The sequence below is a fragment of the Haemaphysalis longicornis genome, unplaced genomic scaffold, assembly GCF_048455015.1.
Source record: "Haemaphysalis longicornis isolate Haplotype H1 unplaced genomic scaffold, Haemaphysalis longicornis Haplotype H1 scaffold_9, whole genome shotgun sequence".
In the NCBI taxonomy this organism is placed as follows: Eukaryota; Metazoa; Arthropoda; class Arachnida; order Ixodida; family Ixodidae; genus Haemaphysalis; species Haemaphysalis longicornis.
The window spans coordinates 80,978,614-81,039,561 of NW_027526460.1; the positions used below are offsets into that span (position 1 = coordinate 80,978,614).

Consider the following 60,948-nt stretch of genomic DNA (forward strand, 5'->3'; position numbering starts at 1 on the left):
CATTAGGGCTCGACTGCATCTTCTGGCTTGGTAGACCTCTCGTCTCATTGGATTTCCGCCTTGTCGGACATTCAAGCCACAAGCGTTTGCCGAGTGGCCCCACAACCGGGACCGTGTAACTGCTTCATTTCCACAAAAATGCCCATTTGGCAGAAGTATATTGTTACACATTTAATAGTTATAGTACCGTAAGTTGACATGATTACTACGACGAAGTTAAAAGAAGACGAACAAAGAGAAAACAAGAAAATTAACAAAAGAATGTGATAAACTTCAAAATGTGCGTCTTATACATCTCCCCCTCAAATCGGAGAATAAACGGAATACGTATCCAAATTGATTTTGATTGATTGTATGGTTTAACGCACCCAAGCAACTCAGGCGATGAGGCGCGCCATTGTTGAGGACTCCCGATTAATTTTGACCAGGTGGGGATCTTTAACGTGTGCCAAAATCTAGTACACAAGGTTGTTTACTTCTTGCCTTCAGCGGAAAAGCGGCTGCAGCACGCGGGAACAGAACCGACGTCCTCGTCCTCAGCCTCACACCTTAGTCACTGAGCCCCCCGCGGGGGGTGCAAGCTTGTTTTGCGGAATTTTTCCCTTTAACCGTTTTATTACGTAAATGGAGTTACCTGGACGGACAGAATTTTTAAAACAAGCAAGAAATAGAGAAGTAGCAAAAAATAAATATTTAGCAAAAATGACCGGACAATGTCAAAATATGCATATTATTAATGTTCTTCAAAAAACGAGGAACAAACAAAAGAGACCGCAGAAAAGCATTGAAAATACGAAGGAAAATCGCGTGATCGGACCAACTCTCCAGTATGCGTTGCATCTTCGGAAAGAGACAGCGTGATAAGCAAAGACACTTCAGCGCAATAGTAGTATAAATTTACATCATTGGCCAAAAGAAAGAAAAAAACTTAAAAAGAAAAATAATACGTCGTTCGCTGGTCAAAGCCATATTGGACTGAAAGAACTCGCACTCTACGCTAGTGGCATACCAAGGCCATTACCAGCCAATTATCTGAAGTTGGGCAGATTTTTTTAACGCGGTCTGCCACAGCACAACTCCTATTGGCCACGAACAGAACTCGACACTGTGACGCTTGAGCAGCAATTGGTCGTCGATTCATTCGTAGGGCAGAACGAAGAAGGGGGTGTGTACGCTCTATCGTTCTCCCTCGCTCTCCTTTTCCACTGCCTCCTCTCGTCGTTTTTTTTCTCTTCCCTCGCCCGCGTAGGACGCGCCCTCACGTGGCTTTTCGGTGCTTTATAAATCCGCGCAAGGGGCAAATCTTGCAGTGTGTACAGCCGCGTCTGCACTACGACAAAACTGCGACGAAGCAACACTTCGCTGCGTGAGCAGGGTTCTTCACCGACCTCACGTGAGTATTCAGGGCTTACAGTCCCTGGTAGAGTGAATGAATGCGTTTATGAAACGAGTCGTGATGTCGCAAATGCGCCCTGGCGTTCATGCATCTGCCCGTCTGGTCAATTTGGGCCTATCTCCATGATGGGGGTATATTGTAGGCTACTCCCACGTCAATAGGCACGAATAGCGGGTCACGTTTCTAAGGAACACCTAAGGAACTATATTTTTCTGCCGCTCTATTCAGCCAACTTTGAAGAGATGTAGGCCATGACCTTAGTGGGTTTAATGAACCACAGCATGCTTGAGTGAGAGAGTTCGTAATTCCTTATTTCTTACGCTATACCAAAATGTGTGTGTATATATATATAGCGAATCAGAAATGAGAAATGAGGGGCTCAGTGAATTAAGACAGAATAAGGGTTGGCAGTCAAGAAAACATAGGAAAGCAAAGGAGGGAATGCGTTAGATCATAGAAAGATATGAGAATTTTTTTGTGTCAGAAAGAAAGTGGTGAAAAAATGCCCGCCGGGTGGGATCCTAACGAACGACCTCCATAATACCGGTCTGGTGCGATACCCGCTACGCAACCGGCGGGGCTGTTTCCCCCCCACTTTCTCCTGTATTTATGTTAAGGTATTTTTTGTTTTCTGCACTTGGGGGTGGCAGCCAGCGCCACTCGGACTACTCGGGGTGAAGGGGACCTTCTTTTTCACCCTCGGGCCGTGACTCGAGTGCCAGCGACATGTCGAGACTGGTCGGCCAGCGTTGAACCCTCTTAAGCTACCTTTGGCACCAAGACTGCCAGAACAGAGGCCCCCGCAATGCATTTAGCGAATCAGAAATAAGAAATGAGGGGCTCAGTGAATTAAGACAGAATAAGGGTTGGCAGTCAAGAAAACCTCGGAAAGCAAAGGGGGGAATGCGCTAGGTCATAGAAAGATATCAAGAATTTTTTGAGTGAGAAAAAAATGGTGAAAAAATGCTGCCCGCCGGGTAGATTATATATATATATATATATATATATATATATATATATATATATATATATATATATATATATATATATATATATATATATATATATACATAAATATATTTGTTTATTTATTTATTTATACCAGTGTGTCGAACAGAAACAAATACCGGTTCGGTTACGGTTGTGGTTCAGGCGAAATCCTTTCGTTCTGGTTCATTTCCGGTTCGAGAAAATCACAAACCGAACCGGTTCGCGAACCAGTTCGGGATCTTGTCTTGAATCTGCTCCCGAACCGGTTCGATGAGTTCTATTATTACTCAAATTAGAAAAAAAAACTTTTAGTAGTTTAAAACGACAGTAAAATTAAAATACAAAGAAAAAATCAAAATGGTCCTATTCCCCAAGTGCAGTGGCGCAAATGCAAAGCAAACTTTAAAAACTACGAGAAATTAAACACACAAATGAAGTGGCGACGATTTACGACACTACTTTCTCGCCCAGAATTTATGTTGTCCTAGCGACTATTCATAAAGCCACCACCAAGAGATATGCCAGTGGGATATATTTTTTGCCCTTTCTATTTTTGTTGAAATCAGAATCGTCGTATGGAATCGACTATCACGCTAACCTTGAAGTATTAAATTTAGGCCCGTGTACTGGCGCGTTCAAATACCACCGCTTAATACCAATGGCGCATATTTTTTATATAGGAAACAAAACAGAAAAATCCTACAACAGGCATGTAAATACTACGAATAAATTAGGTTATTTGGTCACCCTGAATAATTTGTTAGCTGTCACCTTATCAAATGTGTTAGCCACACACTTGTTAAAAGTAGGCTTTAGTGAACGCTCAGTCACTGCATTATTGCTCTGACCACTGCAATTCTTTTTGCGATAGCTATAGCGGATGTGTGCATTACAATTAGTATGTCATCGTAGCGCCTGACCCCCGCAATCGTTCCATGCTACATTGCGAAATCTTTTAACAGATTATGCGATTACAAAATGAAAGACAAATTTGACCGGCGGAGCATGAAATTGTACTTTTTTGGGTAGACTCTCTATTAAAGAGCGCCTACCCAAGATCGTCCACAGCAGTACTACCCTCCGGAACTAGTAGTAGTAGAAGTAAGGTAGCGAGTTGGGCAGCCAGTACAAGTGCATCTTCGAAGAAAAGCAGATCTGAAGGAAGCAAACCGCAGAACAAGCAGAAAAGATCGCTGGGTGAATGGGACAGTCTGAGTTAAGCGCCTGTCTTTCTATCCGTGTCATCTGCTTTATTACTGTTTATGCTTCCAAGACAAGGTCAAGTGCGCAGTTTCTTGACAAGGGATTAAGTGCGCACCTTAGCAGTTTTCCCTGACATATCTGCGTTTATTTGCATCTGTAAAAAATGGAACTTGTCCACTGTACTGTCTTCAAAAACTGACCATGGAACTCACTTCCTTCGCATTGACCACACGTTTGGTTGTGAAAGGCATGGCAAAGAAAAGTGTAAAGCAATATCCACGTTTTGCTGCGTTTTTCACTTATTCGGTTTTAGTTACTTTTTGCGTAATATTTTAAAACGGCGTGATTCGCGTTTTCATTTTTTGTTGTTTTCCGTGTAAGCACAATTCTTAAAAGCTGGAGCAATTGATGCCCCGTGATATATCTCCGCTCTGGTGATATATATCTGCTTGCAGGATGGCAAACTTATTTGTACCACCTGTTGATATTAAATGTGGATCAGAATCTCAATACACAGACATTTTCGATTTTCATGTACTTCAGAAAAATGGTCGTGGTGAAGGGAGTTCGAGGACATTTGTGGCCAGCAGCAAACGGCTTATCCACTGAGCAGCTCCTGCGGTCACAATTTTCAAGTATTAACAATTTGCAGGTGTCGGACCTTTTAAACAAATTATGAAAAGCAAACAGCTTGCACACATCGGGTGTGGGCTTTCGCTGTTGCACAGTGGAGCACTCCTGCAGTCGATTGCTCAAATAAAGTCGCAGCTAGACAGGGGCAAAGTCGTTTTATCTCCCCTGCAAGCTGCCGAGAATAACATTTCGTTTGGTCAGCTTCCACTACGCTCGAACTTCCAGCAGGAACAGACTATACCTACATTCGGGCCCATTCATTTCCCCTGTTCGCGAGCGGGTACGAAGTTGATGGTTCGTGAAAAAAAGGCCTGATTTGCATTGACTGTGCAATATCAACAACGGAAGGTAGAACTTTTCCGGCATAAACCGGTATCCGTTATTTCGTTTTTCGGTTGAGTTCCGGGTAGTGTTCAGCGTGCTGAAAAAATGACGCTTCGGGTTCCGTTTCAGTTCCGGCAAAAATACCCGTTCAGTTGCGGTTTTCGGATCGGTTCGGTTCCGGTTCGACACATTCATATATATATATATATATATATATATATATATATATGGAAATGAGGGGCTCGTTGAGGATATACAGAAACATAGTTCGACAGTCTACAACGCCAAAGGCGGCATAGGGGTGTGGTTAGGCTCCATTTTTTACTACGGTTAATGAAGCTAAGATTTTTTTAAATATAAGGAATAAAGAAAGAAAGAAAAACACGCGCCCAGAGTGGGGACCGAACCCAGGGCTTTCGATTAGATCTCGAATGCCTTACCAATACGGCTATCTGGGCGACTGTGTTCTCCTTCCCTTTCTGGGCTATTTATATTTACTAGAAGTGTATCTGATGCTTGAGGGTGGTAGCCAGCGCCACTCTGACTACACGGGGAGAAGGGGACCTTCTTTTCAACCCCCGGGGCGTGACTCAAACGTCTACGGCCTGTCATGAGCGGGTAACAGGCGGGAAGCCCTCTTATGCTACCTAGGCATCAAGGCTGCCAGAACCGAGACCCTCGCTAGGCTTTCGCAGAATAATATAGTAAGGAAATGAGGGGCTCGTTGAGGAAATACAGAAACATAGTTCGGCAGTCTACAACGCCAAAGGAGTCATAGGGGTGTGGTTAGGCTCTATTTTTTACTACGGTTAATAAAGCTAACATTTTTTTAAATATAAGGAAGAAAGCAAGAAAGAAAAACACGCGCCCAGAGTGGGGACCGAGCCCAGCCTTTCGATTAGATCTCGAATGCCTTACCAATTCGGCTATCTGGGCGACTGTGTTCTCCTTCACTTTCTGGGCTATTTATATTTACTAGAAGTGTATCTGACGCTTAAGGGTGGTAGCCAGCGCCACTCTGACAACACGGGGAGAAGGGAACCTTCTTTTCAACCCCCCGGGCGTGACTCAAACGTCTACAGCCTGTCATGAGCGGGTAACTGGCGGGAAGCCCTCTTATGCTACTAGGCATCAAGGCTGCCAGAACCGAGACCCTCGCTAGGCTTTCGCAGATTAATGTAGTAAGGAAATGAGGTGCTCGTTGAGGAAATACAGAAACATAGTTCGGCAGTCTACAACGCCAAAGGAGGCATAGGGGTGTGGTTAGGCTCTATTTTTTACTACGGTTAATGAAGCTAAGATTTTGTTTTAAATATAAGGAAGAAATAAAGAAAGAAAAACACGCGCCCAGAGTGGGGACCGAACCCACGCCTTTCGATTAGATCTCGAATGCCTTACCAATTCGGCTATCTGGGCGACTGTGTTCTCCTTCACTTTCTGGGCTATTTACATTTACTAGAAGTGTATCTGACGCTTGAGGTTGGTAGCCAGCACCACTCTGACTACACGGGGATAAGGGGACCTTCTTTACGAGACTCGTGCTAGCTTCTTCCTCGACCGAATCGCCCGCTCGAAAGTCTTAATAAACCGGTGCTAGTTTTACCGCGTCTGCCTCCTGGTTTTCAACATTTTGGTGCCGTGACCAGGATGCAAGGTTTACACAGTTGAAGACCCCTAACGATGAGGCAAGACTATTGAAAAGGACACCCCGGCCTCGAGCGCCGCATCGAATCAGCTTCGACAGAGCAACATCAACGTACCGGGCCTCGCCATGGACCGTTTGAAACGGAAACGTGGGACGCACCGCGCATCAACGACAAGGATCATTAACGAGATGAAATCACTGCTGGATGGTAACCCACTACCTATCGGTGAGCTGAATGAACACCTCAACATACTCAAACAGAAGAAGACTATATTAGCCGACCTGGACAAAGAGATAGAGCAGCATGTACCAGATGAGGAGCTAGACGAGGAATTTGCCACAGCAGAACATTACCAGGACTCAATCGATCGCATGATCTATCGCTCGGAGAGAAAACTTGCGGCCACGTGCCCTTCGGCGATTAGTACAGGTCAGGAGGTCACTCCATCCCGAGAAAGAGTCCAGGTTCGACTGCCGAAGCTCGACATACAGCCTTTCGATGGAGAATTTATTCGCTGGCCAGAATTTTGGGACCAATTTGAATCTACAATACACAAAAATCCATCGCTAGACAATGTGGACAAATTTAAGTACCTGCGCAGCTACCTAAAGGGAAAAGCGGAAGGCATGATAAGCGGCTTATCAACAACCAATGAGAGCTACCTTACAGCCATAGAATTGCTGCAGCAGCGTTATGGAGATAAAACACTTATAATAAACGAGCACATGAGCAAATTGCTGAACCTGCCTAGAGTGACCTCCTGCGACGACCTGAACGGCCTTCAGACGCTCCATGAACAGATACATACCCACGTGAGATCATTGAAGAATCTCGGTGTGGATGTCGCGGCCTACGGAGTAATGTTGAAGACTTCGCTACTGCAGACGTTGCCCCGTGAGCTCGTACTGAAATTCAATCAACTGACTTTAAAAGAGACGTCAACACGAGGAACGGGAGGTGAACGGCCTGATGAAGTATCAGCGCTACTGGATCTGTTGCACCTTGAAGTACGGAGTCGTGAGACCACCTTGGTCATGACTGGATCACCAATAGACCCGCCACTTAAGACACAGCCAGTCCGTAGGCAAGTCAAGGACCATTTTCAAGGTTCTGCTTCTATGCTTACTGTACGGTCTTCCCGCAACGGCTGTGTTTTCTGTGATTCTAACGACCACATCACAGAGGACTGTGCAGCTCAACTAACGTTAGAGGAAAAGAAAGCGAAGTTGCAACAACAAGGAGGCTGCTTTCGATGCGCGAGGCCCCTTCACCGTGCCAACGAATGCAAGAATGCGAGGAGACTCTCATGTCGCAATTGCCAGGGGCGCCACATCACTCCCTTGTGCGACCCAAACTGGAGACGCCGACCACCGGAAAGACCGACGACGGTGTCGAGTTCGGCGACTGAGTCCGTGACTCTTCAGAGAACTGTTCTTCTCCAAACGGCACGGGTGTGGGCCAAGGGAACAGCTACCAAACATCTGGTGAGACTGCTGCTGGACGGGGGTAGTCAGCGTAGCTTCATAACGGAAACGCTGTCTAAGAAATTGCGACCAAAGGAACTCGCCGAGGAGCAGATGACGATTTCTGGCTTTGGGAACTCATCGTTTCATCGCAAGCGGTACAAAAGAGTACAGCTTACCCTATACAGTCAGTACGACAACCACGGGTTTGAGATAGATGCCATCGAAGTTCCCGAGATATGTAATGACTTGTCTCGGTTGACAGAACAATCAATTCGTCAGGAACTCGATGCCAACGCAATGCCCTTCGCCGACTTGTCCTGCTTTGAAACTCAGACAGAACCAGGCATCAGCCTGCTTATCGGAGCGGACTTTTATTGGAAACTGGTGACAGGGGACATTCAACGCCTCAACGGAAATCTCACTGCGGTGAAAACAGTCTTCGGGTGGACGGTACATGGAGATGCTACAGTTACTTCGCCGATCATCGGTTCACAAGAGGTTATCAGTTTTCACGTGGCAAGTGAAGAGTGTATATCCGAACAGATGAAGGCGTTTTGGGAACTTGAGCCCCTCGGACTAAGTGATAAGTCAGAGCTTTCCGAAGACGACCACGACGTCTTAAAGGCCTTCGCTGAAACAACTTTTAAGCGCAGTGGGCGCTACCATGTCGAATTGCCCTGGCGCCCGAATCGTCATGAGCTCAGAGATAACAGAGATGTGGCGTGTCGAAGGCTTGAGACTTTACAGCGCAAGCTAAGACGAGAACCAGAGTTTCAAAACGAATACGACATGACCATTCGAAGTTACTTTCACAATGACTTTGCTGAGAAAGTCACCTCGGACACCATCCAAGGACCTGTGTACTATATGCCCCACCGTGCTGTGGTAAAACGAGAAAGAGAGACAACCAAGGTGCGCATTGTCTTTGATGCGTCTTCTCACGCTCCTGGATGTCCGTCTCTAAACGACGTTTTGTGGGTGGGACCTAACTTGAATCCGAATATTCTTCACTTACTCCTTAAATTCCGCAGCTATCGAACGGGAATTTCTGCAGATATAGAGAAAGCTTTTCTACAGGTTTCCTTGGTGAAGAGAGATCGCGATGCATTCCGCTTCCTCTGGTATGAAGAAAACTCGTCAAACATAGAGGAGTACAGAATGACCAGAGTTCCCTTCGGTGCGTCGAGTAGTCCCTTTCTTCTCGCAGCAACACTACGACACCATTTCCGTCAGGTGGAAAATCAGTACCCGAAGATCGCTCCTCGTTTGAAGGATCACTTTTACGTTAATGACCTCGTAATCGGAGCCAGCAATTACGAGGAGGCAAGGACACTTGTGAACGATTGCTTCCACATTTTACAAGACGCGGGAATGCGCTTGACGAAATGGACTACCAACAGCAGACGTTTGCGAGATAGTTACAGCGAGAGTGATCCCCTCAAGTTCGACGCAGGTGAAGAAAAGAAGATCCTTGGTCTGGTCTGGAACACCAGGGCGGACACTCTAAAACCACCCCTACAGCACATGCTCAACCAACAGCAAAAACCCAAAAGAACCAAAAGAGAAATCCTAAGCTTCGCCTCCCAGATATATGACCCTTTTGGTCTTCTAGCCCCTTTCGTACTCCCAACTAAGCTACTAATACAGAAGTTATGGATGCAGAAGTACTCCTGGGACGAGCCTCTACCTGAGTGCTTGCTTAAAGATTGGATAGTGTGGACGGAGGGACTAAAAGATATTGCAGAGTTTTCGTTCCCAAGATACTTCGGTTGTTCCCCGGATGACAGGCGTGTCAACACAGCGATTCATGCATTCAGCGATGCAAGTCCGGTAGCTTACGGAGCAGTGCTGTATTTGAAAACTCAAGAAGGAACGAGGCCACCAACTATCCAGGTGCTCCTCGCCAAGTCAAGAGTGGCACCATTGCGGAAGTTGACCTTGCCGCGCTTAGAACTGATGGGAGCCCTTGTAGCAGCTAGACTTGCAAAGTCACTGAAACAGGCTTTGGACATAGAAGGCATGGACACCGTCATGTGGACTGACTCTACGATTGCGCTCCATTGGATAAAAAACTCAACGAAGAAATGGAAACCCTTTGTCGCAAATAGGGTCGCCGAAATACAGTCGCTGACAGACGTCAACGCCTGGAAACATTGTCCTGGGGAGCAAAATCCAGCGGATTTACTCTCCAGGGGAATCACTGCACAACAACTTTTAGAAAGCTCACTTTGGTGGAATGGACCGCACTTTCTTGCGTCAGCGGCACCCGACATCAACGACATCCCGGATTTCGACCACTGCGAAGATATCGACAGCACAGGCGAAGAAAGTACGTTGCCTTCAACCAACCTAATTCTCCTGTGTGCGGTTACAGATATCAAATCATACAGCTCATACAACGGTCTCGTACGAGTAACCGCTTGGCTGAAGAGGTTCATTGATAACTGCAAGAATCCTATGAGTAAACGTGCTGGAAACCTCCAAACGAGTGAGACACAAGCAGCTGAATTGTATTGGATCCGGCAGACTCAACAAGACGCGTTTGGATCAACTGTCACTGTAATGACTTCGTCGCTAAAACGCTTCGACCCCTATTTCGACGAGGAAGGAATACTGAGGGTAGGGGGGCGACTTCAGTTCAGTAATCTAAGAGAAAGCTCTAAGCACCCAGTCTTGCTACCTGCTACAGGCCCATTCACAAGACTCTTGGTAATCAAGGAACACCGCAGGCTTTTACACGCGGGTGTCAGCCTTGTGCTTGCCGAACTGCGAGAAGTTTTTTGGATCATCAGGGCCAGGCAAGTAGTGAAGAAGGTCATTCACGAATGTACAGTCTGCCGACGATACTCTGCCAAGCCTTATTGCGAGCCACTTGCGCCCCTGCCAGCCAACAGAACTGTGACATCTCCCCCTTTTGAGGTAACGGGCATAGACTTTGCCGGACCTCTACTGCACAAGCGGAACGGAATGATGGAGAAGTCCTATATACTGGTTTTTACCTGCGCAGTCGTCCGAGCTGTTCATCTTGAACTTGTGAGTAACTTGTCAGCGCAACAGTCCCTCCTCGCGTTCCGGCGATTTGTTGCTCGGCGAGGCCTCTGCAGGATCATATATTCCGACAATGGGAAGACTTTTAAAAGTGCTTCTAAAGACATTAGGCGGATATGGGCTCTCATGAAAGGAAATGAAATTCAGGGATATTTTTCGGAAAACTGCATCCACTGGAAATTTATTGTTGAACAAGCCCCCTGGTGGGGAGGGTTTTGGGAACGATTAATTCGGACAATCAAGACAACCCTAAAGAAAACAATCAGAAAGAACAGCCTGAATTTCGAGGAACTTGCAACCATTCTAACTCAAGTAGAAGCAATAGTGAATTCAAGGCCCATCACGTACGTCTATTCAGAACCCTACGAACCTAATCCGCTAACTCCAGGCCACTTCATCATTGGGGAGCGTCTAACAATGTTGCCCCAAGAAAGTTCGAGCCCCAATTCAGCCCTGAAACTTCTGCCGAGAAACTTCGTGGGAGATGGAAACACCGAGAGCAACTACTCGAAAGACTCTGGACCAGATGGCGACGCGAGTACCTGCATGAACTACGCTCCGCGCACATGAGTCCAAGGACAGTTACGTATTCTATACATCTCGGAGACGTTGTCCTTATTGGAGAGAGGAACGCGCCCCGCCAAATGTGGAAGTTGGGTCGAGTGACTCAGCTTTTCCAAGGTAGAGACGGAAAGGTTCGTTCCTGTGAAGTGCGTACATCGGCCGGAACCACTTTGCGTCGACCAATTCAACTCCTTTATCGTCTTGAGGCTTCAGATCCATACACTCCAAGCATTGAAGATTGAAGAAGCTAAACCAACCTGATTTATTTTATTTGGCCGGCCCGGAGCCTGTTACAAAAAGCGATGTTTGAGACGATAAGAAGACGACGAGAAGGAAGAAGGGACAAGCGACAGCCTCACGAGGGGCGAGACTCGTGCTAGCTTCTTCCTCGACCGAATCGCCCGCTCGAAAGTCTTAATAAACCGGTGCTAGTTTTACCGCGTCTGCCTCCTGGTTTTCAACAGGTCGTGACCGGGGCGTGAGCGGAATTGGTAAGGCATTCGAGATTTAATCGAAAGGCGTGGGTTCGGACATACATAATTTAAAAACGGCACAGATGACAGTTTAAATGAGGCTGAATCCAACTAATTCCCCAGCAAATTATGTGGCGTCATAAACAGTTACAAATCTATTTAGAGGCTTGCGGCAAAGAATATCAAAATTCACGCCTCTGCACCTTCGGACAATGCATCTCAGAACTTTTCAGGGACAACGTTCAGAACTACCGTTTCGTTATAAGGGCTCCGCAACACTGCAATAAACTTTTTCACTCTTTCGTTCGCGTCTGGAGGCACTGCGAAAGCTGTACGTACCCCCTTCACGCAGCGGCACTGCGTGATTTGCTCGTCACTTCGGATTTGCTTTCCACGTCTGCTTTGCTCTTGTGGCTTCATTTTATTGGTGGTTATCCAGTGCGTTCATTCCTACAGATGAAAGCACACCGGTGTGTAGCCGATACACCGCTGTAATGATGTAATTCCGGCGTACGAAGAACGCCTGGTCCGGCAAAGAGGAAAAATATTTAGAACAAGTTTCCAAGTTATCTGACGGGCATGGAGAAGCAATTTTTTGCAGAGACACTTTGCCACCCCCTGGTGTAAATAGTCAATGTGGTGATTTAAGGCGTTCTACAAACATTGGGGGTTTCGAAAAAAAAGCTGAAAAAGGGTGTTTCGAGATCCCCATAAAGCGACCATTATTCCTGAGCTACGTGACAAAGGGAGGATTTTCAAAGAAGCTGTGGCCAATGCCTATCTCGGTGCGACTGCAACTTTGTGATTGTTATCTCTGTGCCTGTGCTGCGGAGTATGATGGGGCGGGGGGGAATCTGCTTAGAGAAAGACTATGACAACAGGAGTTTTTGCACGAAAGGCTTCTTTTCCGGAATTACCTTTGGACAGACCCGGATCTGCACGCCTCCACGGCAACTGCAGTACGTGTGAAACCACTTTGTGTCAAAGAAGCTGCAACAAATTGCGGAAACCTACTTGAACGTGCTTCCAGAACGTTTTTGTATCAATGGCACCACAGTGAACAGCTGCTCTAAGTTTGGCGCAAGGGAACGATACGCTGGTTACTCACCGGTCCCTTAAAAACAACCTCGCATATGGCTAGGACGCACTAACGTGGGATTATGATCATGAAGTATATATTTGGGCTTATAAAGCTCTAGGCTTCAATTTGTGCAAGACTGCAAAAATCGAACGTGGCCTTTTTACATTGGTTTTCAAATTAAACCAAAATGCGCGACTCACCCGCAATGTAGCGCCGCATTTTTTTATGATGAGCTATGTTTTCAACATAAAATACACTTAATACCATAAATAGAAGAGGATAGAGGAGGAAGACTACATTGTTCAACACCCTAAATTGTCTTGATACAGAGAAACGGGGCTAAACATTTTGGCAATTTTGGGAAATGTCAAGTTTGTATATTTTGTTTATTTCGCCTGAAATAAAGAAATGATCAGGCGAAGTCATTTGTCAGTATGCAAATTTTCCGCAAAGCGAGACTGTATGGCATAGGAGCAATATTTCGCGTCTTACAGCAGGAAAAGTTTAAAATTACTTGCGACTTGTCCAACATTCTGCCAGGCCTGCGGTGTTTGGGAATTTTTAGGTAGGCAAACTTTCTGTCGGAAAGCTAGCTTCAGCGATGTTTCTCTATGTGCACAAAGGGCTTTATACAAATGTTTTATCATAATTAAAGATATCGACTCGACACGCTTGTCCCATGTCTAATGAAAACTTGCTACAAAGAAAAACAATAGTTTAGGGTAACTCTGTTGAATATTCGAAACAGTATGCTTTTTTTTTGCTTATTCTCATACTTTGTTCGTGCTATTCGTAAAAAAAGTAGCGGGATAATAATTTTTTCTCTCTCCCTCCGTTTCCTTCTTCCAGCAATCTCGCCACCATGAGCGGCCTTCACCTCTTCGCCGTGGTGATCCTGGCGATGTGCGGATTCTTTTGCGTGTTGCACGCCAACACGGAGGGTATTGGCAACCCCCCTGACGTCCACAAGCCCTCTTCTACGCCCCGCCTGTCCCCCCTCCTTTTCATCTTCGCTTCGCCCGTTTCCCCTCCTATTTTTTATTCTCTTTTGCTCCTTTCTACCTTTTATGTACAGCCTTCTATGCCAACGGAGCCTTAGTTTGCCACGGGGAGATAAAAGTGGAGACAAGTAGTGGAATCCAGGTGCAATCGATCAAAGCAGAGATGGCACCGATATTGTAGGCTATATTCGGCGAGTTTCGGCTCAGCGGGTCAAGCCGCAACGCTAATGGCGTCACAGTAGCGTGAACATTTTTGTGGAGTTTCGAAGAAGACCGCCACGGCCTCATTGCTTACACAGCGCAATAATTCAGCAAACAGCGTACCCCGAACTCAAGATTCGCATTTAAATCATGCTCGTATTGTTTGGTCATAGCGCTGTCCAGAGGGGGTTCGCTCGCTTGTTGGTGCGGAGGAGCATCACGCTTCAAAGCGCGGGGTCCTTTAGTGCGCGTGCTGTATGCGATGATGGTTGCTGGAGTTCCGGCAACCTTAAGTTGCGACATTTTAACTCGGAAAGCGCGAGCTTTATGACAATATGGCCATTTCTCATTTGATTTTGACGCCGATTTCTCGGCACTTACGTTCATAGTTTATTGTTCCGCTTCCGCCGGTGTTACAAAGTGGTGAAAGCAGTGGGACAGCGCTGAAAACACAGGTTCTTCAAGGTTCATCCCCTACGTCGCGAGTCCTTCTACCCCTACCTCGGTATATAAGGGAGCTCGGGCCAGTATAAGCCCTTTCGGGATTGTCGCGGAACGCCCACCTCGTGTTGGCTAAGCCGCTAGGGATTGCGATCCACGACACCGTCCGATCGAACTCTTTAGTAGCAGTGTATCACAACGACTACGCAGTGATGATGACTGTGGCGCACAGTGTTGTAGGACGTAACTTCTTCCTCTTTAAAATTTACGAGAGGACCATTCCAGACAAACGCTGTCGACAAAGCAGTCGCCAGATGTGATGGTGGCATTGTCTACATCTCGGCTCGCGGTGGCTTGATGCTGGTGCGCGTTGGCGAGGTGCTGTCGTAGCTGGTGGCGTGCGGCACTTGACTTTTATACTTGACTTTTAACAAATTTTTATAAATTCGTTCCCCAGGAAGAGCTGAAAAAAAAACGCCAGCGTCTCCACTCCGCGGATGATGGCGAGGGTGCGAAGTATGGGGTCTCGAAATGTCATCCAAGTTGTGCCCCGAGTGAAATCTGATTTGTACCCCGACGCTCATTAGATTTGTGCCGTGAGTTGCAGCTTGATTACTCCCTAATCGAAACAGCAACTCATACCTCAAATGATATTTCCGTTGATTGTCGCTTGATTAGGAGGTCCTAAGGTTTACCGCAACATTTCGGGCGAGGACGTAAGCCGTTTTGACTCTCCGGTACTAACTCACGGTAGTAGCCCAATGGGTAAGACGATTGACACTGACTCTGTCTGGTCTATTAGACACTGGCTCAAATCCTGCCGGTGCCTGAATGATTTTTTGCAATTGTAAATACTATGCGCACGGACGCCGACGGACATTGTGCGGTCCTAAGGTACTCCGCACCTAAACCAATGTTCGGAAGTTTATGCTACTGTTTTTTGTCAAACAAGGCGTACAGTGGAAGCCATGGAAACCTTCGTACAACTCGTTCTTACCACGACAATGCCATCGTGGGTAAAGTCACAATTCTGGAAGACATTATTTGTTAAGACATTAATACTGCTGGTTGTCACTCCACGGCAACGGCACCAACACAAGCCTAAATTAGCTCGAACATGCAGTTACCCATCCCGGGGCGCGAATTCAGTGTGCACCCTAACAATAAATTTCGAATTTTAATAGGCCCTATCGACAAGCCGCACTTATGGATGCGCCGAGAGATCTTACACTCACGAAGCGCCAGAATGAAGGCACAAAGTACCGTGTAGGCGTCTATGGTTAACCACTGGCGCTAAAGAACAACGAAATAAAGGCTGTGACGTGCAATATGGGGACACTACTGTGTGCCTTTTGTCAGTCAAATGTTCGGTTCCGAGGGTGACTGGCAAGCCTGTGCCTGCCGTTATTGTATTTTTTATGTAGAGTGTGCAGGTGTGTTGACTTGAATTTGTTATAACGCACAACACTCTAAAACGGCGAGTGGAGGCGTACATGCCCCCCGAAGTAACGCTCGTAATGGGGCTGTCATCGTTTCCTTGCTCGGGTGCTCTGTCAGAAGATATGGGTAGCCCACTCAAGCGAACAAGCAACCCCACCGAATCTACAGTGCACAGGTGACAAAGGGGGTGGCCGTTTGATGTGCGGCTTTTGCCGACCAGAGCGTTAAGAATAAGTCAAAGCCTTGAAGGAAAACAACACAAAGACGTATATTTGGACAGGCAAAACACTGTACAAGCACGAGGACATGTAACGTAAACAAGAGCAAACTTAGAATAGATACAAATTCGAGCAACAGTTATACTTAAACAAAATGATACAATCCTTAGCACTTACAAATAGGTATTACAAAGTAAAATAGTTAGCTAAAAATAAAACGAACAGTTCGATGCATATGAGAGGCAAGTCCCACAATATTCCCCAACCGGGCCGGACGATGCACCGCTGTCGGAGGCGATTCGGCTACTTCTGAAGCGTGGCTTCGTCGTAGACTAGGCCGTCCGAGACAATCACGGTGATTCGAGGCCCGGTAGTACGTTGGAGTCCTCCAGGGCGCGGCTCGCCGATGGTGTGGTTCACAAACTCGCAGAAGCCGTGATCACATGACGACGTGCAAATGTCGAGCTTCTTTTTTTATAACTGCACCGGCGCGGGGAGAGAAAGCACAACACAACGCGCCAGCCGCTGGTGGCCGAAAAACTTCCCTCTTTCTCTCTTCTGGAATCATTGGCGTGCCTTAGCACTTCAAGGCCACGCTCGCCCCCTCGAAAGAACTCGAAGCTTCGGTGAAAGCTGAGCGGCGGAGCTTTTATTTTGGTATTTTATTGCCGGTGAGCCCGCGAGTGGTGGCATTACCGCCGCTTCGTTCGAGAGAGTTTCAGAATTTTCTCAGAGCAAATAGAACCGAAACCAAATAAATCGGATGACTGTAACAAGAATTGGGCGCCGTAGAATATTATGAAAAAACTCTACGGTCCTTTTAAACGTCGTACGCTCGAATTTTTGACAGGGGCATTCAGATTCCACAGCTCGAGGAAGACTCGAGGTGCCCGGTTGTGGTTTTACAACAAAGGTGCGGTCACCCACGCAATCAAGTGCACAGTTTCTGACATTTGAGGTCTGAAACTTCAAAAATTTGCCATTTGATTGGTTAGTGTCCGCATCGTTGCTAAGAAGTCCCGTGCATCTTTCATCAGTGGCAAGCAGGCCCTCCTAACTACGCGTTTCTTGCAGCGTTGCCAGAACGCAGGGAACGATTGTTTTACAATGTTTCCCGTATTTTTTTGCTCTCGGCTCTGGTCGCACCTATTTGAATAACAAAAAAATGTTCGCGTAAAGTTGCTAGCCTAGCGGTAGCTCAAGTTGGAAAGTTGGCATGATGCTTCACATGTGGACTTACTCACTAAGCGGAGACAATGTTATAACGCCTAAATGTTTTATTCTACTGCTTGCCGCGCGTGTTTCCGCACCGTGCAGCGAGGCTCATGGGTGCCGAGTTCCTGGAAAAGCGATCGGCGCCACTGCCTGGGCTCTCACAGAAAGAGAGGCCGGCTAGGTCAGCGAGGTCTGCGCGCCACTACAGGGAAATCTTCACACCCGACGTCGTCATCAAGGCGCCGAATGACGGGCGCTTGATGCAGAAGCGATCGGCGCGTGTTGGCTGCGAGTTCTTCGGCGGCTGTAGAAGAAAGCGCTAGAAATTCTTCCCTCCCTTACTCCTCCACGAGGTACGCCGAAACGAGGTGGTATGCTCTCTATGTGAAATCAATCGCCAATCGGACGCTTTACGCTCGGCTGCGGCGCACCGGCGCATGTTTTTTCTCATTATTGCAAACTTAAGGTAAAAATTTCATAAATCTGATTTTTACAGACGAGATGTAAAAATTGGTATGAAGACATTTGAATGTCCAAAATTTGCCGAAACACCTATTATTCAAAATGTCCGCATATTCGAACAATCGAGCATTGAAATATTCGTCGTATCTGAATAATCTATACAAATATTTGTAAAATCCGGCTTTTCGGATATTCGGAAGAGTAGAATGTTTTTTGTTCGAAGGTGATTGAAAATAATCGTAATTTTAGAATAATTGATTGCATTGCAATGGCGACATGTTTGAAACAAACATACTCGAATTGTTTTCGAAAGAGTGTTGTGGCGGCCTGCGTCGCCGATGTAGGAACAACAAAACTGGAGAGCCCATCAGAACAAAGGGCACCTTTATGCAAACTTGCGCGTGCTGATATACCTAGGCAACACTGGCGCAGACTGCGGCAGTGATCGTGGAACCGAAACAAAATATACAAATATAGAGCATATTTCCTTCCTTAGACAACAGCTACATGGATTACTAATGTATTCGGTTACTAGGTTAGTACACAGGCGAAAACGTCTATTTACAATAACAACGGACTGTACGGTGGACATAGCTAGATTTTAACATAAGATCGCAGCATTCACTACAGCAACCCTTAACTCGCGGGAAGCGTCAGTTTCATTAGATACTGCACAACTTCATGCACTACATGTGGTAACCATAACGATCTGGTTGTCGTCTATTTCCTCGTGATTGCACCTTGCGTTGCTGCGAGAATGCTGCTGGAGACTTGGGCGAATGCGCAGCAGAGGGCGGACTTGGTGACTGCGTAGCCGAAGGAGCGGCATCTGAAGTCCTCGTGGTTGTTTTGGGGGTAGTTCCCTCACTTGCAAGCGGTGAACGTCCTTCACTAGCTGTGCTGTTTCTTCCCCACATATAAAGGCCTGCCGAGGCGCGTGTCACTTCCGACAACTTCGAAGAGTTCCACGTTTTGCCGCCATCCGGGCAGAAAGATGAGTGTCCCTTGTTGCTGATAACTTCTCTTGGGCGGCTAAATTGTTCTCGCTTCTAAATCTAATCCTGGGTTTCTTTACTCGAAAGAAGTCGACAATATTTATTCTCGATTCTCGTGTAGCCCTCCAAGCGACCATGTATTGTTTGCTCCGCTGTTGCTTTTGAATCAGCTGCTCCCGTAACCAATGGAGCTCGTAGTAAGGATCATCAACGAATGTGACTGATGGAATCCCGACGACATGCAACCGAAAAGCTGGAGCAGTTTCCGTTGCAGCATGCGGAGAGGGAGCGGTAAACTCCCAGTTACCCATTATCGTCGGGCGCATGGGTCGGTACTCCAGAATAGCCACTTGAATGAAGCCTTTTTAAACTGTTAGAGCGCTCCACTTGGGCGTTTGCTTGTGGGTGGTACATTGATTAATGTTCCAACCGAATGCCATGATCTTGTAGAAAGGCCTCAAGCTCCCTAGCTGCAAACTTTGGACCGTTATCGCAAACAATCTTATCTGGGTAGCCTTTGCGACCGAACACAGCTACTAAAAAGCGTATTGCTGTGCTGGCTGTTGTATCGCTACATAAATGTACATCGGGCCACTCACAATGGTTCCAAAAGCGTGATTGCTTATCTTCAATTGTAAGGCACCCTTTCAAATGGGGTGACAAAGTCCGTGCCCACCTTCGGTCACGGCTGATCTGGAAAGAGAACCGGTTCTAATGGTACGCCTCTCACCTTAATTATGTTGTCTGCTTCCTGGGAAATGCTACATTTCTGGAGAGCTAGGTCGACCTGACGGTGCATGAATGCCACGAATATGTCCCTCGTAGCTGCGCTTTTGTTCGCACTGCGCTGGGATTCGCCTCATGAGATGTTATTACCTGCTGCGTGAGGGATGTGGGAACCACGAGCCGTTCGGCACGCAAGATCACATTGGCTAAACCTGAAAGTTAATCATGTGCTTTGAAAAACAGCTGAAGATCGGCCGATTAATCTTTGTGCGCCGGCAACTGCGATTTCTGATCAATCTTGCTTTGTTGCAGGTGCTATCTTGTAACTGGACCTGTTCAGACTGTTCTAAGATAATGCAAGAAGGAATTTCGAGAACTGATACCACCTCATTTAACAGCTTTTATTTTTCCTGTGGAGATGACCCTCGCAAGAGATTTTGCGTCTCCTTGTGCTACTTGAATGTATAAATCTTCCGGAGCAGGTGTTTTGCCAATCGCGATACCCGCGAGCGGGGCCTCTCTGTTCCCCCATTTCAAAGCAATGCTACCAAGGCTTGGTTTCCAGTTTTTCAACCTGAAGTGGCATCCCAACACAAAGATATGCCCCCGCTCGCACTCCCAAACACAGGCACTCGCTTCTTGTGCTCCTACCGAATATTTACTCTCAGCTGGCGAAAAAACTCCTATACCGGAAACCGGAAGTGCGCAGTTTAGGTCCGTCTACCGGTTGTAGGAATGCTCCAAGCTTCTCTCCCGGATGTGTCAGTGGGCACTACTACTAGCAGGGATGTATCGCACACTCTTAGTGAAGTGCTGTATACCATCACGTCTTTGGTCATTGTGACACTAGCGTCTATCTCGTCAGACGACACAAATTGCTGCCCCTTTCTTTGCAGAACACTCACTGGCTCCACAAAGTCGGTGAAGTTGGAAATGAACCTAGAATGATATTCGACCAACCATAGAAAAAAATAATCGAAAACTGGCTGGGTCAGTGAGCGCTGGGGTGTCTGGGTTTACGCAACCTTTTACTTCAATGGCACAATACCATTGGCCGTTATTCAGTGACTCGAAACCTCGTTCCGGAATGCCATTGGCACTTTTGTGTTTAGTTTGCGTCCTGCCTATTTAATGCTCTTTTATCACTGCAGCAAGGTTCGTCATGTGCTCCTCTCTGCCCTTCCCGAACGCAATTATGTCGTTAATAGAAAATTGATTGATTGATTGCAAGGTTTAACGCGCCGACGAAACTCAGGTGATGAAGCTTCGCCGTAGTGGAGGGCTCCGGATTAACTTTGACACCTGGGGATCTTTAACGTGCACCGAAATCTCGTACACAAAGGAGTTTTTGCTTTTCGCCTCCATCAGAAAAGCGGCCACCACGGCTGAGAATCGCACCCGCGACCTCATGCTCAGCAGCGCCAAGCTTTACCCACTGAGCCACCGCGGGGGTTGTTATTAGAAAACAGTACACCGCAACAACGTTGCAGAATTTTTGACATCAGACTCTAAAATGCAGACGGCACTGAAGCCATACCAAAACACGCGCTTGAAACGGAACTGGCCGTCGTGTATTATAAATGGTGTTCAATCGCGGCTCTCGGGATGAAACATGCCCCGATGGTAAGTGATTGCCAGGTCAAGCATGGTATAGTGTGTTCTCCCCACTCCATTGTGCAATAGTTCACTGTATGAGGGAGAGAAAAGCTACCAGCTTCGACAGCTTTGCTTACCAGTCGAGCATTTTCGCATTGAGGGATACCGCCATTTTTTTTTCAACAAAACAAAGTGAGGCCCCCATTCAGATGCCTCTATTTTCTCTTTCTCATCTATTTGTTTTAAGCGGCGGAGTTCTCCCGAGTCTCGTGGCAGGAGTGATAGCGGAAGGCGCCTGAGTTACGAAGCAACTGGTAATACTGTCGCTCGCGTTTTGACACGGTGCACAAAACCTTGCGCCAGGCCAAGCCCTGGATGAAAAATAGCCCCAAACTCTTGAAGCAATTCTGGGGGGAGGTTAATGGGCTGCTGTCCCTCTGCCTTGACAAAGGAAGGGACTGTTCGAGTACCTCTACGCGGCGCTGTCATTTCTAGGCATTGTAGTAGCCAGCCACAATTATCCACACCGAGTGCCCGATTGCATCAATACCCATAAGCGAGGTGCCCTCTTCAAGGACATAAAAAAGAAGAAATGGTGTGCAGTTATTGTACGCGACATCTTCAAAGAAGCTACCGTACCCAGGAATTGACTGATAATCCACTTATCTATGGGGGAGGGGCAGAAATCACCTGTCTATCAAAATGCTGCTCAACCGATCATGCCTCTAATCGAAAAGAATGACCCTGAATATACGGGAAAAGTTATGTTCATTCGAACAACTACTACTGCAAATTAAACTACAGGCCCAGTGGACGTTGTTACAGTGAGAATGCTTAATCCTTCCTCTGTGAGAGAATGTTCATTGTCTACTTCACGAGCCGAAGTGGGGTCTATATTCCATGCCCAGCGGAACAAGTCTTATTGCCATAACAATGACACGGTTCTTTTTGGCGGCAGAACGAAATAAAGCCGCATTGTACTGGCATGAACCGCAGCGGCAACATTGTGCCTGTTGTTCTACATGAACAATTCGAGTGGCTGTCTTAATACGGTTTTTTGCGGGGCTTGTTTTTACGATCATTTACTTGGGATCATTGGGGCTCATTGGCCGTCTGTTCAAACTGCGTGTCTACAAGTATAGCTCGAGCGAACTATAGAAACGACCCTTCAAGAAGCAACCGTTAACACAAGCTGGGAGATGATACACCCGCAACAAAATGGCCCAACAGGGAACATTCCTGCGTAGGAAAAGAGCACGTATCGGAAAGCCCGGTAATGCTGTAACGTGATCATTAATTACTTCACTAACATGTCCGGAAGTGCGCTTCCAGCGGCAGTAATCGCGAAACCGAATCCAAATATACAAATATACAACAAGGAGTGAATTCGAGAGACGCGAAAGCCCATGAAACCGACGGAATCTACGATTACGTTATTGTAATTATAGGGGATGGGAAGTTGTGCAGTGCCTCAATTTAATACGCCTGGCACGGGTAGGATGGAGCAATGTCGCTGTATTGCTTATTGAGTTTCAGATTTCCGCACCGGTGTGTCCCAGCAAAAGGTGACACCTGGCTCGCTAGGTCAACGCTTAAGCGTCTGCCGCTTTCTTTAGTGTATTACTTCCACCGGAGGATGAGTCATTTGAAGGGATGGTTCTTCAACGCACTGCCTATTGCCCTCTTTTTATTGGCTTCCCATTCTACCACGTTGCAAGCTTCCATGCACTATTATTGAATCGTAGTGGCCAGACCGTTAAAGTGTTCCCGATAAATGAAAATAGGTAGCACAAAAATCGAACGAATTCATGAAGCGCAATTTCTGTAGCGGAATAAACTCACTTTCGTTCGGCCTCTCCATGTAAATGCCAGAACTCAAACTCGCGTCTCTCTGTGGCGGGAAGCACAGCTGTCCTGGGAGGGCATAAAACCCGCACGAAGCGCGCGTCAGAGGCGAGGATATTAACCTTTCACCCAGCGCTTTATCGCAGCAGAAGTGTCGATTTTACCCTCCTTGTGCCCAACAAAGCCGATGTGCGCTCGCGAACTTCTTCAGTCACTCCTCTAAATAGCGAGATGACTTTAGCACTTCTCACCCTTATTGAATTTGGTAGTGCGCGGAGTCCCATGAGAGCAACCTTAAAGATGAGGGGTGGGGGCAATACTTCCCCCTGCAGATCTCCACGCCATCCGATTGGAAAGAAGTCCGTGGCTTTGCGATCTGTGATGGGCTTAACGTACTGGTACGTCTTTACTCCGTAGTCCAGCGTGTTCAGCTTCATCAGGATGGCCGTGTGTTTAACATTGTAGAAATGCCCGTTAAACCCAGCACAAGCATAGACTGTTATGCTTGGTATTTCGCGTAAATGGCCGCATATGCAGCATTTATATGATTTAAAACAGGCCCCGCGGTGTTGTTTCAGTCAAGGTACCTCGCCATTCGTTTTTACCGTGTCGCCGTTACTATCAGCACGTCCAAGGCGAAAAACGTGTGCACATGACAATGTATAGAGGGGGTGAATTTCATGTTCAATAAAAACTGGGGTAATCTTTGCACTGTATTACAGAGATAAGGGCGAAAGGTGAACACCTGGCTGTTTATTAATGTGTTCCGTTTTTCTCGCAATTTCTATGCGGTCGTTCGTAGGTTGCGGGACCTTGGTGCCCAAGGAGTTGTGGGGAAGATATCGATGAAAAAAAAAAAACAATTGTGCGCCGTGATCCTGGTATGCATGGCCCAGTTGTCGACTACGCCGAATAAAATAACTAAGAAAAATGATTCCTTACTCTCTGTGCGTGCCCCTGTGTATGTGTCTGTGCATACAAAGACGCTCATGCGTGTATCTTGTATAGGAAAAGCAGGTATATGATTTTTATTAACAAAAATAACGTTTTTTATAGTTGGCATTGTGGGTGTGTCTGTGTCTATACATATAAAGGTGCCGATATGTGTCTATTGTATACAAAAATAAGGTACATGACTTTTAAAATTGTTTATACTTGCACTTCCCCGACTCTGCTGCTTGTTTCACATGCTTTCAAATGAAGTGCGGGTCGGCGATGTGGGTATTTCTTAAGCACCACTGTGGGAGGTTGCCAGGAGCTTGCCTTACCTAAGCGAGAGCGTTGTCTTGGTCGAGCGAAACAAATTCGGAGATCCGCAGTAATGGAGAAGGGAAGGGCGCTGCGATAAGGAAGTAGGAATGTACCTTGATCGAAGCTTCTCCAGAAGCTAAGCGCGCCTGCCTGGGTAAATGCTGATTAGCGAGTGCAGGCGAGTAATCGTGATGGTTTTGGACGAAGTATGGTCGAGGAGGAGCTAGAGGAGGGCCCAAGTTTTTTTTATGGAAAGGCCTCTGCGCATGTCGTCGCAGATCTGATATCAGTGAGTTCGAGAGAGTGTGGAGGCATGAACATGCATGGAAACTGGCCGGCGAGAAAGTTTGCGTTTCAGCGCCCTTGGGCGTTTGTAGGAGCACCAGCGCATTTCGATACTGCGATAGTCTCCCCACAGGTGGAGGAGTTGGAAATCCGCGTATGGCCTGGAAAGCTCAGGTGCAACTGGTTCCTCATGACCGGGTTTTATGTCCATGATATCACGAAGCCATTGCTAGAGCGCGCCTTTATCGAAGTGAGTGAGGGCCGGTAGGGTAGCAAAGCCATTTCGGAGCGCGTCGATATCAGTGTTATGTTGGGGTGGTGGCACGTGGCAGTTGTTATTTTGTAACCAATTACTTTCAATAAGATAGGTCGATGGAACGCGAGTTCAAAATGCGGCCGCAGCGCCAGCTTTTTTGATGCAGACGAAAAGTGAAAAAGCCCATGTGTGCGACATTTCGGCGCATGTTAAAGATCCCCTAGTGGTAAAAACTAATCCGGAGCCCTCCACTACGGCGCGCCTTATTGCCCGTGGAGCGTCGGCACCTTAAAGATCCAATCACTGAATAAAAATTGGTACGATAAATTATTAAGACCTAGTCAAGACTAAGAGCGGTCATGTTTTAAAATAATAAATCTTTAAACGATACGACGTTATTCTGTCGATGAAAAACACAATTGTCAACAGGGAATAAGGTGATACTAAAGGTGTGTATAGGCTAATTTTGAATACCTTGTAACGGTACCAGACGACAATCGGAATTGTTACCCTATGAAACACTACCATTTGTGGCATTATTATGTACGAGAGCAAAATATAGAAAGCGAAGGGTTGGCGTAAAAAAAATGGGTGGTAGTTTACGAGCGCTCGAATGCGAAAAGCCGTCTTATTTTTGAGGTGATCAATCTGTACCTATAAAATGAAGTGCCCGACTGACTGACTGACTGACTGACCGACTCCTCAACGCCCAGCAAAAGCCGGTAGATCTAGAGACCTGAAATTTTGTGAGTACATTTGCAGTATAGCGTAGGGGCTCACAGACGCGGGAGTTTCGGAAATTACACTCCAAAAAGAGCAAAAAACGAAGTTTTGTTTTCGTAAATTCGTGATTATCTCGGTCGCTAGATTACATATCGAAGTCCTTTTTGCTAATATAGATAGCCTTCAAGATTATCTAAAAAGCTTTTCTAGGATTTCGCCCTCAGCAAAACAATCGGGGTGATTCCGCAATCCGGAATAAAATGGGTGTTCTTAAAGATTCTCCAAAAAATATTTCACTGGTTTATTTATCCTACTGGTTTTTTCTAACAAGTGTTAGACCAGAATTTTGAAACCTTCCTTACCTTACCCCATTTACTCACCTTACCGAAGGTGCCCTTCATGCTCCCTTACCGTCAGCCGATCTAGCAGCGCTGATCCTGAATTTTAAAGCCTCCCTCAGCCTCCCTTACCAAAGGGCGCCCTTTCTCCCGTCAAAGAAGCCATTCATGCACGTGGGTGCGAGAGTAAGCGCAATTTGATCTTGAAATGTGCCTTTATAAGCCGTTATAGGCGTGCAATTTGTCGTGTTTTACATTTATACGAGCATATATATTTAATGTTTCCTTATTGCGCAGTTCTTGAAACAAGTTGTACCGGTCGGTTACTACAGTTGCTGGCAAGTCAAATATAGTCTCGCAACAGTCTCACGTTCATTTTTGTCAACATCGCAATTAGCGTCGAAACGTGCGAGCCAACGTTTTGTGCGAGCGTAGCGCCAGTATAATCATGCCCCGGAAAGTGGATTACACTGAAGAAAAAAAAGAACTCCAAGAACTGGTGCGAAACTACAAATACTGTGTAGAGTGCAAGAACAGCCACACCATGTCGCTGAAAGCGAAACGCAAAGTGTGCAAGCGGTTTGCGACGAATACAACAGCACGCCCAACATGCGGCCGCGGAATGTAAGACAACTCTGCGTTCTTAGCGCTTCCTCTTCGTTGCATTTGGCAGCCGCACGTACTTTGGGAACAGGCTCAAGCGCACCGCCTGCGTAACTTCCCAGAGCACACTGCTAACCATGGGCTGCGAAACGTTGACGAGGTCGCCGACCACCGTCAACCGTCAAAAGAAGTTCCACTTGCGAGAGAGTAGGTGCTAGTATGGAGAAAAATTGTGCTAGGGATCGTTATCAGCACTTATTTAAAAGCGGCGATCAGATATCTGCCGCGATGCTAACACTACGCTGACCGGCGCGGAGGTTCGCTGGTCCGATCGGTCATCGCGGCGGGCGGTGAGCGAAGCGGCCGACAGATGGCGCTACCTGCGTGGAAGCATCGAAACATGCTACTGCAGATGTCTTGGTCACCGATCGCTCAAACGGCAATTATAGCTGAAATAAACTTCCACATGCGAGAAATGGGATGATAATGTGGTGAAAAGTTACGTTAGGGATTGTCATTCGCAGTCGCACAGGTAGCGGCGATCAAATATCCGCCACCATGCTAAGCCTAAAGTTCGAAACACCCGAGCCGACCCGAGCAACCCAAGCCGGTTGTGGGCCGTAGGGGACTCGCCGCACGCGAGCGCGTTGCGTTTAGGTTCCCCTTACTTCTTGGGGGCCGCCATCGCCAGCTTCCCCTATACTAAAAACTGCTTAGTAACTTGAGCAAAGGCGGAAGTGGGACTCTCCTTGTGTCGGAGTTCTCGCGCAGGCGGAGTTCCTCCAGCATTTTCCTCACTGCTGCCTTGGAGAACCGGTACCGGAACGCAAAGTCGTCATAACAGTACAGCTCCATGGCGTTGAGGCGGTCTCGCAGCTGCCTCATTGTGAGCGACTGGTATCTGTACACGTCGCCGCACATGAAGTCGTCTGCCCTCAGGCAAAACTGGGCAAAGCCCGTCCAGCTGTCGTACGAAGCAGTAAACTCGGACGCCATAGCGGTCGCGTTCCTCACTCACCGCCGGACGACGCTCCCAGCGTTCCGTGCGGCCTACTGAGGCATGTGCAAAGTGCTGCAGATAAGTTTGCGTTCAGTTGAAAGAGCAGGGTAAGCTCGTACCAAGGTAGCACGCGAGGTACCTCGCAGTAAGGAGATATTAAGGGAGCATTTGATAAGGACGCCTCAGTACGGAACGTTCCAAAATTGAACTAAGGCCTCCTTACGAGTTCTAGGGCGACCTTAGTAACGTATAGAAAGTATTAAAATTGGGGCCTTACTCTTACATAGGCGCACAACCAATTTTAGGACTTTCCCCTGGAAGCGCCGGTAGAAGGGCAAAATTGATTTTCGAAATGAGATGCCTGGAGAGCCGAAAAGACCTGATAGGTGATGTTAACGCCTAGCCAAACTACTGGTTCAAAAGGCTTCATATTTCATGAGCACATTGCGATTACGGTTTTGGATATCAATATTGCTGAAAATTCTAAAGCTTACACCACCAGGAGAGAGGAAAGTGGGGAAATAATTTTTCAGATGTCAATTGTTTATTGCATGCCAATTGAGATATAGAACTGGTTTTTGTTAATATGAATAACTTACTCAGGTATCTGAACACATTTTCAACACAGGTATCTCCAACATTATTCTGTGACACCAATATAATAGGAACAATCTGGGATAGGAAAAAACGGCGTGTCTACACATTCCTCAATTAGTAGACAGCCAGTTAATATATCCAATTTGTTTTTGCTTGCAAATGCTGGCCATTCAATGGCCCGAAAAATCAGTTTCACGATTTTGTCCCAACATGGACATGAGGAGGCAAGTTTGGTTTCCTAATTCACGCCCTTGTGGACGTGGAATTCAGCTAAATTTTCCCGAATTTGCTTTGCGCTTGCCATTTGTTGGCACTTTCTTCAACAACACGCCTCCCGTAGGGGCCCTACCATTTATCATAAATAGAAAAGAGAAGAGGTGCCAGCAAAACGCGCAAAGGCACAGTCCTCGCCATCTGCCGGGACTTCCTGCAACCCTGCGCCTCCCGTAAGAAGCCCACCACTGATCATAAAACTGTGACCGATATTCATCGTTAATACCTACTGATGTAGCACTTCTTATGGGTAGGAATACCTTTCCTCACTCAGTCGGCCTCCAACGCCGATTAGCATCGTTCATACATGCTGAGATTGCACTTCTCATGGGTAAAAATACCTTTCCCCACTCTGTCGACCTCCATCGTATGATCCCAGCGCAACCTCCTGGTGAGTGCAAGTTCTCTTTACAACTGGGCGCTCTTCCTGGTGTCACATTAGAGTGAAAGCAAAACCTTAACCTGCCTCCTCTTCCATTCACCCTTCCAACCCATGAGCTGTGGGAGAACCTGGTAACTAGCCGCGATTTGGATGCCCGGACACTTTTTCCTCCAGAGCAAAGGCTTTCCACTCATCAAACGGCTTTCAGGACTAGGTAACAACACCTACTTCCCCGGCCAAATACAACGTTTTTCACTCACTCACTTCCTCTCTTGAGCGCACAATGTCGGTGCAACTTATTCAGCCAGAGTGGCAGTAAAACACGAGCTCTCAGTATTTCGCATTACCATGACGCGCCTGGGGTTGGAGACTATGTGCAGACACCAGGCAGGATTTCCCGAATGTCCACCACTTCACGACGAGCTAGCCAATTATGACAACTAACAAATAACTCAAGACGTGTTATACTCATTAGTGTCATTAGTATAATGGCCCACCCGGGCATCACCGGGTACTACCGCTAGCGAGTATATAAAATTTCACTCACATGCGAGTGGAAGCTATGCTGAGTAACCTGAACTAACTCGGCAATACTTCGGATTAGAGGCATTGCATTGCGGCGGAAGGAGTCTGCAAAGTCACTTGTGACGCTTGCAACGAGGTTCATGTTCTTTTGCGGAAGTATGACATATGTCATCAAGCAATGAACAGCAATAAACAGTAGACTCCCTGTCACCGAAAAAATAGTTTTCTACCAGTGTACGCCCTCAGATATGACTTATACTCAAAATACCTGGAGGCTTAATTGACACCTCAAAAGAATAGTTAGACCAGCTCGAGAAGTAATTCGTATAATACAAGAGTAACACTGGGGCACAAGGAGCAAGATTTTTGGATTAGGCAACAAAAAATGGCTAGGGATTGCTATGCAGTTAAACCGGGATTCAAAGAACCTCTATGTAACGAATTTCTGGATTTAACGAAGTTTTTCAATTCTCACTTGCCAGCCCTATTGAAACCCCTTTGAATGCGACGTCCATGTAAAGAAGGCGTTACGACGGTTAACCTTGAGATAACGAAATGGTTACGCTAATGATCCATTGTTTTTGGCACTTTTTCTTAAAAATCGGCTGGAGAAAAGCTCTAATTTTGTAAGCTTCGCCAGCAAGGCAAACTACCGTGCGTTTCTAGCGTCAGTACGATGTCGGGTCGGTGTACTCACGTGTAGTCGCGAGTCTCCACTGCTGCCTCTGGTGTCGATTCGTCGGTGACTAGTTCTGCTGACAGAAAACGAAAAACTTTGTCTTTTTCGAGACAAGGTCCTTATGTGAAATGCCGTCTCCACTGGACAAAAAAAAAAGAGTGTCAGCGCCCGCTAGCGTATCCCAGCTAGCCCGATCGCACACTCTGAACATTGTCGGTGCGTTGAAAAACATCAAGTTCGGGAATAGGCGCCTTTCAGCATAAGATTATTTTTAAAAACGGGTTAAGGTACCGAAGAGGAGGTAAAAAAGAGACCTGATTTGCGTTTGTGATGACAAAGGTAAGTGTCCTGGCATCTTTGGAGTGCCGCGTAGTGAATAAGTTCGCGGGAAAGCAGCGCCAAATAATGCAGTTTTTCACTGTCGTTTAAGTGTGAATTCACCATCACTGATGTCTAACATTTTTGTTTGATTTTCTGCTTCATCCACGCGAGCCTTTTACTGAAAACCTTCATGTAAAGAAAACGTTCGTGTAACAAAAAACGGTGAATTTCTGTCTACTTCGTTATATCCAGGTTTAACTGCAATCCTCAATGCAAAATTTACCACAGCCACGGCGCACAGCTGCTGCGTCTCCGGAATTTATTGCATGAACAGCGAACGCATGCGGCGCCGCGTGTTCTGCCATTATATTGCTGTTGTCTCGCAGTGCGGCGCCGCCACCGAGCATGGTTTTTAAATCGTGTTTAAACCATTCGAACAAACGTATTACGTGGTTGGGATAAGCCATGCAACAAAGAAGCTGCGAAGCACATCCACCGGTTGCCTTACATGTTCAGCACTCACTCCTCAGAGCTTCAGTGCGCTGAGTCCGCACTCACTCCTGGGTCGTCTCGACGCCAGCGGTGGTATACCTCTGCGCCGGCGCTGCGAACTGCATCTCAAGAGACCACGCACTGCGCTTCAGGAAGTTCACGCCCATCTACATCGCGCGCACAATGGCGCGGGCTGCTGTAGTGTCATCTCGCAATGCATTGCTACCACCCAGCATGTCTCACCGCTCCCCCTCGCACCTTCGCAATGTGTCGCCGCTAAGGAGCATCTGTTGCTGGCTTGTTGTAATCCTTTATTTCAAAGGTAATGCCATGTGGCCAAAGTACGGGAAAAGGGGAAGAGGCAAGGAGGAGTAGCTGGGTAGCACAAATGGTGGATCCTTACATGCCATTGAAGAGGTCACGGCCGTCAACACACCCAGGCTAGTGTTGGGTCGATATGAGTCATGACAACAATTACGACGCGGTAGGCCCGGTTTACACTAACCTTGATAGACCACTCTCTATGTCGAACACCCCAAGGGCTGTTAAAAAATTAGGGTCTTCGAGGGGGGTGGGGTCGTCTTGAGAGGCGTCAGGTCGCAAAACATTGAGGAGTATAGGACTGTTCAAGGGAAAGGAGGTCCACTGCCATATTGTCACGAAGCCACAGACGACGCAGTTGTCTTCGAGGAAAACACGTGTTTTGGAGTGAACTTGTGCTCCCCTAACAACTCAAAGAATACAAAGGCGGCGAAGAAGCATTCAACAAAGTGACGTACGCATGCGAGCTACGGCGAGTCGAATACCCCGGCGTCTGCTCTGCAGGCTTTTTATCTTTTGGCGCGCGTGGTTCTCGAAAGATTATTCTGGGCTGTTGACGTTAAATCGACATGTTTTCCTTATCAGAACAGATAACACTCGATTCCCTTGGCACAGAGATAACACAGACCGGCGCAGCCTGGCGGTAAAAGAAAAACACAAATAAACACATTGCATGGTTCACGGCAATATTGAGTGGTTACGGGTGGGGAACACTGACGTTTGACTGCAGGGACAGTAACGGGGTGGAGATCTTCCAGTGAGAATTCATTTCCGCATGCTGGGGTGTGTGAGGGCTTCGTTAGCAATAGCTTCGTTTATGAAGATTGTTCCTCAGACCGAGGCATTGAAGGAGCCAGAGCCAAGTAGCCAGCGGGAGTAACCGACGCCAGCTTGCCTTCCGATCATGGTGTACGTGGTCAACTTGAAGGCTTCGGTCAGGAGGGGGGTGCGACGCGTCGTCGTCCAGAGCAGGGGTACTAGCGAGACCCTCCCTTGCTTCAGCTCTGGTGGGCAAAACATACTGCGGTCAAAACATACCCGGCCCTCTCACACTTTCGCCACAATTCCGCCTGACGTCTTCTGTTGTCTTCGGTCGATCGCTTACGACTCCGACGCGATGTGAAACCAGAGCAGTGGCCGGTAGAGTGCTGCGAACTAAAAGGCTTGTGTAGAGCACACGGATTCCAATCCAATGCCGAACGGCTTTATAACGCTTGCACAGACCGCTAAGCATCCGGAATAAGCAGCCAAGGCCGATTGCCTATAACTAAACTCAGCTTTTCTTCTGGTAGCTTGAGAACACCGTTTAATGGTAATAGTAATATATGGTAATAATATTTTATTTCATTTTATTTATTTCATGCTGAAAGGCCCGAGGGCATTACATACAGGATAGAAGGGACAAGGTACAGCGCAATGTTCAATAGAACGGCCACAACAGCAAGTGGAAACACACGGAAGCCAGGATCGAATTGAAAAAAGAGTAGAACAGCAAAAACATAAATGTTGTGCTCAAAATATAAAAATATACATATATACGGATGAAAAACTAAGGGTAAGAACACATCTAAACTACAGCACAAAAATAGGGGTGGTCAAGTATTAGTAACAAGCAAATTGCACAGACGTATGGTCGGGGAACTTAGTGCGGAATGTTTCGCGGTTGCTGTATGATGCGCAGTGCTCCGATAGGGCAGTCGACATGACTATTGCGTGCGGAAAAAATGACCAGGTAGGTGCTGATGTATGGCCGGCGATACGAGCAATGGGACTGCAGTGATTTAGGCGTGCTGAAGTTCTTTGAGCTGGTTGAAGCAATGGATGACGTGAGCGGGTATGATAGAAGTAGCGGTGGAAAAGGCATAGACAGGCAAAAATTCAGCGGGATTCAAGCGTTGGGAGGTAGAAAGAGTGTTTTATTGCAGTGCCGCTGGTTTTATGGGAGTATTGCGAAGAAATAATGCGGGCGGCTAGGATTTGGATGGACTCTAATTTGGTTGTTAGATAGGCCGAGGATTGATGCCAGATTGGCGCTGCATATTCAAGTTTTGGGAATACGAAAGTCATTGAAGCTAACTTTTGTACTTCCATGAATGGGCACTTGAGGTTGCGTCAAAGGTAGCCAAGACTTCTTGATGCTGCAAAGAACATGGTATCGATATGAGTAGTCCATGATAGCCATGACGTAAAGTGAACGCCAAGGTATTTATAACATGAAACAGAGGCGCTGGGAAGGGCAGTAATAGAATAAACGTAAGAAACTGCTGCACGTTTAAGACTAAACGATAATGATTTGCACTTACCTTTCTTTAATGGCATGAGCCATTTATCCTACCATGCAGCAATGGAGTCATGGTCGCCCTGAAGATCCGAAACATCGCCTGGTTTGTTAATGACGGTGTAAAAGAGGCAGTCATCAGCAAAAAGCCCAAGATGGGATTTTATATTTGCAGGCAAGTCATCGATGTAGATAAGAAAGAGAAGGGGTGATAATCCGGCGTTTTTCGGGACACCGGAAGTTACTTTGGAGAGGGCTGATTCATAGTTGTTGGCGGACGTAAACTGCATGCGCCCTGCTAGAGAGTGCTTAATCCAACTTAATATGTTAGCAGGGAGACCAAGAGAGCTTAGCTTGCCAATTAGGTGATTATGAGGTATACAGTCAAATGCTTAAGCGAAGTTAAGGAAGACAGCATCTACCTGAAGGTTATTATGCACGAATCGGAGCCAGCGATGGGTACATTTGGTGAGCTGTGTATCACAAGAATAATGTTTGCGGAAACAATGTTTGACGGACAGAAGAAGGATATTGATTCGAGGTCGATTATGACACTACAGTCTATTATAGGTCTAAGAAGTTTCGAAGAAATGCATGTAAAAGAGATTGTATGGTAGTTAGCAGGAATTGACCTGTCGCCTGACGTGAAGACTGGTGATGTCAGGGCTTTCTTCCAATCGTCCGGAACCGTCCCTCTTTCAATGTATTGCGTAAATATTAAAGAGTCTAGAAAGCTAGAATATCCAAGAGTGCTTTTACGAAGTTTGATACTAAGGCCGTCACCGCCAGTGGAGGACGAAGCTTTAAGGTTCCGAATTAGGTTGGAAATTCCCCCAGGGCTAATTTCGAAAGTGAGTAAAGCAGGAGATGAATCGAGCGGAGGTGTTGAGGAGAAGGCTGTGTCAATCGCGAAAGTGAATGGTGAGGCAAAGTAGTCATTCACAACGAACCCTCAGGGTTCACTATAATAGGTCTACCGTTGTAATCACAGAGATCAATTCCGGTGGTCCTTGATTTAGAGGAAAACAATCATCAAAACTTGTTGGGGTTACACTTCGAAATTGATAGTAAATGCACGTATAAATATGTTTTTTTTTGGTTCCAGCCAATTCTTTAGTATACTTGTCTGCGCACTGGAGATATTTTGCCCGATCATCAGCAGCGTTTTGTAATTTAGCGGAAGTGTACAGGCGCTTTTTTCTGTTGAGTAGCGATTTTAAGCGGTTAGAAAACTACTGATTGTGTGAATCAGTTTTAACAAAAATTGTTAGAATAAATTGATTTTTCAGCCTTATAAATTTGTTCTTAAATATTTCCAAGTTGCAATTGATGCTGCGATTTGTTAGGTATGCAGGAAGTTCTCATAGAATAGTGCTAGATCACATTTTATGGCATTGTAGTTGCCTCTTTTGTAATCAGTGATGTTTTTAGCTTCAGGCCATTTTTTTGTAATGGCAAGTATAGGCAAATATAGCAAGAACTGTGATCACTGGAACCAGGGAATGGAGTTACGTTAGATACTTCATCAGGGTTCGTGGTAAGCAAAGGGTCGAGCATGTGGTTGCCTCTAGTAGGGCATGAAATGGCTTGATGCAAGGTTAAATCAAGTGTAACCTGAATGAATTGGTTTGACTCGCTCGTTGGGGAAGTAGTTGGAGAGGAAAGTAGGGGCCAGCTCACTCAAACATGATTAAAATCATTGAACAAAAACAGAGGGGCTTCGGGAATGTTTTCTTTACGGTAGTTAGGGCGCGCATGAGCAAGGGACACAACGAAGTGTGGCTACCGGGAGGCCGAGAGCTGATGCCAAATGCAGTGAAAACATTGCGATGCCGCACACATACCCAAGCAATTTCGACGCAGTCGTCGGAAGATATAAAAGACGTAGTTAGGGTATTGCGTACAGCAATGAGAACCCAATGACCCCTGCGGTCCGACCGGTCGCTGCGATATACGGTGAAGGTAAGATGATTCGCGAGCACTTCAGTATCACCAATGTCAGGGTTTAGCCAAGTTTCAGTTAAGAGTACAACTTCAGTATCTACGTCTTTGATTAGGCTGTGGATATGATCACGTTTAGGAATTATGCTGCGTCAATTTGTGAAGGCTAGGTTTAAGGGTTGGTATGATAAAGGGCGAGAGCGGATAACATCGCGAAGGAGAGGCAGGCACGCGATGTCAATGTGTGGTACCGGATACGTTTGTAGATATTTTACTATGGGTGGGCTCAGCTGGATGCTCTCGGGTGCATTCTACAGGGCTATCGGAAAAATAAATCATTGGAAAAACAGCTTTTTCCAACCAGACGCCTGTCAAGTTTCAGTTTAAAAGCACATTTTGCAGGACGGATGTACTTGAATAGCTTTGAGGAAGCCAGGCGAGTGGCAGCAGCGAAATCTCCAATGGAGTAATTAAAACCTTCTAACTTAGGTCCACAGGGTAGAATGCCATATTTTGCCTTGAAGTTAGTACATTTAACGATAATAGGTCGTTTATTTTCTCGACGGAAAAGTTACCGATGGGGTGGACTTGCTCACTGTGGTTAGAAAGCAGCGGAAAGGTGAACTGGGTCGAACACAATTCTTCAACCTTTTCTTCAGATTGTTGTTATGTTTCTTTAGGACCGTTATCGATACCAATAAAAAAAAGGTTGTTCCTGAGCATGCACAACTTCTTTTAGATAGCCACGGATGCCTCCTCGCAAACACAACGTCGTAACAGACAACTCAGGCAAAGTCCTGCCTAAACTCATTTGGCAAACGGTGGACAAAAAAGATTTTTTACATCCCGCCAAAACGGAAAGCGGTTTGCCAACTGACGTAAAAAAGAAATGTATTAAACCTATCCCCCCTTCCCGTACACGTCGAAAGAGATTTGTACGACTGATCCTCTCCCAAGTTGAACCCCAAACAAACACAGCGAAAACATGATCAAACTTCTGTACGTTTGCCTGTGAACAGTGACGTAGCTGTAACACATACCAAAGTTTGCACGCCCTAAAAAGGTTGCAAATATTTGCGCGAGCTAAGATGAATAAATTCGCACCCTTCCACTTTTCTGCCTTTTCTTTAAGCTCAACGCAGGCGGCACTGGATGTATGAGGTATATAATGTACAACCTGTTCACAGCTTTATTTTGTTTTGGTATTTTAAGCAGCATAGGTGAATATTTATTGTATAGCGCTCATGCAGTAAGCGTTCCCCAAATTTCCACAATATCTTACGGCTAGCAATAGCATTTGTTAGACGGAAAAGCGTTTGCAGATGAGTGGTCGTGCTGCGGAACTGCTGTACTTGCTCATCCAGCGCAAAAATGTGCTTCCTGCGACATAGTTTTATGCTGTACGGGAAACGTTTCAGTTGATTTTATTTTTTAGTACCTATATTAACTTTGCTGACTCTTCTCCCTCCTTCAAGTGGCCTTAGATCTTCCTACTAGCATACCAGCCAGCGAAGCATTGCAGGTGCGGTTCTGCAGCACTTGTATTGGACGACCTTGACTTGGAGTTTGATACAGTGTACGAACCAACAAATTAAAGAAATGCACATTCTTCCACTCACAAACGTGTCGTGGCTTAGTTTTAACTGAGCGAACGAATTGTGACGACCCGCAGGTGGCCGGCGGAATAAACGCTGGGCCGACTAAAACTCTGTTGGAAGGTCGGTGAGCCGTGCAGTAGCGCCGTCAAGCCATTTCCTCCTGACGTCAAACGAAAACGCCACAGAAAATAGGCGAGGATGCAGAGAGGAGAGCAGCGTTTTCTAGTTGATGTTTTCACTAAATAAATTCGCGTGAACGCACTCAGAGTGGTCGAAACTGGGCCTATGAACTCGAGACTACAATTTGCGCTTGTAATCCCGCAATGTTTACAAATCACTTCAGTGTTCTTTAAGAGAAGCGTGCCGGACTGCAGGTTCTGTAGGTCGGATGTGATATTGGGTAGTACGCAAACCTAATGTGAAGTGTCTGGATACTTATTGGACCTACTAAAATCAACGACAAATTTGTCTTCATGAATAGTCTGTTCATGAAGACAATTTTATCGTTCATTTCCGTACGTTCCTCAAGTATCCCGACACTTCAACAGCAGTGACAAGAGCGTTAGCGGGATGCCGCAACAAACTAAAGGTGGCACCAACTATTCATCTCTAACATTTACACAGCTGTGAGCTGAAAATAAAAAAAAGGAAAAAGAAAAACTAATCAGCGACTCTTCGTCTAATTACAACGATGGATGAATGCGAAGCTTTGTCGTCATGAATCAACGTCGTCTGCGCACGGTGGAGTGCAGGATATTTGCGGTCAAATTTTTCGCGTCGATGCGGCCCTGTCGAAATCTAAACCGCTTCGACCATGACCCAGATTTATTTCCAGCAAGGGGAAGAACTTTTTATTTCCCTGAACCCATCTTCACGTCACAGACGCCATAATTGAGGACACTAAAACTTTTCTTTAATTAGAAAGAATGGTCTTGTCACAGTTGAATTATTGCTGTCCCTTCTTTTTTGTGTATTCAACAACGCCTTAAACTGGCTTTAGACAAACCCCCAAAAGTATGTTTCCTTGATATATTGCTACAACGCTAAAACCCCTCATTCTCGATAGAGACGCAATAATTTGCTAATGTGGGGCCTAGTATGCTTCACCGGCTCACTTCCTGCTGATTTGTTTCGTGCCGTGAAAATTATGCATTAACTCCGGCTCCGCTGTGCGGAAATATCAGACCAAACTTATCGAAGAGCAAAGTTAAACTTTCCAGATGTCTGCTAAGTCTTCCCCAGGATATATATATATATATATATATATATATATATATATATATATATATATATATATATATATATATATATATATATATACATACAGAAAGATAGGTCAGCAGTCTACAACGCCAAAGGAGGCATAGGGGTGTGGTTAGGCTCTTTTTCTTTTTTCACTACGGTTAATGAAGTAAACATTTTTTTAAATATACAGAAGAAAGAAAGAAAAAAAAACACGCGCCCAGAGTGGGGACCGAACCCACGCCTTTCGATTACATGTCGAATGCCTTACCAATTCGGCTATCTGGGCGACTGTGTTCTCCTTAACTTTCTGGGCTATTTATATTTACTAGAAGTGTATCTGACGCTTGAGGGTGGTAGCCAGCACCACTCTGACTACACGGGGAGAAGGGGACCTTCTTTGAAACCCCCGGGGCGTGACTCGAACGTCTACAGCCTGTCATGAGCGGGTAACTGGCGGGAAGCCCTCTTATGCTACCTAGGCATCAAGGCTGCCAGAACCGAGATCCTCGCTAGGCTTTCGCGGAATAATATAGTAAGGAAATGAGGGGCTCGTTGAGGAAATACAGAAAGATAGGTCAGCAGTCTACAACGCCAAAGGAGGCATAGGGGTGTGGTTAGGCTCTTTTTCTTTTTTCACTACGGTTAATGAAGTAAACATTTTTTTAAATATACACAAGAAAGAAAGAAAGAAAGAAAAACACGCGCCCAGAGTGGGGACCGAACCCACGCCTTTCGATTACATGTCGAATGCCTTACCAATTCGGCTATCTGGGCGACTGTGTTCTCCTTAACTTTCTGGGCTATTTATATTTACTAGAAGTGTATCTGACGCTTGAGGGTGGTAGCCAGCGCCACTCTGACTACACGGGGAGAAGGGGACCTTCTTTTCAACTCACGGGGCGTGACTCGAACGTCTACAGCCTGTCCTGAGCGGGTAACTGGCGGGAAGCCCTCTTATGCTACCTAGACATCAAGGCTGCCAGAACCGAGATCCTCGCTAGGCTTTCGCAGAATAATATAGTAAGGAAATGAGGGGCTCATTGAGGAAATACAGAAAGATAGGTCAGCAGTCTACAACGCCAAAGGAGGCATAGGGGTGTGGTTAGGCTCTTTTTCTTTTTTCACTACGGTTAATGAAGTAAACATTTTTTTAAATATACAGAAGAAAGAAAGAAAGAAAAACACGCACCCAGAGTGGGGCCCGAACCCACGCCTTTCGATTACATGTCGAATGCCTTACCAATTCGGCTATCTGGGCGACTGTGTTCTCCTTAACTTTCTGGGCTATTTCGACGTTCCAGTCACGCCGCGGGGGTTGAAAAGAAGGTCCCCTTCTCCCCGTGTAGTCAGAGTGGCGCTGGCTACCACCCTCAAGCGTCAGATACACTTCTAGTAAATATAAATAGGCCAGAAAATTAAGGAGAACACAGTCGCCCAGATAGCCGAATTGGTAAGGCATTCGACATGTAATCGAAAGGCGTGGGTTCGGTCCCCACTCTGGGCGCGTGTTTTTCTTTCTTTCTTTCTTCTGTATATTTAAAAAAATGTTTACTTCATTAACCGTAGTGAAAAAAGAGAAAGAGCCTAACCACACCCCTATGCCTCCTTTGGCGTTGTAGACTGCTGACCTATCTTTCTGTATTTCCTCAACGAGCCCCTCATTTCCTTTTAATATTTATATATGCATGTATATGTATATATATCTATATATATAAAGGCGGAAATGATGTGGTGTCGAGAGAACTGATCATAAACTTGGCTGCTTCTTTTGTTTTCCTTATTTATGAGTTCTGTTTTCATAAAGATATCTCGTTAGCATTTAAGTCTTTGTTCTCTTGCTAATCATAAAACATCGGGTTGAAATCCGGCATTTTTGTTCTTTGGTTCGTTGTTTTATTCTCTAATGTAGTCAGAAGTAACAATGGGATGCCGGGTGGCTAAGAGACTTTATGGAAATAAATCTATGAGCCGATGAAATAATATTCCACATGATGTTTTTAGAGGGGACGCATTGGATGTTTTGAGAAACAGCCAAGCAAAGAGTGAAACGTGAATATGAAAATGCCAAAATAAGCGGAAAAATTTGTAATTTAGTCCTAGCAAGGCCAATTATTGTATTGCTGCTCAATTACTCGTAATGCAATTTTGTAGAAAAGTACGAGTTCATCGATTCAATCCTTATGATACAGATAATAATGCGAAAAATACTGGTCAAACGGGTACACCCATATTCAATCAATCAATCAATCAATCAATCAATTAACCAACCAACCAACCAATGAATAAATCAATCATTTATTTAACAAGTTGCTTGCCCAGGAACAGCCTGGGGCCTTTGTACCGGTGCAAGGAAACAACAATACAAGAAACATGAACATATCTTGCGATGAAAACTATGAATGCAATAGCACTGGTTACAAACCAAGAAAACTACACATCTTGACATAAACAAACACAAGCAAACGCACTTACAAGCACCCATTCATACACACAAGTAATGCTAAAAGGGAGGCATAGCCGACAGAAGTAAACGAGTCAATTAAAAAGTGATTAGAAAGAAAGGAACAAAAAGATAGCTTCTGCTAAAATCACAGAATGAGAGTCAGTCGATTTCATGAGCACAGGAGTAGTGAAAAAGAAATACGTAATAAGTAATGTTTGCAGTTACGCCAATACAAATTCACAGAGAAGTTTGCTAAGCAGACCAGGGCAATCAACAAATATATCCAGGTATTGCGAGCACCGATTGTACGTGGCTTGCAGTCGTAACATAGGGCGCAAAACACGCAGCCATTTGGAATTGTACATGGTATCTTGTTTCCTGGTCACCTTTTGTGGCACGCAAAGAGGAACATGCTGTAGCAGCTCACCACAAGACACTTTACCGTGAGTAATTTTAAAGAGGAAGAAAAGACCAGCCTTATTCCACCTGGATGTTAAGCAAAATGGCATCAATAAAGAAGGTGATCAAGGGTTGTAATTACAACTACCGCCGAAGCGATGATTAAAGATAGACATAAATTAAATTTGGACCCTTTTGATAGGCATACGGTTTGTTTTCAACGTGCTATTCCAGAGGACATATACATGCTCAAGCAGAGGACGACATATAGTTGTATAAAGCTTGAGAAGAGAATTTCGCTCTTTAAACTCTTTCGATACGCGACACACAACGCGACGCAATCGAAGAGCTCTACGACTAATTACCTGCATACGTGGGACAAGCTTACTTTACTGTCGAAATTGACGCCACGGTCGTTAACCAAGACCACACATGAATGTAATTCAGCATTGATGTTGTACGAGAAGATGTTAGTTTTTCTTGTGTATGTCATTACCTTCGTGTTAGATGTGTTGGTGAGGAGTTTGGTGCAAGAGTACGAATGCGAAAAGGACTAGATCGCTCTCTGGAGAGCTGAACAGCGGGCAGTGTTCGAAAAACATATGAAAAGACTAACACCAATAAATACTGGTGGGGCATCATTTATAAAGATTACAAAGAAAAGAGGCCCGAGAACTGAGCCCTCAGAGATACCACTGGTGGCCTCATAGGAAAGACAAGACTGCCCATTTGCACGCACAAAACATGGCATATCACATAAATAATTGCATGGAAGTAATATCTGGTATGGTTGTATATCAAGCTGATGTGAATAGAAGCTCGAGGCAGACGACGTCAAAAACCTGTCCCTTCCAGATCTTCCGGAGCAGGCACCATAAAGTTGATGAGATTGGTGGTGGTCGAACGCTCCGCGAGAAAGCCGTGATTCTAGGTAGTACTATGGTATTTTATAGTACGTGACTAGTTTACGCAGTATGGACTCAAATAGTTTACAAGCAGCACATAGAATAGATATCGGTCGTTAGTTCCTGGGGTCCAATTTTGAACCTGACGTAACTACAGGCACCCTCGCAATCTTCCAACGAACGGAGAACTTTGCAGTCTTATTGATTAAGAAGTTTGATATACACACGTCAAGACTGGAACAAGGATATTACCAAACGCTTTCAATACTGCACAAGAAATGTCTTCAAGGCCGCACGAAAATGACGATGCTTATTGTGTTAGAGCATCCGAAACGGGGCTTTCAGAAAACAACACTTCTGAGCCTTTACGGTAATCTAGAGACAATTGACGGGGCAAGCTCTACTTTTTTGCCGTAGGCCGAGCGCAATCGCTGCGGAAATGTATTGGGAACGTCCGACATGCTCTTTCCCCGTTGATCGAAAGGGTTAATGTTTCCAGGTGAATGTTTAGAGGTTTTTCGGCGGAAGTGGCCCCAGAAAGATTTGGCACTACGTCTTGCGTCAGCCTCAACCACAGCAATGTAACTCGACCTATTGCGAATAACGAGCCATTTACAAAGAGACCTGAGTTGACACAACTCATTCGGCCACCTTTCTTGCCCTGTTGTCTTAGCTTGCTTGTGTGGTCTATTTTTCCTCCCCAAAGCTCGTTTAGGTTCAGCAGCAAACCAAGGCGAAAAATACCTTTCTTTTCCATTTTTTTAACAAAGCTACGGATGCGATTGTGTAGAACGTCCATGAAAAATTCGGTCTGTTCGACAACGTTGATGAGTTTATCTATTGGCGTCCAGTCAGTGTTATTGTGAAAGTGAAATAAACCCATGTAGTCCCCATGAGCAAAATCATAACTTCTGCTTCCTGGTGTGCAAACAGGGGAACTGTTATTAAGGACACATATGGTATGTAATGAAATATGAAATGGAGGATGAAACTTGCCAGGTTTTACAATGTTATTATTGCTGCTCGAGACGTCTCTAGCTTCCAGGCCACTCAGACACAAGTCTAAGACGTTCCCACATGTATTCTTTATGAAGTTGCACTGCTGCAAAGTAATAAAAAATGAAATCTACTAGAAAGTACCACTTCTGAAATATTGGATGAGAAGCCAGATTCCCCAGAGGACTCTCCCATGAAGTTCCCAGTGCATTAAAGCCCTTGAGCGACCAGAAAATGGTGATCACTGCTTGATATGGAAGTAGTTTCGATTGTGGTTAGGATATTTTGAAACCCAGTGGCATGTGTCTCAGGTGAAATGTAGTAAGTATGCGCTAAGGGGCGTCTAGCCCGACTGCAAAACACCTCTCACCATATATACACACAATCTAATTCAAGGTCGAGGTGGCGTTTACACTTAATGGAGTCATGTAAGGCAACAAGCGGATGGCCACGGTTTACCGCGCAATGGGCCACTGGCATGTGGGAAAACTTCGTAATGCAGAGGGAACAAGGTATTGGAACTTACGTCTGCGCACAACGAAGTTCCGGTCAGAATATTAATAGGCCAGGAGGAAGAAACGACATTTGAGAAAAATTCCGCTGACATAGGGCGAAATCCACGGACGTTCTGATAAAAGCAATCTAAGCTATTATTATTTGAGGTCTCGGCTGCTTGTGCTGCTGCTGCTAATAATAGTATATTAATAATACTAATAAAATAATAATAATATTAGTAATCAATCAATCAATCATGTTTGATTACGTGCCCAGGAACAGCCAGAGGCCTGAGTGCTGGCGCACGGGTAGTTACATGAAGACAAAATACAAGAAACATATAGCAAGAAACAAACAAGCGACAAGACACACACAAATTGAAGTAGTGAAAATGACAGAAATAAAGCACAGGCGGAGCCTGGATACAGGTAAAAAATAAAAAAAGAAGATGCTTATGTTGCTCTGCCCGTCGTAAAGGCCACACGACAGGCAGAACAACAAAGTTTGACAGTAATACAACAGAAACAACGGCAAGAGTGTAGAGACAAAAGAAGACCTTCGGCGCTCCACACGCGCACTTATTCCACCGTGTGGATCAAACCTCCCTGGTGGGCTTACCCGCCGTGAGGAGGTGGCGCTACGAAGGATTCGAGTCGGGGCTGCTCTCACACCAGCTGTCACCCACACCTGGCCCCCGGATCGACGGGCTCCGTTTGGCCGGACATGCCCATTTTGCACCACGTCGGCATCGACCGCAGACATTCACCATCTTCTGTGGACTTGCCGTGGCCTCCAACGTTCCCGACAGCAAGTGCTACATAGTGTGGGACTCAACCCAGGCCGCCCTCCCGACTACAGACGCTGGCTCTTTGGGCCGTATCACCGGAGCCTCTTAGACTTTCTTAGTGAAAACTTCCTGTTTACGTACATTTAAACACACTCGCCTCCACCGTTTTATGCTGCAGAGCAAACTTTCGCAATTAAAAAAAGACGAACAAATGACAGTAAACAGTTTCAAAAATTAATAATAATAATAATAATAATCAATCAATCAATCAATCGATCAAACTTTATTTTTGGTGCCCAGGAACAACACTAGGGTCTTGGTACTGGTACACCATGTACAAGCATTCATAAAAACAAACTAAAATCAATACAACACAACACAGAAAACCATATATATGAAAGAAACAATAAAGTAAAAATAGTTACAGAGATCCCAGAAAGCAAAACAGCAAAAAAAAGGAAGCCTAGTGTTAGAAGCCATGACACCCGGCCAGCAAAACGTTGAGGGCACGTGAAAAATTGAAAATACACAAGCAAATACTCAATGAACATGACGGAGATAGTTTATACACATAAAACAAAGGTTTTGTAAGAAGATCTTAGGAAGTTTCAAAATGGAAAAACGAAGTTCAGCGTTACAAGCACTGACACTTAAACCGACAAAAATTCAAGCAACACAAAATCAGGAAAAGTGAAAAACAAACAAGCAAGATGATGATTTGCATATAATAAATACGGAACAGAAATACGGCACATAAATGACATAAAGGCACTTAAGCTACAACAGTTTTCAATTCATTAGAGAACAAAGACAAAGAGCTCTGGAATATATCAAGACGATCGGAATATTCATTATATGCACATTGTATTCTGCAGATGGACGAGCGTCGTCTACTTAAAGCATCTGTTCTGAACGTTCGAAATCTTCTGAAAAGTTATTTCGGCAAGTTGACATTGATAAGTGCAACCAAGTCATCACACAAAATATCACCATGAAGAAGTTTATAAAGAAAGATAATGTCAGCTCTCATTCGTCGACACCAAAGGGAAGGAATACTTTTGAGACAAGACATGCTGCCGTTTGCGTCTTGTACATGACGGAAACGGTGCCTAAAGATAGAAAGGAACTTATTTTGAACCCTTTCGATGCGGTCACTATTGGACTTGCAAGTTCCATTCCAAACAACAGAACCGTATTAGAGAAGAGGTAAGCAGAGAGCTGAATACAACTTTAAAAAAGGAAGAGGACTTTGAAACTCTCTAGAATACCTGCAAACAGCACCCAGACATCGAAGAGAGCGTCCGGTAATTTGTGTAACATGGGAAGAGAAAGTCGGAGAAGAATCAAATAGTACTCCCAAGTCCCGAATTTCGGTCACCCTCGGCAGTGCAGTGCTTGCTATTTTATAGGAGTATTGCAGCTGTTGAGTTTTCCTACTATAGGAAACAACTTTAGTTTTTGAGGGGTTCAAAATTAAGTCGTTTTTGGTGCACCAATGATTGAATGACACGATATCAGCCTGAAGAGAATTACAGTCCTGAACATTACGCACTTCTCTGAAGATTTTCATATCATCAGCATGCAACAAAAAGGATGAATTTTGAATGGCAGAAGCAACACCGGTAATGAAAATGGAAAAAAGAAGGGGGCCCAGAACGGAGCCCTGGGGTACACCACTTGTTGCTTTGTACCTAAATGATGTTTCACCGTTAACACTTACATAGCAATATCGCTCCTGGAGATAGCAACATATAAGACCCACTAAAGAAGCGTGAACATCTAACAGAATGAGATTGGCAAGCAATAACGAGTGGTTGACTACATCAAAGGCCTTGCTCATGTCACAGTAGACCGCATCAAGCTGGCTTCTACCAACGACTGCTGGGACAGCCTGCTCCATGAAGCATGCGAGGTTTGTGGAAGTTGAGCGACCACGCATGAAGCCATGTTGATTAGGAATAAGGACGTGTTTAAGTGAGAAAGACAAGACCGTATGAAGAGATAACTCGAATATTTTAGAGGCAGAACAAGGGAGCGACACTGGCCTATAGTTCAAAGGGTCAGTTTTTGGGCCTGACTTGAAAACAGGGAATACACGAAAAATTTTCCATGAGCGAGGGTACGGGCCTACCCGGAGACAGTTATTAAATATTGAGGTGAACACAGGAACGAATATATTTGCATACGTTTTTATAATTGCAGCAGGAATACCATCTGGCCCAGAAGACAACGAGGGCTTTAGCCGCTTGATGCTGGTCCGCACAATGTTCTCATCCAATTGGAAACAAGCGGAGTTACCATCCTGGGGACAAGAGACGCTGCCGTCATCACTACCACCGCTAAGCCCAAACAAAGAAGAAAACTGACGAGCAAAGCAGTCGGCCGCATCTGCAACCTCATCGCCGTTGGAATCCAGAAGACGAATAGATTCTTTCTTTGTACTAGATCTAGAATGAATGTCCTTCCAGAAGGCTCCCGGCTGATGAGTTGCTTTAGCTTCAACTGACGCCAGGTACAAAGCATCATCACGCTTGTGCAATATTTTGCATAGGGCACGTAGGCGCCGGAACTCCTGAGCGAACTGATTCGCACCAGACCGCTTCATCTTTCTGTGCGCACGTTCTTTGAGTTTCAGGGCATCCCGCAATTCAGAAGAAAACCAGTGTGGGAACCTGAACTTCTTTCGTAAATATTGCGGGATGTATTTCTTCATACCCAAAAGCACAATCTCAGTAAAACGGTCAACTTGTTCATTGACATCAGAGTGGTCAATGACTGTTGACCAAGGGGCAGCAGAAAAGTAGCCATACAGCCCAACGTAATCTCCCCGGGCGAAAGCGTAGCGAGGTTGCGCATTGCTTGAAATTACAGAACGGTGGAGTATTGTAGGAAGGCAACAGGACATAGAAAGAGGAGGATGATATTTGTCGGGTATTACTAAAGCACAATCAGAGCGCGACACACTAACGCCATCGAAGTTTGAAAAGCACAGGTCCAGAATGTTTCCACTGCAGTTTTTAATGTGATTACGCTGTGCCATGGAAGTGAAAGACGAAAAATCTGGTAACCTGTTACCCTTCTGTTGAAAGTGGTGGTTGTAGTGCGAACAGGTGAGGTGGCTCCACTGAACGCCAGGAGCGTTAAAATCTCTAAGGAGTAGGACCTTGAGGTCGCAATGAATAATAATCAATCAATCAATCAATCAATCAATCAATCAATCAATCAATCAATCAATCAATCAATCAATCAATCATGTTAATTTACATGCCCAGGAACAGCCAGAGGCCTGAGTGCATCGCACGGGTAGTTACATGAAAAACTAAATACAAGAAACATATAGCAAGAAACAAACAAGCGACAAGACACACACAAGTTGAAGTAGTGAAGATGACAGAAATAAAGCACAGGCGGAGCCTGGGTACAGGTAAAAAAAAAGATGCCTATGTTGTTCTGCCTGTCGTAAAGGCCACATGACAGGCAGAGCAACAAAGTTTGACAGTAATACACCAAAAACAACGGCAAGAGTGTAAAGACAAATGATAAAACGAACAAATGACAGTTAGCAGTTTCAAAAATAGGCAACTATCAGTTGGATAGACAACCGCAGAGAAACCAAATTCCAGAAAAAAAGGACGACAGACATATATATCATAGGTGTTAACATACTGTATTCAATACCGCTGTACGGTAAATTGTAAAGGATTTCTGAAAAATGTCAAGGCGTTCAAAGAAGCGGTTGTAACAATTCTGTATTCTGCGCACAGGAGAATAATTGGAGTTGCGCGCAGCGGTCAAGAACGGGTGATGCGACCTGGTGGGCCTTTGTGGTACACTAAACTCTAAACAGTTAAGCAGGTCTGCGCAAGAAAGGTCACCATGAACAATTTTGTGGAGAAATGTAAGGTCTGCACGCATACGTCTGCAGTTCAAGGAAGGGATGGAAGGGACTATGGGTAAGTCAGAATCAGGCTGAAAACTCTGATTGTGATGACGGTGCTTAAATATGGATAAAAACTTCTTCTGCACACGTTCTATTAATTCACTACTAGATTTAGAGATGCCGTTCCAGGCAACAGAAGCATATTCTAACTGTGGTATACATATAGCATTGTATAGCATTAGAAATGGATCTGGAGAAGAGAATTCCTTTGTAATCCGACACACATTTCCAAGGCTTCGGAGTGCTCGCCAGGTGATGAGCCTAATATGAGGAGAAAAAGAGAGGGTACTGTCGAAAAGCACCCCTAGGTCCCTAATCTCTTCAACCCTTTGCAGAGGAGCTCCCTCAATACTGTAGGAAAACAGCAGACGGTGGGTTTTCCGGCTGCAGGTGACAACCTTTGTTTTAGTGGTGTTTAAAATTAGGCAGTTTTTCCTGCACCAGACCGATAATTCCGACACATCCCTCTGCAAGGCACAGCAGTCCTGAACACCGCTAATGTGCCTAAATAGTTTGACATCATCAGCATAGAGAAGAAAAGAGGAGTTTGTTAACACTGTTGACACATCATTGATAAAGACAGAAAACAATAATGGACCCAGCACGGACCCCTGGGGTACACCACTTGTTGCAGGGTAAACACTAGACTTTTTGTAGTTAATATCTACATAAAATGACCGGTCAAGGAGATAGTTGGACAACAAGGCAACAAGGCTTGCGTCTACACCGGACTTAGCAAGCTTGTGAATTAATAACTGATGGTTCACCACATCAAACGCCTTACTGAGGTCAAAATAAATAACGTCCAACTGGCCGTTTTCACAAACTGCAGCCGAAGCCTGTGTCATAAAGCTTGCAAGATTTGTGACCGTCGATCGACCCGAGAAAAAGCCGTGCTGATTTGGTATCACAACGTTCTTGACGCAGGCAGCAAGAACTTTGTGCAGAGCTGACTCAAAGAGTTTTGAGGCGACACAAAGGAGTGAGATCGGGCGATAGTTAGAAACGGCTGACTTATCACCAGACTTAAATATTGGAAAAATTCGAGCGATCTTCCATGCACAAGGAAATTTACCTAAAAGTAAGCAGTTATTATAAATGGAAGTTAAGACAGGCACAAAAATGTTGCCGTAAGCCTTCATGAGGGCTGCTGGAATTCCATCTGCACCACAGGAAAATGATGGTTTCATCCGTTGAAGGCTATCATTGACAATTTTTTCATCAAACATAACTGTGTAAAAATTAGAGTTAATAAACGATAGGCGTTCGTCGTTGCCATCTGGCAGTTGAAAGACAGAATGAAAGTACTGAGCAAAACTGGTGGCAACATTCTCAACCTCTTCACCATTGGAATTAAGCAGGCTAACGTGTTCTTTAGATGCCTTAGAACGGCCGCGTACATACCTCCAGAATTCAGCCGGTTTCTGAGACGCAGCAGCCTCTAACGATTCTATATAGAGCTGGTGGTCACGCCGGTAGAGGATTTTACAAAGTGAGCGATATCGACTAAACTCCGCTTTCCACTTGTCAAGCCCAGAACGCTTGGCCTTTTTGTGGGCGCTGTCCTTAAGTTTAAGCGAACTTCGAAGTTCTTTAGAAAACCAGTGGGGAAATTTGGAAGGAACAGGCTTATAACAAGGGATATATTTTTCCATGCCACTTCTGACGATTTCGGTAAAACGTCGAACCTGTTCGTCAACATCATTGACATACAAAACACTAGACCATTCAGCAGATGAATAAAAGTGATACAGCCCAGCATAATCTCCACGCTTGAAAGCGTATCGCGGGACTGCACAATTGTCAACACCGCCAGAGCGATGCTTGGTCGCTACCGAGACAGAGACAATAAGAGGGGGGTGAAACTTGTCGGGGCGCACAAGGGATATTTCGGAGGCACACACTTGTACGTTTTTTAAGTTTAAGAAGCACACATCTAGAACATTACCACAAGAGTTTTCTATGCGGCAAAACTGCTGCATGGAGGTGAACGATTGAAAATCTAATAGCATGCTGCATTTCTGCGCTGCATAATGGTTTTTGTGCTCAAAGGAAATACTGTTCCAGCGAATACCTGGGGTGTTGAAGTCTCCAAGTATAATGAGCTTATGGTTGGAGTGTGCATTTGAGACATTTTCTATGGATGTGAGTGTTCGATTAAATTCAGAAGGTAATACATCCGGGGATATATAGAATGCACCGATAAGTAGCTTCTCGCCCTTCGTGAGGTCTACCTCAAGCCAGACTGATTCGTCTAGGGTCTCGAGGTCAGCATGCCGCATGCACTGCACTGAATGATCAACGGCAGCGAGAACCCCGCCACCTTTTTGTTTAGGTCCAGTTGATTTTCTGTCGCTTCTAAAGATTTTATAGTTAGAAGGGAAATAGTCGGAAGACGAGATATCATCGGAAAGCCAGGTTTCAGTAATGACAACAGCAGAAAATTTAGAGCATACAATATTTCTAATAAATTCAGAGGACTTATTTCGTAGACCTCGAGTGTTCTGATAGTATATGTCGAGACTCTCTTACTTACTGATCATTTTCAGTTATTTAAGAGCTGTGCAGCCTACCAGGGTGGACCTTGCCTTGGAACGGCTTGAAAAGGCAACCTTTTGGCCACATAGACGGGTCGCTCAGGCGCCTAAAACACTGCTCGTTAACAGTTACGCAAAAAGAAGAATAGGAGTCGTACTTGGTCCTAAGGCGTTTGCACGACAATGGCGTAACTTGCACAGTTAACAAGTGGGCCAACAGTTGAGCAGATCTGGTGTTAGCCGACAGTTTTGAAACAAAGATGGCCCTGGAGCTCGGTGGTCGGTGTACCACAACCAACTGACAAGCTTCCGACGCACCCACGCGGGGAGGGCTCCTTTTCTTCTGCAAGTTCGTCGGCGGGCAATTAAACGCAGTGTCGGACCTAGGAGGCGGGGGCAGAGGGTGGACCGAGGGGGAAACCAAAGTGCTCAAGGCCGTAGCAGGTTGACTGCTGGGGCGGTCAACGAACGGCGAAGCGGTGGTAGTGGACAGGAAGGGGGCACCTTCACCAGCTGCACCGGCGACGGCTTCGGCGAACGACGACCCCGTAGGGATACCAGACTGCGGCGGCATGAAAGGATGAGCAGGCTTCGGGGAAGCAGGCGGAGAAGGCGGGGGACGCGCGAGCTCCCCTCGCAGGCAGCGAACCTCCTCGCGCAGGGAAGCGACGATTGCAGCCTGCTGGGCAAGCCCAGCCACATTGTCCCGTCGCAGAAGCCGGTTCTCCTCGCGCAGCTCGGTGGCAACATCCCCGAGAAAAGAAAGGCTGGCGCAGGCTTCGGACAGGAGATTCTTCAACTCAGCTACCTCTGCGCGTAGGTCTGCTGAAGGGTTGAAGCTTGCTCCGACAGGCGACGCCACTCGTTTGGCCGGGATGTTCGCTGGCTCACCGTCTTCGCTGGCTTCGTCACCGGGGTCGCTAGGCCTAGCGGGTGACGCCGCAGCCACACACAGATTGCAGACGAACGGCTGCTCACCGGAGATCAAACGCTGCAGTTCCTCGTCCGGAAGAACAATGCACTTTCCGTGTGCACGGCGTTTACACGCACAACATCGAAAAAACGCCTGCCTGCCGAAGAAAGCGAGGCAGCAGAGGAGGCACTTGTCCTTACTGGGTGCCATCATGCGGCAAAAATAATTATAATAATAATAATAATATTTATTGCCACAAAAGGAGAAACACAATGATTAACAGGGCTGTCGATGCCTACAAGGATTGTGGAATAACAATAATAATAATAAGAAGAATAGTAATAATAATAATAATAATATTTAATAATAATAATAATAATAATAATAATATAATAATAATCACAATATTTCTATTTTGTACAGTTTCCTGCGTCAGCAAAAAGATGCCCTCTTATCCACCACATCCTTTTCCCTGTTTGCCATAGCAATCTCCTTTGGTAACGAAGAATATTAAGTGAAATTGAATATGACTCTTTCTAGAGTTACAACTGCCGCTACTACAAGCACTCCACTATATCGAAGGCTACAGGCGTTTTGTAGAGGCATCCTGTCTCGCACTATATCGGTTTACCTAACATAAAATAAGCAAGCCAACCTGAACTAATCTAACGTGACATAACACGCCCAAACAACACAAAACAATAATTGAACTATAAAACCAAAGCAAGTCAGCAATTTTTTTCGTTAATTAGAAAGTGAAAAAGTCATCGAAGCAAGAGAAGGTCTGTACCAGTCGTCTTTGGAGTCTTGAAGCTGTGACAACCATCCCACACCACAACAAAATACTCTCGGGCTTTGTTGGCCTTGCCCTGAAAATTCGAGTGTCGGCGGACGACACTGAGCACTCGGACGGCAGTCTATACACTTCCATTCGATCTTTCCTTACTCCCGCAATAAAAAAAAAATATTTCTGCGTTCACGCTGCTTTGGAGCCCTCTGTCCAAGCAGAACGCGCATCTTTTTCTTATCTTCTTTGCCCTTGGAGTAGCTAAGGCCAGAATTTTTGTTCCTTTTTCGTTGTTTTGTGTCTCCTATTAAATGGCATTCTCAATCTGTTCTTTTCTCATTCATTATGGTAAAAATCAACCCGACCTGCATGCTCCCATATGTGTAGGACATATTAATCCAGCGATGTTTTCCTTCAAATATGTCTTACGGTTCCTTTGACCCCAAAAGTGATCCGTGCAAGCAGTTTCAGCTGTTTGGAACTAACTTGCTCATACAGAACTCATGTTGAAGCATTGCTTCACCTGATGTTTCTTCTTTGTGCCGTAGGCCGTGTGCCATCCATCAGCCATTTTTTGGACAATTTTTTTGGCATGGCACGGTGTTTCCGACCTACCGGAATATATAACGTTGTCGCATTAACGCGTGCAAATCAGTGGCAAAGGCGTAAGCTTCCGCCGGTGTCCATACGACATTGTCAAAGAAGGGGTCTCCTGGTTTCCTGGAAGCCACAGTGCGGATACCCGGAAGTATCTTGGTGACAGAAAAAAAGTACTGGTATGTAGGGCAATCTAATTGCATTATGAAACAACAAAAAACTATACTATATATTAAAATCAAGCTAAAAGAACAAAGACAGACAGAGAGAGAGACGCTTTATTGTTTAAGAGGCTGTCACAGGTACGCCGAATGGCATCTCCTTCGACTTGTGCGGACCAGGTACCCCCCCTGCCTTTTACCTATGCCGACGCCATGGCACGAGCTTTTATTGTACTCATACCGGCACCCTATTGTGGGACTCTTACAAGATCTGGGAGTCATGCACATGCCGTGGTTGAACGCGTCGAGTACAGGTGTGTTGCGACGCATCCAGCGTCTCCATTCAGCACTCTGTCACGCACCCGATAATCGCCAGGTCTGCTTTTCACACGGGAGGGCGTCAGATGTGGCACGCTACTGCCGTCGTGGCATCACGGCTACGCGCGACTCGTCGTGGTCCTTTTCCCAGTAGTAGGAAAAATCGCCAACAAATCCAACGCTGTTGACAAAGCGCCTCGCAGTTGACCCTTTCTGGTGTTGCGGAGGGCTTGCAGCCACTGCGTACGCCTCGGCTAGTGAACGTTAGGAATCTAAGCGGGGCTGGCATACGTATCTGACTTATGTTACATCCGATAACGACAGCTAGCCAGCGGTATCGTTTAACGCCAAGGCATGGTTTTGCGCAGAACCGATACCCAAACTTGTTTAAACAACTCCCCAAAAACAAACACCCAAAGCTACATTCTGATAGATGTCCTTCTTTCCAATCGTACTGAAATATCTCGTAAAGAAAAATAACACTGCAGCACACGGAAATGCGCTTGCATAAAATTTAAAATGTTGGACTTCGGCCAATAACATTGCAAAATGAATCATCGTCAGAGCTGAAGGGGCTGCAGCAGCTGCTAATTCTCCACGGTATTTTTCTTCATGTTTATAAATTAAATACTCATTTATCGACCGGATTGCCGTTGAAACATGTGGGTATTTGAGCAAGTATATGCAGCGCGAACACAAACAGAAGTTTGAAGAGTTGACATCAGTGGTCATTAGTGGAACCCTGAGTTGATTTGTAAACTTTATTTTATTACTTGTGACGTTTTGTCTAGAAATCTAAAAGCCATGTCTCTAATACTATTTGTGTGTCTGAGTATTGAGTAGAAAAATTGATTGATTGTAGGTTTTTAACGCGCTGACGCAGCGCAGGTGATGAGGCGCGCCGTAGTAGAGGGCTCCGGATTAATTTTGACCACCTGGGGATCTTTACCGTGCGCCGAAATCTCGTACACACAGGCATTTTTGCTTCTTGCCTCCATCAGAAAAGCAGCCACTGCGGCCGGCAATCGAGCCCGCGACCTCGTGCTCAGCTGTGCAACGCCTTAGCCACTGAGCCACCGCTGTGGGTTGAGTAGAAAAATGAATCCCCTGATGATGTTCTTTGTGCAGGCTATTTTCAATTTTCCGAGAAGGATACATGAGGCCAACCCGTATTGCAATGCGATTGGACGATATTGAACGTTCAAAACTTCATGAATAAGCTATGGCGTTTTTTGTGAATGATATTTAGTCGTTAGAAAAAACCTCAGTGCTCTTGGTAACAAGATAAAGTATGATAATGTTATTATTCTGTTTTTTCGACAACTACAGCTAGTTTCAATTTTTATTCCGCCGGCAGCACGTCTAATGCTTATGATGTTATCTGTGATCACGTATTAGCCATATTTCAAGAATCGAGGTGACCCGCTGCACACATGTGGTCGTCTGCAGAACTTGGCCGGACAAACCTCCTTGCGCCGCTTCTAGCTTAGAAGTATCGTTTCATGCAGTAAGGAAGTAGGGCCTTCTTGCGTGCACAAAAAATTTCACGTGCTTTGAGGTGCCTCGCAATGCAGGGGTACAGTCTCCCACCAAGAACAAAGACAGCTAGGGAGTCTAAAATTGCAGTGTGAAGACTAATAAAGGGCTCACTTTATGTCAAGTAATACTACGTTCGGTATCTGTCCACTTTGTAGTTATTCCAGTGAAGCGACGAGAGCGATTATATTGTCAATAACGGATCTGTTTTTCTGGAAGCCAATCTTTTCAGGTAGATAAAGGATTCTGCTTTACAAGTAAGAGGTAATTCTCTTAAACATCATTTTTCAATGCTTTTGCCAATGCAGCTTAGTCAGGCGATAAACGGGAATTAGTCGAATGTTGCCGGTTGCATCCCAGGCTTTAGGATTGCAGTAGTTTTAGCGATTTTCCATTAGGCAGCGGTGGGTCCTCTTCCCGGGGATCGCGGCAATGCTAGGAGGAGACTGTGCGAAGGAAGGTGACCCTGAAGGGTAAACAAAGGCAAAAGAAACGAAGAATTTGGACAGCGTCTACGGCAACCAGCCTTCCAAACCGATGTTATTTTGTTTTCATTGGAGCAAGTTTTAGTTGTGCGCAGGCCAACTCAATATGACCTATCTTGCGTTGCTTTTAAAAAATCATAAGTGCAAGAAGTTTGGTTTTTTATCCCGCGGAAAACTTTCGAAATGAGATTTTCTTACGCCAATCTACACGTGTATTTAATGATGCGACTACACTCTGTGTAAACCCAAGCAGTAAAAGCTTGAGGAATTCCAGTACTCAAAACCAAACAGTATTTGTTCTAGTGACAAACGACATTGCTTAAAGTGACCGGAATATCGCGGTACAATACCTTCACGTGGAACAGGTTACATTGACGCAAAACTAAGTCCCGCATGCATAAGACTAACAAATTTGGCGAAAACATCAGTTAAGCTTCGTGATTTAAAATTTGACGCAATATCCGTATGAGCACGCTAAACCTGTCTTATTATCGGACCTTTCGTATCGGTCAACCTTTCATCCTGGTGAACAGTCAGCCTCGATTGGATCTTCTGGTTCAGTAGACCTATCATCTCAGTGGTTTTCTGTCTTGTTGGAAATTCAGGCCTAAAGCGCTTGCCGAGTGCCCCTGTAGCCGGGACCGTGTAACGGCTTCATTTCCACAAAACTACCCATTTGGCGGAAGTTTCAAGTTTGACCTTTGTAGTTATAATACCGTACGTGCACATGATTGGTAGGACAAACATTTTTAAAAGGAACAAGACAACGCCGAGAGAAACAAAATTTTAACAAAAATGATCTGATAAACTTAAAATTGTCGACCCTAGATATAAACCGAAGAATAAACGGAACAAGTTTTCAGAAGTGATTTTGATTGATTGTAGTTTAACCCGCCGACACATCGCATCCGATGAGGTGCGCCGTAGTTTAGGGCTCCCGATTAATTTTCACCACCTGCGTATCTTTAACATGCGCCTAAATGTCGTACAGACGGGCGTTTTTGTTTTTCGCCTCCATAATCAAAGCGGCCGCTGCGGCCGGGAATCTAACCAACGTTCTCGAGCTCAGGAGCACAACGCCTCAGCCACTGCGCATCCGCGGTGGGCAGAAACAAGTTAAAAAAACAAAAACGTTCAACTTGGGAAATAAAAATGGCGAAACCGAGAAACCGTGTAAGTGTAACGCTCTGCAGTTATAGAAAAATTTAAATTTGACGGAAGTTAGACCTTTAACTGTTTTACTAGTGTAAATGGAGTTTATTGGTCGGACCAAACTTTTAAAAAACAAAAAATAAAAGAAAGGTAAAACTAACAATCGGAAAAATTTCCTGAGAAAGTGAAAATATGTATAATATTCATGTTCCTAATACGAAGAACAAACAAAAAAGTCCGCAGAAAAACTTTGGAAATACGAATAAGAAATTGCGTGATCGGACCAGCTCTTCAGTATGCGTTGCATCTTACTAAAGAAACAAAGTGATAAGCTTAGTAAAGGCACTTAGGCACCATAGTGGTATACATTTACACCACTGGCCAAAAGAAAGAAAATAAAACATAAAAAGAGTAAAATAATACGTCTATCGGTGCTCAAAGCCATTTTGGGCTGTAAGAACTCGCACTCTAGGCTAGTGGAATAACAATGCTCCGCATCACCAGACAGTTCTCTGTATTTCTGCAGATTTTTTTAACCGGTTCCGCCACAGCACAACTCCCATTGGCAATGAACTGCACTCGACCCTGTGACGCTTCGTAGGGGAGAACGAGGAAGCGGGTGTGTACGCTGTCTCGTTCTCCCTCGATCTTCGTTTGCACGCCTCCTCACGACGTTCCTTTTCTCTTCGCTCGACCGCGTATGGCGCGACCTCGAGCGGCTTTTCGGTGCTTTATATATCCGCGCAAGGGGCAAAGGTTGCGGTGTGTACAGAAGCGGCTGCAGTCTGACACAACTGCGACGAAGCAACACTTCGCTGCGTGGGAGAGACCCTCGAAACGACAACGAACCGGTGGTGCCTCTTCTACAAGTGACGCGGTTCTTCACCGACCTCACGTGAGTATTTGGGCTGACAGCCCCTGGTAGAGTGAATGAATGCGTTTATGAAAGCAGTCATGATGTCGCAGATACGCCATGTCGTTCACTCATCTGCCCGCCTGGTCAATTTGGGCCTATCCCCATGATGTGGGTATCTTGTAGACGACTCCAAAGTCAATAGGCACAAATTGTGCGTGACGTTTCTTTCTGGAAATTTTTGTTGCTGAGCTTCCAAGAAATACGCATTCACAGGTTGACAAGTTTTCGAAAGCAGGAAAACATGGAAGACATTTTTTTTTCTGTAACTTTAGTCAGCCAACTTTGAAGACACGTTGGCGATGTCCGTAGTGGCTTTAATGAACGATGTTTGAGTGAGCGAGTTCATAATATCTGATTTCTTACAATATAACATTACAATATAACATATATATATATATATATATATATATATATATATATATATATATATAAATATATATATATATATATATATATATATATATATATAATGCCGGGAACCATACATTGGGTTTGTTTATTTGTGTTTTGCTTTTACCGCCCGGCTGCGCCGGTCTGTGTTATCTCTGCGCCAAGGGAAGCGCGTGTTTCATTCTTTCTTTCTGTGCCGCATGTGTTATCTGTTGTGATAGGGAGAGCATTCCGATCTAACGTGAACAGCCCAGAATAATCTTCTTGGATCTACTATGTTCTCGATGCGAATCGACGTTTCGAGAACCACGCGCGCCAAAAGATAAAAAGCCTGCAGTGCGGACGCCGGGGCATTCCATTCGACGACACTCGCCTGTGCAAGCCACTTTGTTGACCGCTGCTTCGCCGCCTCTGTATTCTTTTGAGTTGTTAGGGGAGCACAAGTTCGCTCCAATAAACGTGTTTCTCATTCAACAACACTGCATCGTCCTTGTCTTCGTGACAATATATATATATATATATATATATATATATATATATATATATATATATATATATATATATATATATATATATATTGTAAAGGAGATAGTCGGCGTTCCGGTAGAAGGCTGGACTTGTTTATTCACGAACGAGGCGTCGATGCAGACGGGGTGAGCCGAAACGACCAGCTTCTCGCGAGACTGACCCTGAGCGAGCGCGTCCTCTTCCTCAAGCGGCATCCGGCGCAGCATATCCACGTAGGGGGATTTGCCCGTTTTGGCTGATGCTCATCACAGTTCTCATGGGCGCAACATGCTTACTACTATACCCCCGGCGGAAAGAGGAGCCATCCTGGCGACCTACGGGGAACACAAGACGAGCGTGTCATAGTATGGCTTCAGCCTCTGGACGTGAACCGTCTCGCGACCACGACGTCGGCGGTCCGAGGTGGACGTTACGGGTTCAACAACATAGTTCACAGGTGATGTTTGTTCCAGTACTCGGTAAGGCCCTTGGTATTGAGAAAGAAATTTCGACGAACGACCGGGAGCCGGGCACGGTACTGAAAGCATGACCAGTGATCCTTTCGTAAATGTTGGAGCTGTAATGGAGTAATCGTGACGCGCTTTTTGGCGTTGCTGCTCTTCCGATGTAAATCGTCGGGCTAACTGGCGACATTCCTCGGCGTGTCGAGCGATATCAGACAGTGGGGCGTACTCGGAGGCATCAGGTCGGTACGGAAGTACTGTATCCAGCATGCAGGAGGGCTCACGACCATAGAGCAAAAAGAACGGCGAGAATCCTGTGGTCGCCTGCGTGGCCGTATTATAAGCATATGTCACGAAAGGAAGAACGAGGTCCCAGTGAGGGTGGTCCGAGGAGACGTACTTGGCGATCATATCGCCAAGTGTGCGGTTAAACCTTTCGGTCAGGCCATTAGTCTGGGGGTGGTAGGACGTGCTCTTACGGTGGACCACGTGGCACTCGGCTAGAAGGGCCTCCACGACTTCGGATAGAAAGACGCGGCCCCTGTCGCTCAGTAGTTCGCGAGGAGCACCATGCCGAAGAACAAAACGGCGTAGAAGGAAAGTCGCAACGTCCCGAGCCGAGGCGGCCGGTAGCGCAGCTGTTTCGGCATACCGAGTTAAGTGATCAATGGCGACGATGATCCAGCGGTTACCGGCGGCTGTGCTTGGGATTGGGCCGTAGAAATCGATGCCTACCCGGTCGAAAGGCCGCGCCGGGCAGGGCAGCGGCTGGAGTGGGCCACTGACGTGCTGCGGTGGAGACGTGCGACGTTGGCAGTCTGGGCAAGATCGAACAAACTTGGCGACAAAGGTATACATCCCGCGCCAGTAGTAGCGGAGTCGGAGTCGCTCGTAGGCTTTGAGTATTCCAGCGTGAGCACTTTGCGCATCGGTGTGAAACGTAGTACAAACGTCCTTGCGCAAGTGGCGAGGAATCACTAGTAGCCATTTTCGACCTTCGGGGAAGTAGTTCCGGCGATATAGGAGCTGGTCACGAATAGAGCAGTGGGCAGCCTGACGGCGCAGCGATCGAGGCACAGGAGCTGCCCGTGAGTGCGACAAATATTCGAGGATCGAAGAGACCCAAGGGTCTTTGCGCTGCTCAGCAACCATGTCCGTCATGGCGAGAGAGGTCAGGCTGTGGTCTGCCGCGACCAAGCTATCTATATCCGACGCAAGCGGGGATCGAGAAAGAGCGTCGGCGTCGGTATGCTTCCGTCCGGATCGGTACACAACACGGATATCGTACTCTTGAAGGCGGAGTGCCCAGCGGCCAAGACGGCCGGCGGGATCCTTCAGCGACGATAACCAACACAGAGCATGGTGATCCGTTACGACGTCGAAAGGGCGACCGTACAGGTAAGGACGAAATTTGCTGATTGCCCATACAATAGCCAAACATTCTTTCTCTGTTACGGAGTAGTTGACTTCGGCCTTCGTCAGTGTACGGCTCGCGTAACTCACCACGTATTCGTCAAATCCGTCCTTTCGTTGAGCGAGCACAGCACCTAAGCCAACACCACTGGCATCAGTGCGGATCTCAGTGGGCGCGTTCGGGTCAAAGTGCCGCAGTATCGGTGGTGACGTAAGGACCCGACGTAACGTTAAGAAAGCGCTCTCATACTCGGGGGACCATTCGGCAATGTCTTTAGTGCCGCCGAGAAGCTGTGTGAGAGGCGCAATGATGGAGGCAAAGTTTCGTACAAAGCGGCGGAAGTACGAACAGAGGCCGATGAAGCTTCGTAGGTCCTTCAGCGTGGTTGGCTTCGGAAACTCCGACACGGCACTAAGTTTTCCCTGGTCCGGGAGGACACCGTCTTTTGAGACAACGTGTCCTAAAATGGTGAGTTTTCGAGCAGCGAATCGGCACTTCTTAAGGTTCAGCTGCAGACCAGCGGAGACAAGGCATGTTAGCACTTGTTTAAGGCGTGCGAGATGGGTTGCAAAGTCATGCGAAAACACGACTATGTCGTCTAAATAGCAGAGTCACGTTTTCTATTTCAAGCCCCGCAGTACGTTGTCCATCATTCGTTCGAATGTGGCCGGCGCATTACAGAGTCCGAACGGCATGACGTTGAACTCGTAAAGGCCATCGGGTGTCGTAAATGC

General features: G+C 45.8%; 1 long non-coding RNA gene and 2 other non-coding genes across 3 annotated transcripts; 1 reads left to right on the top strand and 2 right to left on the bottom strand.

Annotated features, from left to right (window-relative positions):
- Window positions 1-13,686: 13,686 nt before the first annotated feature.
- On the top strand, window positions 13,687-23,896 carry LOC144151850 (uncharacterized). Its single transcript, XR_013318989.1, has 3 exons — window positions 13,687-13,765; window positions 17,443-17,693; window positions 23,767-23,896. It is a non-coding gene; the product is annotated as an uncharacterized LOC144151850 (long non-coding RNA).
- A 14,390-nt stretch (window positions 23,897-38,286) lies between these two features.
- On the bottom strand, window positions 38,287-38,358 carry Trnat-ugu (transfer RNA threonine (anticodon UGU)). Its single transcript has one exon. It is a non-coding gene; the product is annotated as a tRNA-Thr (tRNA).
- A 416-nt stretch (window positions 38,359-38,774) lies between these two features.
- Trnat-ugu (transfer RNA threonine (anticodon UGU)) lies at window positions 38,775-38,846 on the bottom strand. The gene has a single exon. It is a non-coding gene; the product is annotated as a tRNA-Thr (tRNA).
- Between the last annotated feature and the right edge of the window lie 22,102 nt (window positions 38,847-60,948).